At 37.8% G+C, this 72,089-nt stretch overlaps 4 protein-coding genes and 1 pseudogene across 4 annotated transcripts; 4 read left to right on the top strand and 1 right to left on the bottom strand.

The window, feature by feature from the left end:
- The first annotated feature begins 2,511 nt into the window (after positions 1–2,511).
- On the top strand, positions 2,512–5,669 carry LOC149043578 (G protein-coupled receptor 83-like). The gene has a single exon (XM_089210360.1). It carries the CDS (start codon positions 4,233–4,235, stop codon positions 5,328–5,330), a length of 1,098 nt encoding a protein of 365 aa, XP_089066486.1. The 5' UTR covers positions 2,512–4,232; the 3' UTR covers positions 5,331–5,669.
- A 12,146-nt stretch (positions 5,670–17,815) lies between these two features.
- On the top strand, positions 17,816–19,540 carry LOC149043579 (tachykinin-like peptides receptor 86C). The gene has a single exon (XM_089210361.1). It carries the CDS (start codon positions 17,837–17,839, stop codon positions 18,839–18,841), a length of 1,005 nt encoding a protein of 334 aa, XP_089066487.1. The 5' UTR covers positions 17,816–17,836; the 3' UTR covers positions 18,842–19,540.
- Positions 19,541–32,474: 12,934 nt separating this feature from the next.
- Positions 32,475–33,973, bottom strand: LOC149043580 (uncharacterized; annotated as a pseudogene).
- Positions 33,974–47,395: 13,422 nt separating this feature from the next.
- On the top strand, positions 47,396–48,364 carry LOC149043581 (G protein-coupled receptor 83-like). Its single transcript, XM_089210087.1, has one exon. The coding sequence runs from the start codon at positions 47,396–47,398 to the stop codon at positions 48,362–48,364; it is 969 nt and encodes a 322-aa protein (XP_089066213.1).
- Positions 48,365–60,666: 12,302 nt separating this feature from the next.
- LOC149043582 (RYamide receptor-like) lies at positions 60,667–62,445 on the top strand. Its single transcript, XM_089210362.1, has one exon. It carries the CDS (start codon positions 60,767–60,769, stop codon positions 61,856–61,858), a length of 1,092 nt encoding a protein of 363 aa, XP_089066488.1. The 5' UTR covers positions 60,667–60,766; the 3' UTR covers positions 61,859–62,445.
- The last annotated feature ends 9,644 nt before the right edge of the window (positions 62,446–72,089 follow it).

Consider the following 72,089-nt stretch of genomic DNA (forward strand, 5'->3'; position numbering starts at 1 on the left):
AATCTGCGACTCAGAGCAGGCCCTTTGCAACAACTTCCGCTAGCTTGCCAATGAACTAACTATACAGTAATAGGGGTATTCTGCTCGAATCTCCAACTGAACAAGTACACAGATCGCGAAGAGGTGTCTAGGACAGTTTTATTATCATTTACGTAGGCATCGTCGCTTGACGCTTTTCGTCGCACGGTTCAACCGTACCTGTACATGCGTCTTTTTCATTTCTGGTTTGCTTAGCCATCGTGTCATATGAGATAAGCGTCATTTCATTTATCGAGCTCCAGTGACTATCACACAGTACTTTTACAACTTAAACCTCTCCGCTCTGTGCTCATTTTTGCTAGCATTTCAAACTAAACGAACAAGGCAGCCACAGGGCTCTATGCCAAAATACACTGAACCTGATTCAGTTGTGGATGGTAAGTGATGTAAGCCTTATTCGTTTAGTGTAATTTGATCCAAGCAGGAGTCTCATATGCCGTAAGTATGTCTCTTGATGATTTTCATACCATGAGCTTATCTTTTTTGTGGAAATGAAAATGTCGCTGACGATATTTGAAATATGGTTTAGTTTCTTGGCCGGATTTTCTTGCTATGTGGGCTACTTCCTGATACAGCAATGATTCCTCAATCATACAAATGCTACGTTCAAGAAAACGATTCATGTGCCGCTTTAACTATGGAGACTTGAAATATTTCGCCTTGGTTAAGCTGAGCTGGTGCTTATGTTCCAAGTTTATTCCAACACTTACTCAACCATACGAGTATTAGCAAAGGGCTAAACGGGCGCAATATCTTGTTTAAATCTCTTGTAAGATAGATTATTATGCTGAAGATCCTATGTCAATTTGCATCTGAACGAAAGAGTGTTCATGCAGAATTTTTTTTTACTGAATTAGCTTTCGTTCTCGCCAAGTTTTCTCTTTTGCGCCTGAACAAAAAGCAGAGAAACTTTCCGTACGTTTTTGTCTTCCAAAAAGCTGAAGGTAAATAATTGTGTGGTCCTAGCTGTTCAGCGTCAAATTACCTCGCAGAAGCTGGTTTTGAAGATAATTTTTTTACAAAAGCATTTCCTATACTTATTGTATAGCGCCACACAAAAAAATATTTATTCTGGCTGCTTCTTTCGATATGAATGCGACATGATCTTGACAAAAACTGAAAAAAAAGGCTGTATTCCTAAACTTGAATCATTAGGAATTTATTAGTTCAGGAAATGTAAAGCTGCAAAGCGCCGCGTCAAAGCGCTATTCCTATCCCCTGTCAAGGCACCATCCATCAAACATTAATTGAACTATTTTATTAACAGTCAGGCTGATGGAGACTCTTGGGGAAATGTAGAAACTGCACCTTTAAACATAAAGGCCAAAGTTGACTACAGATTCTTGCAGTCAAATTAAAGAAACAACGATTAGAAACTATATCTATTAATTCATGAGAGAGAGCTTTTCGTTTGTGTTATATTAAACAGGTATTTACTCAGGCACAACAAGTACAAGAATTGAGATTTGTTTTGATTTTGTAGTGAACGTTGAAATGTTGGTTTCATTGAGGTAAAATATTGGAAAAGTTGTCGTTTTTAACATTTTAATTTTGACATCAGTAAAGTGATCCGAAATGTGACGTGTGCTTTCCCATGATTATGCAGGCTATGAAAACACAGTGTAAGGAAACAAATTTATAAGGAATTTGTCTCCACTTTTTGTGCATTGTTACGATCAATCACCATACAATTCTAAATAACAAAACCTTGCGTTCCAAGACGCCATTGACTTGAAGCTAAATTATCATTTTTTTTTTAATTAAACTTAATTTCGTGTTATTTGCCCAATGCATTATTTTTTTGTCGAACTAATAGAGCCCACTGAAGGTCTGTCATTGATTCACAGCTTCTCATGATCAAGAACAAACCGACAAATTCGCAAAGAAGTACAATGACATACGTAGAACATAATTTCGCAATTTCCCCAGATTTCCTTCACTTTGCTAGATTACATTGAAATTGTTCATTCCACCGAAGGCAACTTTCTCTTTGGTTTGTCACACTGTTCGTGAGACCACTTGGCTAATTACCCACTAAAATGAATTTTAAAATACGGAGCACCTGCCTTAAGACTAGCGAGAAAGTACAAAATCTTCTTTTTGAGTTGATCTTGAATTTCCGCACGTAAAGAGGGTTTCTTTATTGTTTGTTTGTTTTTTATACTCAAGTTTATGAATTAAAATCAACGGGGAGATCAAAGGCAAAAATGGGATCATTTATAGGAACGGACTGTAAATGACATGTGACATTTGATGGTAAATCAATAATTATCCCTATTCAATAAATTATGCGTAACATCCATAAAAAATACTCTGCCTCTATGTAACTTAACTCAAGTCTATCACATAAGGCTTACTTTGAAGACAAATAGCTTCTAAACGGTGTTCATAAGTTTGACCTCTTGACTGAGCTCTAAGTAGTTTTTCTGTGACTTTCAAAGCGGAAGACAAAGCCCGTGTTGTACGTGTCTTGAAAATTGATATGAGGCATGTTGGATTTGAGATCCATTTGAGGACTCCCACACGCAAACATTTATGTTTGATATTCCTGTCCAGCTGTCAAGAAGAGATGCGACCGAGACCCGCATTAATATTCATAGCAAATCATTTTGAAATGGTTAAAAAAAGAAAGGGATCAGGAATAACCTCTTTAGTTCATCAGGGTTCCTCAGTCTCGGGCCATTGAATTCTCAAACCGTTGGACAGGCGAAGCAACTTTATCGATCTCCAAAGGTTTACCGTGTTTCTTATTTCAGATCAACCTGAAAAAACGCTCGGATCAGTGCGGTTGAAATGTTATTTTTTCCTTTTTTTAATCTTCCTTTAGTAATAAGAGGCTACAAGTCTGTTTGCTGACAGCGGACTTCAGTGCATTCTATCGCAGGTACGTTCAACTGCCATGAGACGTTCAACGCTTCTTAACTCACAACAATTTGGAGGGAAACAAGTTGACTTTGTAAGGCAAATATATAGGCAGATTGATTTCCTGTTTCCAAACTAATTCTAACATCGTTACAGTCCATCAAAAATAATAATATACATGCGCCAACGGTGTCTTCAATAAGATACCATACATTGTTATCGTTTCCTTCTGATAATTTTTCTGGTAATTTTCGTTATTGTTATTATGCGAACAATTGAAGGAACCGTGCAGAAAATTGAAAATAATAAAAAAAAACTGTTGCTGAAAGTTATCTTTATTCATCGGGACGGAAAACGACAAAAAGGAAGATGACAAATTAGAAACGCTTTCGTCATAAAGGCAAACCAACAACGAAGACCAGTATTTATATATTTTAAGGATGAGAATACTTAATACATCTATGCAGAAGTGCTTAACCATGACTTCATTACTAAGATCACACAGATCACGGCGTATGAAAGGAACGGAGTTTTAGACGAGCTCTCAGAGAATTCCAAAAAAGTACGCTATTTTAAGACTTGTGTATGTACGTGGGTTATTGAGCTCTTCCCTTAATGGCTCGTCTTACTGCACGGGCTTTTAGCATATTAGAAACACATTTTTTCATGGTAAACTCAAACGATGGAATTAAAACAGAAGCAAATATTGACTACGATATGGATACTGGAGAACCCTGAATGCCTGCGATCAGTGGCCGATCGATTTAACATTACAAAATCGATTTTATTTCGTGTTTATCGCAGAATTTGTGGAGGATTGCCAACAATCTTTCCGGTCATTAAATGAGGTACCTACTAATTTGAAATTGAGCACCGCTGGGCAAAATGATTAATTTCGGATCCTTCGCCTAAAGGAACGCGTTGGATCAGTGATCCAATGATCCGTCATTAGATCACGCAGATCAGTGAACCGACGAATCCTTGTCCAGAGTGGATTTGATAGATCACTTATCTGAAAATGGATTTGCTCGAAAGGAACGCCACAGATCAGAAATCCTGATCCGGATTCTCCCAAAGGAACGCACCCTAAGATTTTTTCACTGGGGTTATTTATGGGGAAAATCAAAATGTCCTGCTGTATTCGTTTTCCTGTTTCCAGTATTTCCGTTCCTGTTCACAGCTTCAGTGGCGTCCCGAAATATCATCGACTCAACCAAAGTGAACTTTGTTAAAAAAAAAAAAAAATTTTAATGTTTTTGTTTCCTTTGAATTTAGAATCGATTCCTTTCATCACATCCCAGGTTGGTATCGAATAAGATTTTAGGGGGGCCATGAGTGTTCCCTTTACTGATTATTTATTCAGTAATAACAGTCTTATCCTATTAAACTTTAGCAACAGAAAAAAACAGGAACTAAAGATGAAACCAGATACCGAGTGGATTGTTTTGACAGTCCTCTACGCCATCACGATGCTCGTATCGTTTGCAGGGAATGGCTTCCTCATCTACATCGTGTGGAAGAAACCTGAAGTCAGATCACTGACAAGCTTTATGTTCGTCAACATGGCCATCGCTGATTTGCTTGTAACCCTGATTGTGATGCCCTGGTCGATTTCCGCAATATATACAGACGGTTTGTGGATGATCCCGGGAGTATTTGGAAAAGTCATGTGTAAAGGTGTTGTATACACTGCCTATGTCACTATAACAGCATCCGTCCTCTGCCTGACGTTCATGGCGATCGACAGGTACTATGCCATCGTTCATCCCCTCCGCCGCCATCTTTGGTTTCGAAAGCCTAAACTAACCGTTCCATTTATTTGGATCGCGTCACTGGTCTCCATGTCCATTTTCCTTGTTATTCAAACCGTGGAGGACTACAATAATTCTTCCTATTGCATGCTATCTGTTTACATCTTGGGTGATCCAGATAGGGCTCTTCGAGGAATATACCTCCTCCTTTTCGTCGTCAACTATCTCGTCCCCTTGGTCGTTATTTCTTTCCTGTATACCATCACTGCATGGAATTTATGGTTCCATGTTGCACCTGGAGTAAATAATTTGAGAGGAAATCGAGCGCAACTGGAAACCTCCAAGAGGAGAGTGGTTCGGATGCTCATTATTGTTACCTGTGCCTTTGCCCTCTGTTGGCTTCCACCACAAGTGGTCCACATGATGCAAATTATTCACGCATCTAAGGCTTACCTACATATACAGCCGATTGTCAGCTTTGTGTGTTTTTGGTTTGGACACGCTAACAGCGCCGTTAACCCATGGCTGTACATTTTTCTGAGTACCAAGATAAATACAGCATTTACCAGGATCGTCAGTAGAAAAAGCAGCCGGTTGCCTTCAAGTCTCACCATCAAAACATCAGATGCCGTCTTACCACCTGAAGATGAAGCAATCCAGAAAGAATCAAGAATATAATGTCTCTCATAACATGAAAGTTTTATTACTAATTTGGTAACTGTAAGATAAAAACTCGTTTAAAACGGATTTGCGTATTACTAATTATATAATATTATACAAACACCTATGTACGGTTTCATAAAAGCTATTGTAGTAATCCGAGTAATTTCATGAGAAATTGACAATTGCAACTAAATTTCGAGAAGAACCGTTCCGTGTATATACATACCGTTTTCGCGATAATAATTTAATTTTAACCATTTCAGGTTAAAATTGCCTGTTTTGAAAGGAGATTTGTAAAAGCCTTCGGTTATGACATACACAATTAAAGCAGAAGAAATGCTTATGGACCAAGAATCGTCTCATTCCGTTTAGAATGGAGCGCGCCAACCACTTGGCCACCCGATCTCCCTCAAGGTTGTAATATTTGTTCTTTCTTTTTTCTCTGAATTTGTTCTGAAATAATACAATCTTGAACAAAAAAAAACAAACAAACAAACAAACAAAAAAATAACTGAAAAAAACAAAGAGAAAATGAACCTCATATTCAGGGCCTTGGACATTTCAGAAGAGTATAGAGAAATAGAGTTCAATTTTCAGAACTATCCAGCAAATTTTTTTGTTCTTGTCGGTGTCAAACGAGGTATTTCACAGTCATTACCGGCGATCTAGCTAATAAGCGAACTAGCTAATTAACGCGCGCGAAAAGCGCAATTCACCTGTCCGCTATCTACTAATTTGGTTTGTTTATTCATAATTTTCTTATTGATACTAACCAATCGTTCCTCACAGTTTTCTTTAATTCTGTAGCACACGATGATAGTTTCAGCTGAAATCCAAGTGAGAGCTTTATGTAATGGGGCGTTATTTTTTTTTTAGGTTTCAAGTGTCATAGGCATAAAATGGGGACAATAAGAAAAAATGAGATTTTCAAGGGGAACTCGGCAAGACCTCCACAGAGTACCATAAGAAATATGCACTTTATTTTACAACGAGCAAGCAGCTGAGAACCTGAAAAAATAATCTGAGGCCTCGTTAAGAATTTGAACATCAGACCTTCCCATGGTGCCTTAAACTACGGAGCTGCGTTACAAGCCAGTCCAGCATACTGATAAGATCGGAAATCAGTATTTGCTTGAATATTCATCGGAAACTTTCGAAGAGATGGGGGAGACTCTGTGACCCTTAGTAGGTGGAGTGGGAACACTCGCCTTCTCATATGTAGTTGTGGCTTGAGTTCGACTCAGCGATTTTGGCGATACTTGTGGGTTGACTTGGTTACTGTTTTTTTTTCTTCAGTTATCCTAATTTTTCTCCTAATATTGATAACATCTATATCATTTTAGGATTATCAAGAAAAAATAGGAATTCCCGTGAAGAAAATAACCGCAATTTCTCTTGGAGAAGAGGTGGAAAAAAAAAAAAAACAAAGCAAGGAACGTCTCAGTGAACACGACGAAACAACTATCAAATTCCTAGAAGAGGCCATCAATTGCATACCTCTCGCAATTGAGGATGGAGCTGATTTTGAAAATGCCGCTTTCATTTTTAACCTCCAGCCGGGCAGTTTATTGTTATAGTAGGAAAGGGTGATTGGCAATATTAATTTTCTGAGGATGGCAGCAACAATATAACCTGTAAATGTGTCCGCAAACCCTGGTTGATGTACCTCTGGAACAAAGGCACATTTGGTTGTTCTAGTATCACCTTGTTATTGTTTCTTGCTGAAGTAGTCATCAAGGCTTTTAGGTCTAATTAAGTGTAATCTTGAATAGCTAAATGTAGGTTTTATTTCTCATTTAGTTGTGCATTTGAAAGCCTCAAACACTCTAGCCAAAGGTACCGGTTTAGTTAATTTCTTTGCGATACACAGAACGTCATTGCCTTCGTAGTTCCCGATCGCTATGTTCTGAAAGCTGACTTGTAGACTAAATTGTTGAATAGTAATAAGTAAATACAGGGAGATTTTGGATGCCACCTCCCTTTGAAAAGGCCTCTATGGAAAAAGAGAGTGTTGTGAAGTGTTCCTACGATGCAAGGTTTTTTAAGGTTAGCATTCGAAGATTGTGCCACTCCTACCCCCTTACGATGGGTTCCATTTTTGTCTTTCTCCTCTGGTCGTGCAATTACTTGAAATTTTGTCTCTAAACTGGTCGTGTTGAGTACTTTATTTTTAGTTTCCTAAATGCCACTCGTAAAAGTTTAAGCTGATTATTGTATAGTCGTTGTACGAGTCTTATTAGAAAAGTTTAAATATCTCGGGGTTTTTATGGACCCAACACTTTCTTTGAAGTCCCACATTAATTACTTTGGAAAGAAGATCTCGTCTAGATTAGGAATGTTGCGTAGAGCACGAAAGATCTTGCCTCAGTCATCCTTTATCATTTTGTACAACGCAATGATACTTCCCCTTTTTGACTATTGCTCAGTTGTATGGGATAGTTCTGGGGCTATATCTAAAGGGTATCTTGATAAACTTAATGGGCGTGTGGCGAGTATTATCTTAAATAGGGCTGTGAGTGAAACAGATATTATTCGTATTCTTGGTTGGCCTAACCTTCAGTCTCGTAGAGACTATCTTAAATGCATGCTGGTTTTCAAATCTATGAACGGCTTAGCACCTTCCTACCTATTGAGTGATTTTACTCAAGCTAAGAAATATCATACATATAATACCAGGCTCAGGGATTTGATTCGTCTTCCTTTGCCCAAAAGCACTAAATATCAAGGCAGTTTTAGATATAATGGTGGGTGCACTTTTAATAATCTGCCCAAAGCAATAAGATCGCTGGAAAGCCCTAAAACTTTTAAAACTGAGTGAAAGCGGTTTTTTAAACAGATTTAATTAGTTATATAGACTTTGTATGTATTTTCTCCCATGAGTTTTACTTTTGTCTGTCAATTTTGAGTAAGTTTGTATTTTCAAATTTTGTTTTTGCAGGGCTATCTTTAAACTAGCTATGCTAAATGTGATGTCCCTGTTTAAATATTGTTTAAATAAAATAAATAAATAAGTAAAACGCTTTATTATAACATAGCGTGGGTGCTTGCTTGAGGTCAACTCTGTCTTTAAGTAAGTATCCTGAGAAAGATAGTAAGTTTATCATACAAATTTGTCGAAACGTCCACAGATCGAGAGATAAGCGAAGCAACTACGTCTGCATTCACCTTTAATGAAAAAACCCGCAGAAATCAGTCACATTTGAAAACGCTTTATTATAACATAGCATGCGTGCTTGCCCTATATAAGTCCTATTGAGCTGCTATGAACAAAATCTTTATTTACGCATGCCCGTACGTAAATAAGATGACGTGAGCGTTTTTTTTTACTTGGCTTCAGAGTTTCCGTCCTTTAATTGGGAATTTACTAAAACCAAAACAATCACAATTGCACTCTATCACAATAAAAGGCTTCTTCGCGAAGATCCTTGTTGTCGCTCTGTTTTCTATAAAAGAATTTGCTCATGCTTTTAGCTGTGCGTATATCGAGTTATGGATGCACTTGAGATAATAACGTAACGTCAGAAGACTCGTGTTCTTCTTGTTTATTGTTATGTTTAGATCTAGATTTGATGCGCTATAGTGTACTGCACCATTACCTAAAAATAAAAATTTGGTCATCATCAACTATAATTGCCGTCGTCTCCATTTAGGGCAGCAGAGGTTTTCATATGTCAGACACGTTCACCCAAAGTGTAGGCGGTAGATATAATCCAATGATCAACAATCATTGTTAATATGTGTTTTGGCGTTCAACTTTACAAAATATTCATTTAGTTTGGGTTTCCTCATTTCTTGTTTACCAAATGGGTTATCCATCTAAAATGTAAATTTTAAGGAAATTTTTTACTTTAATTTTTTATAAGGAGGAGACTTTTATCATTCTATTTTGTGATCAGCATTTGTCATGTTCTGCTTGCATTTAAATACTACTCTGAATCAGGTGAAGTCTCCAGAATCACGTTTTAATCTAAACTATGATGGAACTTGTAAAATAATCATCGAAGGCCATCTTAGATTAAAAATTTGAAGTACGTCTTCGGGCCAGTGAAAATAACGAAATCTTTACATTTGGGATTTATTTGGCAAGGAAATTGGGGATTTAAGATCCAGGACTGTAAATATTATAAATGAAGGAGGAGACAAGATATGGAAGTTTCTTCAGTTGGATTCGAAAAGACAGATCGAAAAGCTAGAAAAGACACCCACTGTAATCCGCTGTAACAATAAATTAACCATGTAAACATATTTTCCAAAATTCTGATCACAAGAAAGTCTTAACGAAAACCGTGTTCTCACGCAATACATACGAAATAAAAAATGATAACAAATTGAACATTTCTCAGTTATCTTGACAACTGATAAGTCTTTAAAAAATATCCACAGTGATAGCGTAGGCATTCTGCACGCAAAAAAAGTAGCATATAAAAAGTAAACATATTTTCAGTAATTTTTATGAAAAAAAAGAGTACGGTATGTTACCACACAATCAAAACAAAATAGGAAAAAAGATTAAAAATGAAACAATTTGAATTGACGTAATTCGAAATTGAAACTGTAAAAATTTGAAAGAAACATGTCATCAAGGCGTTTGGTTGAATTTTACATAGCGATCACCATGCTTGAATCTTCACGCATCGTGGATTTACTGGACGGCCTCTCTTTTTGAAGTAAGAAACATTTAAAAAGTGCAGGAGAAATTAAAAACAGGTTTGTAAAAACATTATGAGTGGAAGACACATTTGATATTCGTAATTTTCACCTATTTATTTAGGATCGTATGTGTGTGATAATTAGGACTATCCTGTCAATGTTGCCTCATCAGCGCGTCGAAAGTGTCTCGAATCGGGAGATTGTTTAAGGCAGAAGATGTTTTAATTTAGAAATATTTGCTTTTCTTTCTCAAGGTATTACTTTTAGTCATTTTCCATCACTTGCCGTTAGATGACAAACCAGGTTTTAAGAGAAGAGGACATTAGGATTGGTTCCGTACTGCATACAGTCGACTTTTTACTCTTTTGATTACACTGAAAAAAAACAAGCCAAAACAAAACAAAACAGGAAAAAAAACGGAAAAACCTGAAGAACTGAGGTTCGAGTCCTCACCTGGTTATAATATTCTAATATTTCCTTGGCCCCGCCTTCGTGAAAAATGGCTTCAATCTTTTTCCAAAAACGTTTTTGACTGATTTACGCGTCCGATACAGATGTTATCAGACGTTATAATTTGCATATCTTGGGACGAGAGGAAATAAATTTGTAGATGGTCGGTGCCAGCAACAGCAATTCGTAATTTCAAGTTTTCCACATGTTCGTGGATGAGACGAAAGTTGTAAGAACAAAAACGTGCCACACGAAGCACAGCCTAGTTTGACTCTGTGAGTTACTACTGAAGAGACCCACGGCAATATTTATTTGCTTAAATATTGATTATCGGGATGCCAACGAGGAGTCTGTCCTTCAATTGAACATTAGTAAGAACTAATCCAAATGAGTGTGATTTATCTTGTTATACAAAGCTATGGCGGCGTATAGCAAGTGTTTACCAGGTGTATAACTTAACAGAAAAAGCAGTCAGACATAGAGGTTTTTCTTGTATTTTTGCTTTCTTTTGTACCTATGCCCTCTAGGAAAAGATCACCACGGTGGCTTTACGAAACTGCTCGAATTTATTAAAGAAAAGGAGGTAAATGTTTTAGCAAAAAGTTTCAAATTTAAGTTGTTTCTAGTAATTATTACGGAAATGCTAGATGATGGAGGAATTAGGGGAAGTTTCTTTAAATTAAAAAGAGTGTGATAAATGAATGAAATTGAAATATTTCGTTAAAAATTCCGAGTCAGTTGATGATAATGAAAGAAAATATCCCGACTTTTCTGACTTGTCTCGTTATTTTTCTATCTGAAGTTCATAGTTATTACCAATCAAGCTTTCAGAGCAGCGAATAATTTTGTAAGTATCCGAAATCGGTCGGGTGTTCGGTCACACTTTAAGAGGTTGGCTTGCGGAATCTGTAGAGTTGGTTACATCACGTACAACCTTTCCATATAAAATTACAATTTGAAACCTGTTAATTTTGATGGTTTTATTAATTATTATCGGCTTAACGCTTCTGAAAGTCGTGTTAATAAAATTATCTTTTATCTGTTTTTGTTTTTTTAGCATGAAAAGTAAGACACGTGCATTGTGTCTGATCACAGTTTCTCTACTCACCAAGCCTCCATGACCTTCAAAACATAAAATGTAATTTTGTCAATGGGCAGCTAGCTGTGGGTTCGTTTTTTGATCGGAGTCAGTTGAGAAGTGATTTGGCCTCTGAAAAATTCAAGCATTTGCGAGACTTCTTGGAAACTTCAAATTTCTTAATCTACAGATTAACATTAAGTATTGGGAATTTTGGATCAAATGCATCTATTAATGATGCATGACACAAAAAGATGGATAACATGGAGATGTAAAGTGTGAAAAAAGTGGGATGACATCTCTGAATAAATTCCGTCTCTATCCTTTTCTTTTGTTCTGAAAAACCAGAAGAGTCGTCGTTACGGACATAAATGCAATGTTTGTTTTTCCAAACCAATGTATATCAGAGTTGTAATCCTTTTAAGGTCTTTTAGCCCTCCTAATGTAGCTTGGTTAAAAATTGATCACGTAGGCATCGTCGTTTGATACAAGCACTTTGATCGTCGCTTGATAATACGAGCACTTTGATCGTCGCTAGATAGTACAAGCGCTTTTCCTTCGCACCGTTCAACCGTACCTGAAATTTCCAGACATAAATTCGTTACTATAAGTTGTTATATAGACCTAAGACTGCACATTAAATGACTATTCCTCGTTCTTTCATCCAAGCCAACCGAGCCACCACATATTTAGACCTAAGACTTAACATGCACATCCATTAATCCTCGTTCTTAGATAGACACACTCGACTCCCGTTATTGCGGACAACCTCGGGGGAGATTTTGTGTCCGTAATAGCGAGAGTTCGTAATAGCGGGGTACTAGAGAAAATCAGTTATTTGGTCTCTAAACCTATGAAATAATATGTAAGTACGCAAGCATAAAGTTTCTGACGTGGCCTCACGAACCGGATAAAGATTCGGCCGCACACAGGAAATTCTCATGTTCGCAGCCAATTGAAGAATGGTTTCTGTATTTTCTTTTATCGTAATGTCGCTTTGCATTATGTAAGTCAGGATTTTGGACGAAGTACTTAAGTGTCTGCTATAGAGAGAGAAAAGACAAGTGAAATGTTTCGCTGGGTGGCATGAAAGTGTCCGCATTTCAGTAATAGCCTGAGTCCGTTGTACAAACGGGAGTTTAATTCAGTCATTTCTTGATGCGTTTCACCGGGGCCTTTGTCGCCCCGTATTGTGCAGATGCTCCTATTATTTTACTTAAGCGGCGTTGGTAGATGATTTGGTTTGATGATAGTGAAGAGTGACAGCTTTGAATCAGTGTGTTCGTCATCGAAATAAACGTTCTACTTCTCAAACCAGCGAGTGCACCAGTCAAACCAGTTCGATTTGTCAACTGATCGAAGGGAGACTCCACTCCGCTGACTTGCTATTGTCAAAAAATCAAACTTTGCTTATAAACGGAATTTGTTATCGAGTGTAATAACAAATCGAGTCAGAGTGGATGTGATTGTCTGTGTTTGGTCGAGGCTAGTACAAAGTCTAGAGTTCCATTCACTAGGGCCCGTCTCTTTACCAATTACTGTCATCTCGCTAGCGCAGAGAGGCGGACTTTGTACAGTTGTCAATTTCACTTGAGCTTAAAATGTCTTCTCACGCGTTGTCTTGTTTCCTATCAGATCCATCACATATAAATTTCACATGCCCGTGAAGAGTCTGAAATTTAATTAATCATAAAATCAAAATGCTATCGCAGATGAGTTATAAATCGAGACTAAATTACGAATGATCTTTGCTAAGATCGACGGTGGACTGTTGTTGGTTGTCTATAGTCAAGAGAGTTTGCGGGTAAGTCACCATCTATTATTTTCCATGAATTTATTTTTAAGTTTCTTAAAGCAAAATGTCTGTTGTCTCAGCTAACGACCAAACGGCTAGAGATCGCAGCCCTGTGCATGGTTTGCGCGGCTTTGTCTGTTTTCGTGAGAGTCATTTTGTTACCTGTGTTGATAAACCTGTGTCATTTCAACACTGCACGGCCACAACTTTGTGCTTTTTTAAAACTATTTCTTGCGTCTCTACCATGGCTAGAAGCTCCTCCAGTTTCGTTTCCCATAGCACAGTAAGAACAAAATCCGCGACTCAGAGCAGCCCCTATGCAACAACTTCCGCTAGCTTGCCAATGAACTAACTATACAGTAATAGGGGTATCCTGCTCGAATGTCCGACTTAACAAGTACACAGATCGTGAAGGGGTGTCCAGGTCAGTTTTATTATCATCCACGTGGGCATCGTCGCTTTACGCTTTTCATCGCACGGTTCAACTTGTTTGCTCAGGCATAATGTCACATGAGATAAGCGTCATTTGATTTATCGAGCTCCAGTGACTATCACACAGTACTTTTAAAACTCAAACCTCTCCCCTCTGTGCTCATTTTGGCTAGCATTTTAAACTGAATGAACAAGGCAGCCACAGGGCTCTACGCAAAAATACACTGAACCTGATTCAGTTGTGGATGGTAAGTGATGTAAGCCTCATTCGTTTAATGTAATTTGATGCAAGCAGGAGCCTTATATGCCGTAGGTAAGTCTCTTGATGATTTTCATACCATGAGCTTCTCTTATGTGGAAATGAAAATGTCGCTGACGATAGCTGAAATATGGTTTAGTTTCTCAGCCGGATTTTCTTGTTATGAGGTCTACTTCCTGATACTGCAATGATTCCTCAATGATACAAATGCTACATTCAAGAAAACGATTCACATGCCGCTCTAACTACGAAGACTTAAAAGCCGAGCTTGTGCTTATGTTCCAAGTTTATTCCAACACTTACTCAACCATACGAGTATTAGCGGCGAAGGGCCAAACTGGCGCAATATGCTAAAGATCCTATGTCAATTTGCATATGAACGAAAGAGTGTTCATGCAGAATTTTTTTTTACTGAATTAGCTTTTGTTCTCGCCAAGTTTTCTCTCTTGCGTCTGAACGAAAACGAAAGAAACTTTCCGTACGTTTTTGTCAAAAAAGCTGAAGATAAATAATTGGGTGGTCCTAGCTATTCAGCGTCAAATTATTTCGCAGATGCTGGTTTTGAGATAATTTTTCAAAAAGCACTTCCTATACTTATTATATAGCGCCACGCAAAAAAATTTATTCTGGCTGCTTCTTTTGATATCGATGCGAGATGATCTTAACCAAAACTGAAAAAAAAGGCTGTATTCCTAAACTTAAATGTTTAGAAAATGTAAAGCTGCAAAGCGCCGCGTCAAAGCACTATTCCTATACCCTGTCAATCCACCATCCATCAAACATAAATTGAACTGTTTTATTAACAGTTAGGCTGATAGAGACTCGTGAGGAAATGAAGAAACTGCATCTTCAAACATAAAGGCCAAAGTTGACTACAGATTCATGAAGTCAAATTGAAGAAATAACCATAGAAAACTATATCAGCTAATTCATGAAAGAGAGCTTTTCGTTTTTGCTCTATTAAACAAGTATTTTTTCGGGCACTGTCTTGAGGGGCGTTTAACTACCGCGTTTTGTGGAAGGACAAAATCGGCAAGTCGATGTCGGATTTCAATTGATAAAAATAAATATCATGCAAAGAAAATTTTATGTGAATTTAAAGTTTTGGCTCTGGCGCGGACTTTACTCCTGTGGTTGCTTCGCTTCGAGCATATATTCTTCTAAAATTAAAGTTAATTCATCTGTCATTTCAGCATGACAGCGCGCATTGCAGAACCGTCTCATTATTTCATTATCACGGATCTGTCAAAAATACGTGGGATCATTTACATGCAATTTAACTTGATAGCAGGGCTATGAGGTAAAAATAAAATTGACCAGAAGGCCAGGACGGAATTTTGACTTTAAAATGATCCGAAATGTGATCTGTGCTTTCCCATGATTATGCAGGCTATGAAAACACAGTGTAAGAAAACACATTAATAAGGAATTTGTCTCCACTTTCTGTGCATTGTTACGATCAACCATCGTAGAATTCTAAATAACAAGTCTTGCGTTGCGAGACGCCATTGACTTAAAGCTAAATCATCATTTTCTTATGAAACTGAATTGCGTGTTATTTGCACGGTGCATTGTTTTTTGTCGAACTAAGAGAGCCCAATGAAGGTCTGTGATTGATTCACAGCTGTTCATGATCAAAAACAAACTGACAAATTCACAAGGAAGTAAAATGACAAACATAGAACATAATTTCGCAATTTCCCAAGATTTCCTTCACTTTCCTATATTTTCCTAAATTAAAATTGTTTATTCCACCGAAGGCAACTTTCTCTCTGGTTCGTCATCTCGTGAGACCACTCGGCTAATTATTCACTAAAATGAGTTTTAAATACGGAGCACTTGCCTTGAGACTCGCGAGAACGTACAAAATCTCCCTTTTGAGTTAATTTTGAATTTCCGCACGTAAAGAGGGTTTCCATTTTGTGTGTTTGTTTTTTTATACTCAAGTTTATGAATTAAAATCAACGAGTAAATCTAAAGAAAAAGTGGGATTATTTATAGGAACTAACTGTAAATGACATGACTTTCAAAGCGGAAGACTCAAGCCCGCGTTGTACGTGCTTTGACAATTGATATGAGGAATGTTGGATTTGAGATCAATTTGAGGACTCCCACACTCAAACATTTATGTCTGATATTTCTGTCCAGCTGTCAAGAAGATATGCGACCGAGACCGCATTAATATTCATAGCAAATAATTTTGAAATGGTTAAAAAAAGGAAGGGATCAGGAATAAGTCTCGGGCCATTGAATTCTCAAACCGTTGGACAGGAGAAGCAACCTTATCGATCTCCAAAGGTTTACCGTGTTTCTTATTTCAGATCAACCTGAAAAAACGCTTGGATCAGTGCGGTTGAAATGTTTTTTTTTCCTTTCTTTTAATCTTCCTTTAGTACTGAGAGGCTACAAGTCTGTTTGCTGACAGCGGACTTCAGTGCATTCTATCGCAGGTACGTTCAACTGCCATGAGACGTTCAACGCTTCTTAACTCACAACAATTTGGAGGGAAACAAGTTGACTTTGTAAGGCGAATATATAGGCAGATCGGTTTCCTGTTTCCAAACTAATACTAATAACGTGACAGTCCATCAAAAATAGTTATACACAGGCGCCAACGGTGTCTTCAATAAGATATCATACATTGTTATCGCTTCCTTCTAAGAATTTTTCTGATAATTTTCGTTATTGGTATTATGCGAACAAATGAAGGAACCGTGCAGAAAATTGAAATAGTAAAAAAAAACTGTTCCTGAAAGTTATCTTTATTCATCGGGACGGAAAACGACAAATAAGAAGATGAAAAATTAGAAACGCTTTCGTCATAAAGGCAAACCAACAACGAAGACCAGTATTTATATATTTTAAGGATGAGAATACTTAATACATCTATGCAGAAATGCTTAACCATGACTTCATTACTAAGATCACACAGATCACGGCGCTTGAAAGGAACGGAGTTTTAGACGAGCTCTCAGAGAATTCCAAAAAAGTACGCTATTTTAAGACTTGTGTATGTACGTGGGTTATTGAGCTCTTCCCTCAATGGCTCGTCTTACTGCACGGGCTTTTAGCACGCACTATTTATTAGAAGCACATTTTTTTATGGTAAACTCAAACGATGGAATTAAAACAGAAGCAAATATTGACTACGATATGGATACTGGAGAACCCTGAATGCCTGTGATCAGTGGTCGATCGATTTAACATTACAAAATCGATTTTATTTCGTGTTTATCGCAGAATTTGTGGAGGATTGCCAACAATCTTTCCGGTCAATATATGAGGTACCTACTAATTTGAAATTGAGCGCCGCTGGGCAAAATGATTAATTTCGGATCCTTCGCCTAAAGGAACGCGTTGGATCAGTGATCCAATGATCCGTCTTTAGATCACGCAGATCAGTGAACCGACGAATCCTTGTCCAGAGTGGATTTGATAGATCACTGATCTGAAAATGGATTTGCTCGAAAGGAACGCCACAGATCAGAAATCCTGATCCGGATTCTCCCAAAGGAACGCACCCTAAGATTTTTTCACTGGGGTTATTTATGGAGAAAATCAAAATGTCCTGGTGTATTTGTTTTCCTGTTTCCAGTATTTCCATTCCTGTTCACAGCTTCAGTGGCGTCCCGAAATATCATCGACTCAACCAAAGTGAACTTTGTTAAAAAAAAAAGGGAAAAAATTTAAATGTTTTTGTTTCCTTTGAATTTAGAATCGATTCCTTTCACCACATCCCAGGTTGGTATCGAATAAGATTTTAGGGGGGCCATGAATGTTCCCTTTACTAATTATTTATTCAGTAATAACAGTCTTATCCTATCAAACTTTAGCAGCAGAAAAAACAGGAACTAAAGATGAAACCAGATACCGAGTGGATTGTTTTGACAGTCCTCTACCCCATCACGATGCTCGTAGCGTTAGCAGGGAATGGCTTCCTCATCTACATCGTGTGGAAGAAACCTGAAGTCAGATCACTGACAAGCTTTATGTTCGTCAACATGGCCATCGCTGATTTGCTTGTAACCCTGATTGTGATGCCCTGGTCGATTTCCGCAATATATACAGACGGTTTGTGGATGATCCCGGGAGTATTTGGAAAAGTCATGTGTAAAGGTGTTGTATACACTGCCTATGTCACTATAACAGCATCCGTCCTCTGCCTGACGTTCATGGCGATCGACAGGTACTATGCCATCGTTCATCCCCTCCGCCGCCACCTTTGGTTTCGAAAGCCTAAACTAACCGTTCCATTTATTTGGATCGCGTCACTGGTCTCCATGTCCATTTTCCTTTTTATTCAAACCGTGGAGGACTACAATAATTCTTCCTATTGCATGCTATCTGTTTACATCTTGGGTGATCCAGATAGGGCTCTTCGAGGAATATACCTCCTCCTTTTCGTCGTCAACTATTTCATCCCCTTAGCCGTTATTTCTTGCCTGTATACCATAACTGCATGGAATTTATGGTTCCATGTTGCACCTGGAGTAAATACTTTGAGAGGAAATCGAGCGCAACTGGAAACCTCCAAGAGGAGAGTGGTTCGGATGCTCATTATTGTTACCTGTGCCTTTGCTCTTTGTTGGCTCCCACCACAAGTAGTCCACATGATGATGGTCATTCGCGCATCAAAGTTTCAGCTACAGCCGATTGTCAGTTTTGTGTGTTTCTGGTTTGGACACGCCAACAGTGCCGTTAACCCATGGCTGTACATTTTTCTGAGCACCAAGATAAACACAGCATTTACTAGGATCGTCAGTAGAAAAAGCAGCCGGTTGACTTCAAGTCTCACCATCAAAACATCAGATGCCGTCTTACCACCTGAAGATGAAGCAATCCAGAAAGAATCAACGATATAATCCCTCTCATAACATGAAACTTTTATTACCAGTTTGGTAACTGTAAGATAGGAACTCGCTTAAAACGGATTTGCGTATTACTAATTATATAATATAATACAAACACCTGTATACGGTTTCAGAAAAGTTACTCTAGTAATCCGAGTAATTTGATGAGAAATTGATAATTGCAACTAATCTCGACAAGAACCGTTCTATCGGCTGGTAAGAATAAAAAAGGGGATCCGTGGCATAGTGAACTATAGGAAGAAGCATACTGGCATTGCTTCTGCGATGTTCTACGCAGTATGGTGAGGGTGTTGAACTAGTGATCTGGTGGTCACGGGTGCAAGCCCTCTACTCTAATACTTGCTGGATTTGTTCTCGTTTTTCCGTAGGGTCGATTCCTTGACTCGCTTTGTATACAGCCAACTGGTGTGCCCCCTGCTGGTTGGTATTTTTAAAGAATTTGATTATTTACAGCATCTGTTTTCCAATTTGATTAAAATGATCATGAGAGCCCTATGGGGTATTGGTCAAAAAGGAAACACTGACATGTTTATTCAGTGCTCCGGATAGCGTTAATTAAGTGTATTTGCATACCGTTTTCGCGATAATAATTTAATTTTCACTATTTCAGATTATAATTAGCTGTTCTGAAAGGAGATTTGTAAGAGCCTCCGGTTATGACATACACAATTAAAGCAAAAGATATACTTATGGACCAAGAATCGTCTTATTCCGTTTAGAATGGAGCGCGCTAACTACTTGGCCACCCGATCTCCCTTAAGGTTGTAATGTTTGTTCTTTTTTTTGTCTGACTTTGTTCTGAAATAATATAATTTTAAAAAAAAACAACAACAACAACAACTGAAAAGGAAAAGAGAAAATGAAGCTAATATTCAGGGGCTTGGACATCTGAGAATAATATAGAGAAATATAGTTCAATTTTCAGAACTACCCAGCAAATGTTTTAATTTTAATAATAATGAGAAGATAGGCGTTGTGAAACGAGGTATTTCACAGTCATTACCGGCGATCTAGCCAATTAGCGAAGTAGCTAATTAGCGCGCGCGAAAAGCGCAATTCACCTGTCCTCTATATACTAATTTGTTTTGTTTATTCATAATTTTCTCATCGATACCAACCAATCGTTCCTCACAGTTTTCTTTCATTCTGTAGCACACAATGATAGTTTTCTTTAATTCTGAAGCACACAATGATAGTTTCAGCTGACATCCAAGTAAGAGCTCTGTCTAATGGGGCGTTAATTTTGTTTTTTAGGTTTTAAGTGTCATAGGGACAAAATGGGGACAATAAGAAAAAATGAGATTTTCAAGGGGAGCTCGGTAATCCCTCGACAAAATACCATAAGAATCACTGTTCTCGAAATAAATCGTTTTTCGTCGCAGTAAACTCCAGCAAAAAGCAGGTTATGATGTTTGGTATATAAAAAGTTCTTTAGGAAAGAGCCATTTGGTAAATTTATTTCCAAGGCCGTCAAAAATACTGGAATACGTGGCAGAGTCATTAACCACTCTGTACGGATTTCGTCCATCTCACGTCTCCTTTCAATGCCAGATGCGGATACCTCAGAAAATTTTGTTAGTTTATAACATAAGTACTAATTGTAAGTACTAACCTGGTTTTTCTGCTCGATTTATGCGCTTTGCCCTCGGACTCGGTTAGCAAGAGGTATCTCGTGCTCTCCAAACTTCCCGCGAACATCCATTTAACAAATAGGTTCCAAGTTGCCGTGCGTCTGTTCAGTCATAGATCACAGATGACGTCAAAATGTGGTAAGAATAAAAAAGTGGCACTCGAGGCGCAGCCGAGTGTGTCACTGATGTTCTTGCCACATTTTGACGTCCTCTGTGGTCTATTACTGAACAGACGCACGGCAACTTGGAATCTATTTGTTTTATATAATAAAGAATTAAAAAAAAGTTTTAATGATGACGTCATCTATACGTCTGTCCTCCAATAGATCATAAGTGAAAACCAATCAAAACGCGTGCATAACTGAGCTTATTATATAAACCTCGATTTACGCACACTAAGCATGGACCAATTATTTATGAATCTGACAATTTGAAACATCCTGTTTACGAAGGTGATCGATATATTTTTTCGTTGAGGTCAATTCTGTCTTTAAGTAAGTATCCTGAGAAAGATAGTTAAAAAGTTTATCATACAAATTTGTTGAAACGTCTACGGATCGAGAGACAAGCGAAGCAACTGCGTCAGTATTTACCTTTAATGAAAAACCCCGAGAAATCAGTCACATTTTAAAACGCTTTATTATAGCTTAGCGTGCGTGCTTGCCCCATATAAGTCCTATTGAGCCGCTATGAACAATGACGTGAGCATTTTACTCGGCTTCAGAGTTTCCGTCCTGTTAAGCTGCAGTGCAGTTTTCCTTCTCTTTGAAATATGGAAGAAACCAGCGAAGAACTGCCCAATTTTTCTATCGGCATTGACCTTTAGGTCCTCATCCAACAAGCAACAGAAATAAAGCCGAAAAAAAAACTCGCAAGTTGCACGTTTCGCGAATTTGTCGGAAGACCAGCTGCAGCAAATTTTGGCCAAAAGACATTCACTGGGAACCAAAAAAGGTGACCATTAATAACTTTAGAGGTAAAGTTTCCGCTTTTATTGTTGTAACTTTGAGAATTTACCAAACCAAAACAATCACAATTATACTCTATCACAATAAAAGGCTTCTTCGCGCAGATCCTTGTTGTCGCTCTGTTTGTTATAAAAGAATTTGCTCATGCTTTTAGTTGTGCGTATATTGAGTTATGGATGCACTTGAAGTAATAACCTAACGTCAGAAGAGCGGTGTTCTTCTACTATCTAGATTTGATGCGCCATAATGTACTACACCACTACCTAAAAATAACAATTTGTTCATCATCAACTAGAACTGTCTGGTCTCCATTTAGGGCAGCAGAGGTTTTCATATGTCAGACACGTTCACCCAGGCTGTAGGCGGAAGATATAATCCGGTGATAACCAATCATTGTCAATATGTGTTTTGGCGTTCGACTTCACAAAATATTGATTTAGTTTGGGTTTCCTCATTTCTTGTTTACGCCCGGAAAGCGTTATCCGTCTAAAATGGAAATTTTAAGGAAGTCTTTTACTTTACTTTTTTTATAAGGAAGAGACTTTTATTATTCTATTTTGTGATCAGCATTAGTCATGTTCTGCTTGCATTTAAATACTACCCTAAATCAGGTGTAGTCTCCAGAATCACGTTTGAATCTAAACTGGGATGTCTTCCTAAATGGAACTTGTAAAATAACCATCGAAGGCCATCTTAGATTAAAAATTTGAAATACGTTTTGGGTTAGTGAAAATAACGAAATGTTTACATTCGGGATTCATTTGGCGAGGGAATTGGAGATTTAAGATCCAGGACTGTAAATATTATAAATGAATGAGAAGACAAGATGTGGGAGTTTCACCAGTTGGATTCGAAAAGACAGATCGGAAAAGCTACATAAGACACCCACTGTAACCCGCTGTAACTATAAATTAACCATGCAAACATATTTTCCAAAATTCTGATCACACGAAAGTCTTAACGAAAACCGTGTTAGCACGCAATACATACGAAATAAAAAATAATAATAAATTGAACATTTTTCAGTTATTTTGAAAACTGATAAGTCTTTTAAAAATATCCACAGTGATGGCGCAGGTATTCTGAGCGCAAAAATTGTAGCATGTGAAAAAGTAAACATATTTTCAGTAATTTGTATAAAAAAAAAAGGTACGGTATGCTACCACGCAATCAAAACAAAATAGGAAAAAAGATTAAAAATGAAACAATTTGAATTGACGTAATTCGAAATTAAAACTGTAAAAATTTGAAAGAAAGATGTCATCAAGGTGTTTTATAACATGGCTAGTAAATTTGTCTAATCAAATTCAATTGTGCGAGCGTACTTCATATCCCTATTGTACACGCTCATGACGTCAGCAAACACATCCCCTGAGAAAAAATTTTTCTTTCGGGTTGAAAATGTTGTAAAAGAATTGGTTCTCGGCTATGCCTCGAGCAACTCTTATGCATCTTTCGTGCTCTCCAAACTTCCCGCATGCTTCATATCTCGATGAACGCACGCTGACATATGAACCAATTGTGAATTGGTTGAATTTTACGCAGCAAGCTCCATGCTTGAATCTTCACGCATCGTGGATTCACTGGACGGCCTCTCTCCTTGAAGCAAGAAACATTTAAAAAGTGCAAGAGAAATTAAATACAGGTTTGCGACAACATTATGAGTGGAAGACACATTTGATATTGGTAATTTTCACCTATTTATTTAGGATCGTATGTGTGTGATAATTAGAACTATCCTGTCAATGTTGCCTCATCAGCGCGTCGAAAGTGTCTCGAATCGGAAGATTGTTTAAGGCAGAAGATGTTTTTATTTGGAAATATTTATTTTTCTTTCTCATGGTATTAATTTTCGTCATTTGCCATCACTGCCGTTAGATGACAAACCAGGTTTCAAGAGAAGAGGACAGTAGGATTGGTTCCGTACTGCATACAGTCGACTTTTCGCTCTTTTGATTGCACTGAAAAAAAAAAAAAAAAAAGGAAAAACTTGAAGAACTAAGATTCGAATCCTCACCTGGGTATAATATTATAATATTTCTTTGGCCCCGCCTTTGTGAAAAATAGCTTAAATCTTTTTCCAGAAACGTTTTTGACTGATTTATGCGTCCGAAGCAGATGTTATTAGACGTTATAATTTGATAGTCAGTGCCAACAACAGCAATTCGTAATTTCAAGTTCCACATCTTCGTGGAGGAGACGAAAGTTGTAAGAACAAAAACGTGCCATACGAAGCACAGCCTAGTGTAACACTGATGTGAGTTATTACTGAAGAGACCCACGGCAACATTCATTTGCTTAAATATTGATAATCTGGACGCCAACGAGGAGTCTCTCCTAAAATTGAATATTAGTAAATACTAATCAAAATAAGTGTGATTCATCTTGTTATACAAAGTTATGGCGGAGTCAGTATAGCGAGTGTTTATCAGGTGTATAACTTAACAGAAAAAGCAGTCAGACATAGAAGTCTTTCTCGCATTTATGTTTTCTTTTGTACCCATGCCCTCTAGGAAAAGATCGCCACGCTGGCTTTACGAAACTGGTCGAAAAGGAGGTAAATGTTTTAGCAAAAAATTTCAAATTTCAGGTGTTTCTAGTAATTATTACGGAAATGCTAGATGATGGATAAGTTAAGTGAATTTTCTCTAAATCAAAAAGAGTACGATAAATGAATGATTTTGAAAGATTTTGATAAAAATCCCGAGTCAGTTGATGATAATGCAGGAAAATACCCCGACTTGTCTGACTTGTTTCGTTATTTCTCTATCTGAAGTTGAGAAGCGTGAGGAAGTTCATAGGTATTACCAATCAAGCTTTCAGAGCAGGGAATAATTTTGTAAGTATCCGAAATCGGTCGGGTGTTCGGTCACACTTTAAGAGGTTGGCTTGCGGAATCTCTAGAGTTAGTTACATCACGTACAACCTCTCCATATAAAAATTACCATTTGAAACCTGTTAATTTTGATGGTTTTATTAATTATTATCAGCTTGAAGCGTCTGAAAGTCGTGATAATAAAATGAATTAATCTGTTTTAATCTTTTTTTTAGCATGAAAAGTAAGAAACATGCATTGTGTCTGATCACAGTTTCTCTACTCACCAAACCTCTATGACCTTCGAACTATGAAATGTTATTTTCTCTATGGGTAACTAACTTTGGGTTTTTTTTTGTTCGGAGAGAAGTGATTTGGCCTCTGAAGAATTCAAGCACTTGAAAGCGAGACTTCGTGGACACTTGCAATTTATTAATCTACAGATAAACTTTAAATATAGGGGAATTTTGGATCAAATGCATTTATTAATGATGCATGACGCGAAAAGGTTAATAACATGGGGATGTAAAGTGTGAAAAAAGTGGGATGACCTCTCTGAATAAATTCCGACTCTATGCTTTTCCTTTGTTCGGAAAAACCAGAAGAGTCGTCATTACGGACATAAATACAATTTTTGTTTTTCCAAACTGATGCACATCAGAGTTGTAATCCTTTTAAGGACTTTTAACCCTCCTAATATAGCTGAGTTAAAAATTGATCACGTAAGCCTCGTCGTTTGATACAAGCACTTTGATCGTCGCTTGATGCGAGCGCTTTTCCTTCGGACGGTTCAACCGTACCGGCAATTTCTAGACATAAATTCGTTGCTATATAGACCTAAGATTGCACGTGAATTGACTATTCCTCGTTCTTTCATCCACTGCTATGCCAACCCAGCCACCACATATATAGACCTAAGACTAAACACGCACATCCATTATTCCTCGTTCTTTCATCCTCTGCCGAGTCAAACGCGCCACTATTAAAACCACCAAAGAATTGACGCGTATGTTCATTATTCCTCGTTCTTTTACCCACTGCCGAGCCAAACAAGCTAGATACACTCGACTCCCGTTATTGCGGACAACCTCAGGGGCAGATTTTGTGTCCGTGATAGCGAGAATTGGTAACTGAGCGGGGCACGAGAGATAATAAGTTATTTGGTATATAAACATATGAAATAATATATAACTACGCAAACATGAAGTTTCTAACGTGGCCTCACAAACCGGATAAAGATTCGGCCGCAAGCAGGAAATTCTCATGTTCCCAACCAATGGAAGAATGGTTTCTGTATTTTCATTTATCGTAATGTCGCATTGTATGATATGAGTCAGGATTTTGGACGAAATACTTAGGTATCCGCTATGGCGAGAGAAAAGACAAGTGCCAACATGTTTCGCTGGGTGGCATGAAAGTGTCCGCATTTCAGTAATAGCCTGAGCCCGTAGTAAAAACGGGAGTTTAATTCAGTCATTTCTTGATGCGTTTCACGGGGACTCTCGCCGCAATGGTGAGGTGTCCGTAGGGCGAGGTCGACTTTAAATTTACCATCAAGATTGGCCCTGTATTGTGTAGATGCTCCCATTATTTTATTTAAGCGGCGCTGGTAGATGATTTGGTTTGATGATAGTGTAGAGTGACAGCTTTGAACCAGTGTGTTCGTCATCGAACGATACGTTTTACTTCTCAAACCGACGAGCACATCAGTAAAACCAATTCGTTTTGTCAAGTGATCGAAGGAAGACTTCACTCTGCTAACTTGCTTACAAACGAAATTTATTATCGAGTGTAATAACAATAAATGAGATTTAATTTAAAAATGCTATCCCGGATGAGTTATAAGTCGCGACTAAATTACGAATGATCTTTGCTACGATCGACGGTGGACTGTTGTTGGTTGTCTATTGTCAAGAGAGTCTGCGGGTAAGTCACCGTCCATTATTTTCAAGAAATTTCTTTTTAAGTCTTTTAAAGCAAATGTCTGTCGTCTCAGCTAAAGACCAAAAGGCTAGAGATCACAGCCCTGTGCATGGTTTGCGCGGTTTTGTCTGTTTTGGTGAGAGTCGTTTTGTTACCTGTGTTGATAAACCTGTGTCATTTCAACACTGCACGGCCACAATTTTATGCTATTTTAAACCTATTTCTGGTGTCTCTACCATGGCCAGAAGCTACTCGAGTTTCGTTTCCAATAGCACAGTAAGAACAAAATCCGCGACTCAGAGCAGCCCCTTTGCAACAACTTCCGCTAGCTTGCCAATGAACTAACTATACAGTAATAGGGGTATTCTGCTCGAATAAGTACACAGATCGCGGAGAGGTGTCTAGGTCAGTTTTATTATCATCTACGTGGGCATCGTCGCTTGACGCTTTTCGTCGCACGGTTCAACCATACCTGTACATGTGTCTTTTTCATTTCTGGTTTGCTCAGCCATCGTGTCACATGAGATAAGCGACATTTCATTTATCGAGCTCCAGTGACTATCACACAGTACTTTTACAACTTAAACCTCTCCCCTCTGTGCTCATTTTTGCTAGCATTTTAAACTGAAAGAACAAGGCAGCCACAGGGCTCTATGCCAAAATACACTGAACCTGATTCAGTTGTGGATGGTAAGTGATATAAGCCTCATTCGTTTAATGTAATTTGAACCAAGCAGGAGCCTCATATGCCGTAGGTAAGTCTTTTTATGATTTTCATACCATGAGCTTATTTTTTTTTTGTGGAAATGAAAATGTCGCTGACGATAGTTGAAATATGGTTTAGTTTTACAGCTGGATTTTCTTGTTATGAGGTCTACTTCCTGATACCGCAATGGTTTCTCAATCATACAAATGCTACGTTCAAGAAAACGATTCACCTGTCGCTCTAACTACAGAGACTTGCAATATTTCGCCTTGGTTAAGCTGAGCTGGTGCTTATGTTCCAAGTTTATTCCAACACTTACTAAACCATACAAGTATTAGCGGCGAAGGCCCAAACTGGCGCAATATGTTGTTTAAATTTAACGTCTCTTGTAAGATAGATTATAATGCTAAAGATCCTATGTCAATTTGCATTTGAACGAAAGAGTGTTCATACAGAATTTTTTGTTTTTTTACTAAATTAGCTTTCGTTTTCGCCAAGTTTCCTCTTTTGCGCCTGAACTAAAAACAAAAAACTTTCCCTACGTTTTTGTATTCCAAAAAACTGAAGATGAATAATTGGGTGATCCTAGCTGTTCAGCGTCAAATTATCTCGCAGAAGCTGGTTTTGAAGATAATTTTTAAAAAAAAGCATTTTCCTATATTTATTGTATAGCGCCACGCAGAAAAATTTTATTCTGGCTTCTTCTTTTGATATGAATTTGACATGATCTTAACTTGAATCAATAGGAATTGAATTAGTTCAGGAAATGTAAAGCTGCAAAGCGCCGCGTCAAAGCGCTATTCCTATCCCCTTCAATGCACCATCCATCAAACATTAGTTGAACTATTTCATTAACAGTCAGGCTGATAGAGACTCTTGGGGAAATGTAGAAACTGCACCTTTAAACATAAAGGCCAAAGTTGACTACAGATTCTTGAAGTCAAATTAAGGAAACAACGATTGGAAACTATATCAATTAATTCATGAGAGAGAGCTTTTCGTTTGTGCACTATTAAACAAGTATTTACTCAGGCACTATCTTGAGGGGCGTTCAAATACCGCGTTAAATCGAAAGACAAACTCGGCAAATCAATGTCGGATTGCCATTAATAAAACTAAATATGGCGCAAATAAAACTCTGTATGAATTTACAGTTTTGGTTCTGGCGTGGACTTTATTCCTGTGGTTCCTTCGCTTCAAGAATACATTCTTCTGAAAATAAAGTTAATTCATCGTCCGCTAGTATGACAGCGCGCATTCCAGAATCGTCTCATTATTTCATTGTCATGGATCTGTCAAAAATATGTGGGATCATTTGCATGCAACTAAACTTCAATAGGAGGGCTATGAGGTAAAAATAAAATTAACCAGAAGGCGACAATTCCATAAAGGAATTTTGACATTAAAGTGATCCGAAATGTGACGTGTGCTTTCCCATGATTCAGGCTATGAAAACACATTGTAAGGAAACAATTTTATAAGGAATTTGTCTCCACTTTCTGTGCATTGTTAGGTCAACCATCGTAGAATTCTAAATAGCAAAGCCTTGCGTTCCAAGACGCCATTGACTTAAAGTTAAATTATAATTTTTTTTATTAAACTTAATTGCGTGTTATTTGCCCAGTGCATTATTTTTGTCGAACTAATAGAGCCCACTGAAGGTCTGTCATTGATTCACAGCTGTTCATGATCAAGAACAAACCGACATAGAACATAATTTCGCAATTTCTCCAGATTTCCTTCACTTTCCTGGATTACATTAGAATTGTTCATTCCACCGAAGGTAACTTTCTCTTTGGTTCGTCACACTGTTCGTGAGACCACTTGGCTAATTACTCACTAAAATGAATTTTAAAATACGGAGCACCTGCCTTAAGACTCGCGAGAAAGTACAAAATCTTCTTTTTGAGTTAATCTTGAATTTCCGCACGTAAAGAGGGTTTCCTTCTTGTTTGTTTGTTTTTTTTTAAACTCAAGTTTATGAATTAAAATCGACGAGGAGATCTAAAGCAAAAATGGGATTATTTATAGGAACAGACTGTGAATGACATATGACATGTCCTAATTTGATGGTAAACGAATAATTATCCCTATATTCAATAAATTATGGGTAACATTCATAAAAAAAAAACCAAGCCTCTATATAACCAAACACACATCGATCATATACGGCTTGCTTCGAAGAAAAATAGCTTCTAGACGGTGTTTAAAAGTTTGACCTCTTGATTGAGCTCTGAGTAGTTTTTTTTTTTGCTCTTTAAAGAGGAAGACGTAAGCCCGTGTTGTACGTGTCTTGGAAATTAATATGAGGCATGCTGGATTTGAGATCCATTTGAGAACTCCCACATGCAAACATTTATGTCTGATATTCCTGTCCGGCTGTCAAGAAGAGATGCGACCGAGACCCGCATTAATATTTATAGCAAATCACTTTGATATGGTTAAAAACAGAAGTGATCAGGAATAGCCCCTTTAGTTCATCAGGGTTCATCAGTCTCGGGCCACTGAATTCTAAAACCGTTGGACTGGGGAAGCAACCTTATCGATCTCCAAAGGTACACCGTGTTTCTTATTTTAGATCAACCTGAAAAAACGCTTGGATCAGTGCGGTTGAAATGCAAATTTTTCCCTTTTTTTAATCTTTCTTTAGTACTAAGAGGCTACAAGTCTATTTGCTGAAAACGGACTTCAGTGCATTCTATCACAGGTACGTTGAGTTGCCATGAGACGTTCAAAGCTTCTTAACTCACAATAATTTGGAAGGAAACAAGTTGACTTTGTAAGGCGAATATATAGGCATATTGATTTCCTGTTTCCAAACTAATTCTTATAACATTACAGTCCATCAAAAATGGTTATATACATACGCCAATGGTGTCTTCAATAGGACATCATACATTATCTTTGGTGTTATTTTTTATTCTACCGGATATTAAACTGAGAAAAAAAGATTACTTAAAACGAATATTATGTTATTGTTATCATTTCTTGCTGATAATTTTCGTTATTAGTATTATGCGAACAAATGAAGGAAACGTGCAGAAAATTTGAAAATAATAATAATAAAAAATTATTTCTGAAAATTATCTTTATTCATCGGGACGGAAAACGACAAATGAGAAGATGACAAATTAGAAACGCTTTCGTCATAAAGGCAAACCAACAACGAAGACCAGTATTTATATATTTTAAGGATGGGAATACTTAATACTTCTGTGCAGAAATACGTAACCATCACTTCAATACTTAGATTTTTTCACTGAGGTAATTTACGGAGAAAATTAAAATGTCCTGCTGCATTCCTTTTCCTGTTTCCAGAATTTCTATTCCTGTTTACAGCTTCAGTGACGTCCAGAAATATCATCGACTCAACCAAAGTGTACTTAATTTAAAATAAAAAATAAAAAAATTGTTTTTTTCCTTTGAATTCACAATCGATTCCTCTCACCACACCCCAGGTTGGTATCGAATAAGATTTTAGGGGGCCATGGGTGTTCCATTTACTGATTATTCATTCATTACTAACAGTTTTATCCTCTCAACATTAGCAACATAAAAAACAGGAACTGAAGATGAAACCAGAAACCGAGTGGATTGTTATCATAGTCCTCTACGCCATCACGATGCTCGTTGCGTTTGCAGGGAATGGTTTCCTCATCTACATCGTGTGGAAGAAACCTGAAGTCAGATCACTGACAAGCTTCATATTCGTCAACATGGCCATCGCTGATTTGCTTGTAACCTTGGTAGTGATGCCATGGTCGATTTCCTTTATATGTACAGACGGTGTGTGGATGATCCCGTGAGTATTTGGAAAAATCACGTGCAAAGGTGTTATATACACTATCTATGTAAATTTTTCAGCATCCATCCTCTGCCTGACGTTCATGGCGATCGACAGGTACTATGCCATCGTTCATCCCCTCCGCCGCCATCTTTGGTTTCGAAAGCCTAAACTAACCGTTCCATTTATTTGGATTTGGTCACTGGTCTCCATGTCCATTTTCCTTGTTATTCAAACTGTGGAGGACTACAATAATTCTTCCTATTGCATGTTATCTGTTTACATCTTGGGTGATCCAGATAGGGCTCTTCGAGGAATATACCTCCTCCTTTTCGTCGTCAACTATCTCATCCCCTTGGCCATTATTTCTTGCCTGTATACCATCACTGCACGGAATTTATGGTTCCATGTTGCACCTGGAGTGAATATTTTGAGAGGAAATCGAGCGCAACTCGAAACCTCCAAGAGAAGAGTGATTTGGATGCTCATTATTGTTACCTGTGCCTTTTCCCTTTGTTGGCTTCCACCACAAGTGGTTCACATGATGCAAATCATTTACGCATCTAAGGCTTACCTATATATACAGCCGATTGTCAGCTTTGTGTGTTTTTGGCTTGGACACGCTAACAGTGCCGTTAACCCATGGCTGTACATTTTTCTGAGTACCAAGATAAATACGGCATTTACTAGGATCGTCAGTAGAAAAAGCAGCCGGTTGCCTTCAAGTCTCACCGTCAAAAGATCAGATGCCGTCTTACCTCCTGAAGATGAAGCCATCCAGAAAGAATCAAGAGTATAATCTCTCTCACAACATGAAACTTTTATTACCAATTTGGTAACTGTAAGATCGAAACTTGCTTCAGTAGGATTTGCGTATCACTAATTAGATAATATGATAGAAACTCCTCTATACGGTTTCATAAAAGTTACTGTAGTAATCCGAGTAATTTCATGAAAAATTGATAGTTGCAACTAAATTTCGACAAGAACCGTTCCGTGTATATGCATACTGTTTTCGCGATAATAATTTAATTTTAACTATTTCAGATTATAATTAGTTGTTTTGAAAGGAGATTTGTAACAGCTTTCGGTTATGACACACAATTAAAGCAAAAGTTATTTCTTTCCTATATACCATCACTGCATGGAACTTATGGTTCCATGTTACACCTGGAGTGCATACTTTGAGAGGAAATCGAGCGCAACTAGAAACCTCTAAAAGAAGAGTGGTTCAGATGCTCATTATTGTGACCTATGACATACACAATTAAAGCAAAAGAAATGCTTATGGACCAAGAATCGTCTCATTCCGTTTAGAGTGGAGCGCGCTAACCACTTGGCCACACGATCTCCCTCAAGGTTGTAATATTTGTTCTTTCTTTTTCGTCTGAATTTGTTCTGAAATAATACAATCTTGAACAAAAAAAACCAAAAACAACTGAAAAGGAAAAGAGAAAATGAACCTAATATTCAGGGGCTTAAACATCTCAGAAGAGTATTGAGAAAGAGTTCAATTTTCAGAACTATCCAGAAAATGTTTTGTTGTTGTCGTTGTCAAACGAGGTATTCCACAGTCATTACCGGCGATCTAGCTAATAAGCGATCTGGCTAATTAGCGAAGCTAGTTATCCTTGTCATTGCATCTTTACAGAAAGTTATACAATGGACAACTAAAGAAGTTACTCAGACATTCAACTACGAGACCGTTGCCAAAGTCGAAGGAAAAATGAAGAAAGTTTTGAAGCAAAAAGAAGAGATGTAAACATATTTTTACATTGTTTACGCTACTTTATTTGATTATTCATTACAAGAAATGTATAGAAATCCCTGTATGCAATGATGCATGGCGCTAATATTCCCTCCATGTTGGCGAGCTTTGGCCTCAGTGTTTCAGTAGGATTCAATGGCTATTGCATGTGCTAATGCTGACAAACGCTCATAGCAAGTGAATACTAAGGGACCATCCCCCTCAAGATAATAAGTTGCTTGAACAAAGGGCTTGCCCGCATCAATCATAGCAGCAAGCTCAATGTCTAAGTCTCTAGCAGTAGCTGGATCATCAAAAATCTCCAACAGGCTTGCACGGAAAATTGGAGACAGGTTATCATTTTCTCTTAGGAAGGGCTCAACATCCCCAAAAAACTCCATGACCTGATTGAGGACTTCCCATTTGCTCCACCATCTGGTTTTGGAATGAAGTTGCATTGCTGTGCCAGTTCTTGTCCTCCACAACAGCCGAGAAGCTGGACTGAGAGAAAACAAGGTGTTCCAACACCTAGAAAATGGGTACAGGACACTAAATTCAAAGTGTTTCCCAACAATATTGATTGTGTGTGAGTAACAGATGACACTAAGAATATTGGGGAAGAAAAACGTGACTTGATGCAATCCAGCTTCATTTATTGATGCATCATCTCTCATTGCTGCTAGAAGATGGTTTGGTTGCATTCCATACTCCACAGCCAGGCACTGAATCAGCCTTTGAGCAAGCTCATCCGCATTCATGCTCTTGGCTAGAATTTCTAATTTGAGAAGCCTCTGCTGTATATTCCAATCAGTTTGTGAATGAAGCGAACGATAATTGCCAACGCTTCTTCAAGTCCGTTGTTCCCATCAAAGATCACAGAACAAGCACTGTTGGCAGCTATTTCGGATTTCACAAAGTCTATCTCTTTCTGACGAATCATGGGAATGAATTCTGCTAGATGGTTCCGAGATGTCAAGCGATGACAATATTTTTCAAGAAATGGTCGCAAACTGTCGACTTTTAAAAGGGGAAAACCTGCCTTCAGTAGAGTTTCCACAAGCTCATATCGATAAAGCCTAATGTCTTCAAGTAATGTGGATCCTTTTGTTCCTTTTTTGCAAGAAGATCCTTGATATTTGGATCTTTCTTCTTGCTTTTCTCAATATTCTCCAGCGCTTTGATGTGCTTTATGGATGATACGTGTTTCTTTTTTTTTTTTTTGGAAAAATTTTCTCTGCAAGTTTCACATCTTAGATTTCCCGACACTGTGGTTAGGCACTGGTCTTTAAACTCGTTCACTCTATTCCACGCGGACACATTTGGATCGATTGATCCACGCACATTTCTCTTCTTTTCGGCTGGATTAGTCCGCACTTTTCTTTTCCGAGAGATACTGGCTTTTTCTGGAGTACTTAATCTAGCTCCAGCACTAGCTGCTACTTCTAAAGGATCTGTATATTCATCATCTTCACTCGAGCTCGAGCATGGATAATCACTCGGCTCCGCCATTTTGAATTTTACAGCACATCCGCTGACCACCTTCGGCTGCTACCACGAGCAGAACACTAGTGTTTTTTGTTTACAAAATGTATTTTACGCAAAATCATGCATACAAGCAACTGATGCTTTAAATCAGAACTTGAATGGGCGGATTTTAGTCACAAATTGCCTTAAAAAAGCAAGAAAGTTATTCAAAAAAGAAAAAAAGTTGCACGAAATCTGAAAAGTTGCTCGAAGGACTAAAAGTTGCTCGAAGGACTAAAAGTTGCTCGAAGGACTAAAAGTTGCTCCAAATCTGAAAAGTTACTCAAAAGTTGCCAAGCAACTTATGGACAGCCTTAACCCCCCAGGCTAGAAACTGCTTTATAGAAACTGATAGAGGGCCCATTGTCTTTGGCTGGGAATCGTCTGTGGAATTTGTGTGAGTTGATTAGCAAGAGAGTGTTATTTTTTCTTGTAATAGTAATGAGGGGAAACCCCTTTCACGAAATCAGTTCATCAGGAATCAATGTAAATTAGTTGAATTTATATTTCACAGATGATCAAGAAAATCAAGAACAGGATCCTTACAAAGTGAGAGAGCTAGTGGGGTATTTAGGGAACAAACTAAGCCTGTCTATGAACCTGTATCAATCGGCACCGTATTACGCGTTAATTGTCCAAGACAATCGAGGTCCAGTTATCTTTGGTTGGGAATCGTCTGTGGAATTTGTGTTATTTGATTAGCAAGCGAATGCTACAGTTCCTTTCAGTGGTAATGAAGGAGAAACCCCTTCCACGAAATCAGTTCGAGACAATCATGTTTACCTTCTACAAATAGTTCCTCTTGAATTGCTCTCAGTAGGTGTGCAGACAATTTAGCAATTAAACGCTCTTTGCCTTTGTTCGAGTATAATTTGAGAGTATCATAAGTCTTTTATTTTTATTCTTAGCCCCTGCAATCCAATTTATCAGGAAGCAGCCCAGCTTGGGAATAGATATATTTGTGTCAACATTTCATTCAAGGTGCAGTTACATTCCACAAAAGAGTACAAATTATCTTGTATTTGAACAATGCTATCCACTCGAATAAAAAAAGAATCTTCTAATACTCTTTGTGCCAGATGAAATATGTTGATTTCGAAATAAAAGGCTTTAAAGCATTTCTGGAGTGAAATGCCAAAATGATGGGAGATGAAAATAGCTGGTTGGCGTGAAGAAATACGAAGGATACAAAATGCAGATCTTAGTATTACTGAGGGCCATTTCAGTGATTTACAAAGTATATTAATAAACGTAGTTATTCAGAAATTGATTCTCTTTAGTCCATACAGAACTTTAGCTCTCTGAAATGTATCGGTTCTTCTGAAACAATTTCGAGAAATCTCGTTGTTAATTTAGTTTACTTCGGGCACGACATGATTGTTTGATCGCAAGGTTTGTTTGACTTGAAAATATACTCTGACATATATTTTTTTAACAAACGGTTACACCTACTTAGTTGCACCCTCTTCATCCGACGTCAACCGCACACTTACGAACTATTTCAAAGAGTACAAAGGTGTAACTTCTAGCAATCTGCCTTACAGACCTTCAGAGCCGTAAGTTTCTTCTAGATAAGCGACAAACAATAGGATGTACAGCTAAAACCTCTGGATATCCATGTTTACGCTCAAATTAAGTTACTGTCGGTTGAGGTTTGTGAGATATCTTATCAAACGTGTTAAGAGTTATCAGTTCCCAGTTCCTTCTTAAGAGGCTGTCTCTTTTATTTCCACCCGGTCAATTTTGCGTCAAAAATAATTTTTCCTGAAACTCTTTCAACAGAAAGACTTTACCTAGGAAAGAACTAAATTAGATTTGGTTTGATTCGAAATAATTTTCTGACTGCATTAGGGGCCATAATTATTTTCCAGTCCGTAGGGACCGTCGCAACGTCTCGAAAATTGAAAATTAGGCATATTTTGTAGCATTGTAAAATATTTGATTCGCATAGTTAAGCCACAGAATTTATATCAGATTGCTGAAAAACCTTTCTAGTTTGCCAAGAAAGTTAGAATTTGCCTTCTCAATATATTTGAAAAGGCGAATTTTAGCATATTCTGACCACTAGAAATCGCCATCGGCCGATGGCCGTAAATAACCTTGATTTAGACGTTAAGTTTTGGGATTTGGGACCTGGTTGACAATTCTATCCTACACAGCCATTAAGTTTAGACCTTTATAGGTAAAAATATGCAAAAACCCCTGTACATTTTCGATTTTTCAAAAGTTATGACCGTTTGAATCAGCACATGTACGAGCATTCGCGATTTTTCCGCCTACACCAAAATCGAACCACTGGAGCAGATTTCGTCATAAATACAGCTTACCCGCTTTGCAGCCCGGCTTCATGGCTCACTTCAAAATTTTTCTAATAACCAAATTAGTGAAATCCATGATAACTTCAACAAATAGCTAGGTATTGCCTTCGAAAAGTAGGCGGCATCCATCGTAATTCGTGGTATCAAAACAAATGTCGGAATTGGCCACATTTCGCGGTGAATCACTCATTTAACATCGCTGCAGAGCTGAATTTTTTCCTAAATCAGAATATAAACTCTCCATGTCTGGAAGCTGAGGGAGAAATGAAGGTTTTAGGCTTCTGAAGTGAAGAAATAATCGCTTAAATTTATATCGTAGCAGATTGGATGTGAGACTTTGATCTCTTTGTTAACTTTGTCTACCAGATCTTGTCTCTCGGAATTTTCCTGGACGCATTGGATATCTTCCTCCTCATCCAGCGATATCCCGATCACACCCTGATCTTTTCGCCGCATTACTGCTAGCCGGGAGAAAAAGCTCTGAACTTGGCGCTCTGTCAGCCATTGTTCTCCAGTGAACAAACGTTCATTTGATTCATTTTTCGCATTTCGCATGTCCACTGCAACTTGTAAACAGTGCCGTTAGGTATTCTTTTACCTTCTATGAAAATCTAACGCTGCCCCTTGGTTTGCTTACGGCCCATCCTGTTCGTAGAGACGAGTGGGGCGAAGTATCCACGGGAGAAGTGAGTGGTGTACTGGAATCTAACGAACAGATCGAACACTCGATACCAGCAGTGGTTTTGTTGAGAGCCATCTGTAGTCATTTTGAGATCCCTGTAAAATTGAGAGACAAACTGTCGGACGTGATTAGTGATTAGACAAACTGTCGGACGTGATTAGTGATTTTCAATATGTTTCTCAGTAGACTTATGTAAACAATGTCTTATACGGTGGCTGAAAGTGTAGAATATGCTCTACAGATACAAACTACCTTTACTTCCGATATCAAGTTCTGACGGCGTTGTTATAGTGTATTATATTATAATATCTAGTAGTCAGTGAAATGTTTTGATGAAATTGATTGAAAATTTACCAAAAGCAACACTTATAACATCTGTTCATACGAAGCATGTGTCAAGTTTTTGACACGTTGGTGGCCGATTTCTCTGGCTATTGACAGGTTGCTGTTCTGTGGACACAATCGACGCGGAACCGAGAGAAGCAAGCTCAGGATATTTGAAATTGATTTATTAATTATATGACATCAAACTCCAGGTAAAAGCATTTATTCTTTTCGTCAAAAAATTTTCTCCCCAAATATTACATTGGGATACAAAACAAAACCATGCGGCACAACGTACGGCACAAGCTATCAGCGGTCTTCTCTTTTGTGCGGACCTTTGTGAGAGCAGTATAACATCGAACTGAACCTAAATTTAAGCGATTATTTCTTCACTTCAGAAGCCTAAAACCTTCATTTCTCCCTCAGCTTCCAGACATGGAGAGGTTATATTCTGATTTTGGAAAATATTCAGCTCTGCAGCGATGTTAAATGAGTGATTCACCGCGAAATGTGGCCAATTCCGACATTTGTTTTGATACCACGAATCACGATGGATGCCGCCTACTTTTCGAAGGCAATACCTAGCTATTTGTTGAAGTTATCATGGATTTCACTAATTTGGTTATTAGAAAAATTTTGAAGTGAGCCATGAAGCCGGGCTGCAAAGCGGGTAAGCTGTATTTATGACGAAATCTGCTCCAGTGGTTCGATTTTGGTGTAGGCGGAAAAATCGCGAATGCTCGTACATGTGCTGATTCAAACGGTCATAACTTTTGAAAAATCGAAAACGTACAGGGGTTTTTGCATATTTTTACCTATAAAGGTCTAAACTTAACGGCTGTGTAGGATAGAATCGTCAACCAGGTCCCAAATCCCAAAACTTAACGTCTAAATCAAGGTTATTTACGGCCATCGGCCGATGGCGATTTCTAGTGGTCAGAATATGCTAAAATTCGCCTTTTCAAATATATTGAGAAGGCAAATTCTAACTTTCTTGGCAAACTAGAAAGGTTTTTCAGCAATCTGATATAAATTCTGTGGCTTAACTATGCGAATCAAATATTTTACAATGCTACAAAATATGCCTAATTTTCAATTTTCGAGACGTTGCGACGGTCCCTACGGACTGGAAAATAATTATGGCCCCTAATGCAGTCAGAAAATTATTTCGAATCAAACCAAATCTAATTTAGTTCTTTCCTAGGTAAAGTCTTTCTGTTGAAAGAGTTTCAGGAAAAATTATTTTTGACGCAAAATTGACCGGGTGAAAATAAGAGAGACAGCCTCTTAATGCAGGATATTTGCGTGCTAGAACAAGAATACGGGTTCAATTGTCCATTTTGAACAGGAGTGAGGCTAAGGTTGACCTTGTTATGATACACCCCTTGCCCCTTTTCAAATGCAAATTACTTTGTTATCATGCTAACTAGATACTGATCTCTATCACAACGTTAACAAGGTCACCTTCAGCCTCACTCCAAATCAAAGGCTTGGTAACCAAGTACACAACTGTAAAATTGCCTATTCAAAGGGAAGTAGATTGCCCTGAAATCATGAGTGACTGCGAATTTTGTGGAAATGCATAATAAAGTACCGTATTAATAAAGTAAATAACACAATTATTAGATCGTTCAAGTCAGCATCCCGCTGCATTATCCATCATGATAACGTTTTATGGCGAGAAGTGAGTCATTTCACTCTGATGGCGGATCATCTCCAATAAGTAATTTGCGTAGTAATAGCAGAGCTCGCAGAGCTATGGATGTACGATCGTACGACCGTACAAGGTGCTACTTTTAACATGCGTGGTCAACTGTACCACGGGCACGCCAACGCCACGGCTTTGTTCAGTAGTCCAGTGGTCAATGCACTGGGCTCCGAGTCGGACCACCCGGGTTCTAGTCACGGCTGGGGCAAGGCGTTGTGCCCTTGAGACGTGCGGGAAAAAAAATTTGAGCTCCACTTTTAGGCTTGGCTAAATCTATATATTATTTATGCTATACAGATACGGCACGTCTCGGTGAATCAGTTTCTCCCTTTAGTAATGTTTGGTTGAGTGGCGTGAAATACACGTTTTAGCATACATTTTTTTGGTTTATCAGTAACATAAACCGCCCAAACTGAGTTAGAGTATTGTCACTGTTCTCGAAATAAACCGTTTTTCGCTGCAGTAAACACCAGCAAAAACCAGGTGATGATGTTTGGCCCCTGCGCGCTTTGTGCTGGGGCCATAAATCTGAGCGAAAAAAACTCGGTCCGTAAAATGCAGAGCGGTCCTCGAACTCGGTTACCAAGAGGTATCTCGTGCTCTTCAAACTTCCCGGGTACATCCATACCTCGATTTTCGCACGCTAAGCATGGACCAATTCTTTATTTAACAAATAGAGAAGCCTTGACTGTGCTCTGTTCTGTTATAAAGCACGCAGGAAGCGGCTAGAGCACGAGAGAAGTGTAGGGAGAAACACGAAACGTAGTCGCGTGTTTTTTCCCACTTCTTGAGTGCTCTATCCGCTTCCTAAGTTTGTTGATTCTTCTGTTGCTACTTGCCGGCTCGCTTCAGTTCCGAAATTTCACTTTCAACTATCGGAAAAAGCTAAAGAGAAGTCCCGGAAAAGGTCGAACATAGTACAATTGGCAGATGGCGTGACAGCTTTAGCCCAGCTCTATGCTCTATACTCTCGTAGAGCACGCTCTTTCAACCAATAACAGCGCGCGTTATATCCGAACTTTATTATAGCGCGCGTGCTTGCCCTATATAAGTCATATTGAGCTGCAATATCAACAAAATCTTTATTTACGCACGCCCGTGTGTAAATAAGATGACGTGAGCATTTTTTTTCACCTGGCTTCAGAGTTTCCGTCCTGTTAAGCTGTAGACATAACATGCACTGCGGCCCTCGAACTCGGTTACTTAGAGGTATCTCGTGCTCTCCAAACTTCCCGCGTACATCCGCACCTCTATTTACGCATAGACAGAGTATGGCTAAGCTAAGTATGGCTTGCTCTATAAGTCCTATTGAGCTGCTGTGAACAAAATCTTTATTTACGCACGCCCGTGCGCAAATAAGATGACGTGAGCATTTTTTTTCGCCTGGCTTCAGAGTTTCCGTCCTGTTAAGCTGCAGTGCAGTTTTCCTTCTCTTTGAAATATGGAAGAAACCAGCGAAGAACTGCCCAATTTTTCTATCGGCATCGACCTTTTAGGTCCTTATCCAACAAGCAACAAAAATAAAGCCGAAAAAAACTCGCAAGTTGCGCGTTTCGCAAATTTGTCGGAGGACGAGCTGCAGCAAATTTTGGCGGAAAGACATTCTCCGGGAACAAAAAAGGTGACCAATTGGTCATTAACAACATTTAAAGGTAAAATTTCCGCTTTTATTGTTGTTTTTAAATTTGTTCAACCTGGAGAATAAAGTACACAGTTGTTAATTGGCAATTTGCTAAAACCAAAACAATCACAATTGTAGTCTTTCACAATAAAAGGCTTCTTCGCGCAGATCCTTGTTGTCGCTCAGTTTGTTATAAAAAGATTTGCTCATTCTTTTAGCTGTGCCTATATCGAGTTATGGATGCACTTGAGATAATAACGTAACGTCAGAAGAGCGGTATTCTTCTAGTCTACTGTCATGTTTTGATCTAGATTAGATGCACCATAGTATACTGCACCATTACCTAAAAATAACAATTTGGTCATCATCAACAAGAACTGTCATGGTCTCCATTTAAGGCAGCAGAGGTTTCCATATGTCAGACACCTTCACCCGGACTGTAAGTGGAAGTTATAATCCTCTAATCAGCAATCATTGTCAATATGTGTTTGGCGTTCCTCTTCGCAAATATTCCTTTAGTCTGGGTTTCCTCATTTCTTGTTTACACCAGGAAAGCGTTATCCATCTAAAATGGAAAATTTTCAGGAAATGTTTTACTTTAATTTTTTATGAGGAAGAGACTTTTATTATTCTTTTCTGTGATCAGCATTTGTCATGTTCTGCTTGCATTTAAGTACTACCCTGAATCAGGTGTAGTCTCGAAAATCACGTTTGAATCTAAACTGGGATGTCTTCCTTAAATGGAACTTGTAAAATAACCATCGAAGGCTATCTTAGATTAAAAATTTGAAATACGTCTTCGGGTCAGTGAAAATAACGAAATTTTCGAAAAATGGCTTTCTGCAGTTGGGATTTATTTGGCAAGGAATTGGGGATTTAAGATATGAATGAGGAGACAAGATATGGGAGTTTCGTCAGTTGGATTCGAAAAGACACATCGGAATAGCTACATAAGACACCCACTGTAATCCGCTGTAACAATAAGTTAACCATGTAAACATATTTTCCAAAATTCTGATCACTAAAAAGTCTAAGCGAAGACCGTGTTACCACACAATACATACGAAATAAAAAAAAGATAAGAAATTGAATGTTTTTCAGTCATTTTGAGAACTGACAAGTCTTTTAAAAATATCGATGGCGACGGCGTAGGCACTCTGCCCCCAAAAATAGCTGCATAGAAAAAAAGTAAACATATTTTAAATAATTTGTATAACAGAACGAGGGTATTCGGAAAGCTACAACGCAATCTTAATTAAATAGGAAAAAAGATTAAAAATAAAACAATTTGGATTGACGTAATTCGAAATTGAAAATGTAAATATTTGACAGAAAGATATCATCAAGGTGTTTTGGTCGAATTTTACACAGCGATCACCATACTTCAATCTTCACGCATCATGGATTCACTGGACGGCCTCTCTTTTTGAAGTAAGAAACATTTAAGAAGTGCAAGCGAAATTAAATACAGGTTTGTGAAAACATTATTAGTGGAAGACACATTTGATATTGGTAATTTTCACCTATTTATTTAGGATTGTAAATGTGTGATAATTACAACCATCCTAGCAATGCTGCCTCATCACCGCGTTGAAGGTGTCTTGAATCGGGAGATTGTTTATGGCAGAAGATGTTTTCATCTGGAAATATTTCTTTCTCAAGATATTACTTTTTGTCATTTTCCATTACTTGCCGTTTGATAACAAAAATGACTTTTCAGAGACTTTTTTGACTGATTTATGCATCCAATGCAGATGTTATCAAACATTATAATTTGTATATCTTGGGAAAAGAGAAAATAAATTTGTTGATGGTCAATGCCAACAACAAAGTTATGGCAGACTATAGCGAGTGTTTATCAGGTGTATAACATAACAGAAGCAGTCAGACATGGAAGTCTTTCTCGTATTTTTGCTTCCCTTTGTACCTATGCCCTCTAGGAAAAGATCGCCTCGTTGGCTTTACGAAACTGGTCGAATTTATGAAAGAAAAGGAGGCAAATGTTTTAGCATAAAATTTCAAATTTCAGTTGTTTCTAGTAATAATGTTCGATCCAAATAAACCTTCCAAGGGGTGGAGCATGACTAGAAATATATGAAAAACCTTATATGTGCACTGCGGTGAAGAAATGACCAGCTCCCAGTTGGCTTGTTAGCTCAATTAGTAGAGCGCTGCACCTGTATCGCAGGGGTCAGGGGTTGAAATCCCCTTCGGGCCTTAATTTTTTTCAGGTCTCATTTCTCAACTACTGGTTCAGTTGCGTTCATAGCTGCGAGGATCGCTTATATCTCTTTTCTTCACAACAGACTCCACTCAGCTAACTTGCTATTGTCAAAAATTCAAGCTTTGCTTACAAACGAAATTTATTATCGAGTGTAATAACAAATCGAGTCAGAGTGGACGTGATTGTTTGTGTTTGGTCAAAGCTAGTACAAAGTCTGGAGTTCAATTCACTAGGAACCGTCTTTTTTACCTATTACTATCTAGCCCTAGCGCAGAGAGGCGGACTTTTTACAGTTGTCATTCCACTTGAGATTAAAATGTCTTCTCACGCGTTGTCTTGTGTCCTTGATGCCCGTGAAGAGTCTGAGATCTAATCATAAAATCAAAATTATTTCTCGGAGGAGTCATAAGTCGCGACTGAATTACGAATGATCTTTGCCACACCATCGACGGTGGACTGTTGTTGGTTGTCTATTGTCAAGAGACTCTGGGTAGGTCACAATCTATTATTTTCAATGAATTTCTTTTTAAGTATCTCAAAGCAAAATGTCTGTCGTCTCAGCTAACGACCAAACGGCTAGAGATCGCAGCCCTCTGCATGGTTTGCGCGGTTTTATCTGTTTTCGTGAGAGTTGTTTTGTTACATGTGTTGACAAATCGGTGTCATTTGAACACTGCACGGCCACACTTTATTCTATTTTAAACCCATTTCTTGTGTCTCTACCATGGCCAGAAGCTTCTCCAGTTTCGCTTCCCATAGCACAATAAGATCAAAATCATCGATTCATAGCAGCCCCTCCGCAACAACTTCCGCTAGCTTGCCAATAAACTAACCGTACAGTAGTAGGGGTATCCTGCTCGAATCTCCAACTTAACAAGTACACAGCTCGCGAGGGGGCTTCTAGGTCAGTTTTATTATCATCTACGTGGGCATCGTCGCTTGACGCTTTTCGTCGCACGGTTCAACCGTACTTGTACATGCGTCTTTTTCATTTCTGGTTTGCTCAGCCGTCATGTCACATGAGATAAGCGTCATTTCATTTATCGAGCTCCAGTGACTATCACAGTATTTTTACAACTTAAACCTTTCCCCTCTGTGCTCATTGTTGCTAGCATTTTAAACTGAGCAAACAAGGCAGCCACAGGGCTCTATGCCAAAATACACTGAACCTGATTCAGTTGGGGATGGTAAGTGATGTAAGCTTTATTCGTCTGATGTAATTTAATCATACCAGGAGCTTATCTTTTTTGTGCAAATGAAAATGTCGTTGACAATAGTTGAAATATGGTTTAGTTTCTCGGCCGGATTTTCTTGTGATGAGGTCTTCTTCCTGATACCGCAATGATTCCTCAATCACACAATACCTACATTCAATAATACGATTCACGTGCCGCACGTAAATAATTGGGTGGTCAGCGTCAAATTATTTCGCAGATGCTGGATTTGAAGATGATTTTTTAAAAAAGCATTTCTTATACTTATTGTATAGCGCCACGCAAAAAAACTTTTATTCTGACTGCTTCTTTTGATATCAATGCGACATGATCTTAACAAAAACTTAAAAAAAGAGCCTGTATTCCAAAACTGAAATGTTTAGAAAATATAAAGCTGCAAAGCGCCGCGTCAAAGCGCTATTTATATCCCCGGTCAATCCACAAATCGATGTCGGATTTCCATTAATAAAAATAAATATGATGCAAAGAAAATTTTTTAAAAATTTATAGTTTTGGTTCTGGCACGGACTTTACTCCTGTGGTTGCTTCCCTTCAAGCATATATTCTTCTAAAATTAAAGTTAATTCATTGTCCGCTATTTCAGCATGACATCGCGCATTGCAGAACCGTCTCATTATTTCATCGTCATGGACCTGTCAAAAATACGTGGGATCATTTGCATGCAATAAAATTTCGATAGGAGGGCTATGAGGCAAAATAAAATTGACGTGAAGGCGACGGTTCCATATGGGAATTTTGACATTTAAGTGATCCGAAATGTTACGTGTGCTTTCCCATAGTTATGCAGGCTATGAAAACACAGATTTATGTGGAATTTGTCTCCGCTTTCTGTGCATTGTTACGATCAACCATCATCGAAGTTAAAATAACAAGCCTTGCGTTGCAAGACGCAATTGACTCAAAGTTAAACTATCTAAACTTAATTGCGTGTTATTTGCACAGCGCATTATTTTTTGTCGAACTAATAGAGCCCACGGAAGGTCTGTCCTTGATTCACAGCTGCTCATGATCAAGAACAAACCGACAAATTCACAAAGAAGTAAAATGACATACGTAGAACATAATTTCGCAATTTCCCCGGATTTCCTTCACTATCCAACATTTTCCTACATTAAAATTGTTCATTCTACCGAAGGTCACTTTCTCTTTGGCTCGTCACACTGTTCGTGAGACCACGTGGCTAATTACGCACTAAAATGAGTTCTAAAATACGGAGCACCTACCTTAAGACTCGGGAGAAAGTAAAAAATCTTCTTTTTGAGTTAATCTTGAATTTCCGTACGTAAAGAGAGTTTCCTTCTTGTTTGTTAGTTTTTTTTTAAACTAAAGTTTATGAATTTAAATCACCGTGAAGATCTAAAGAAAAAATGGGATTATTAAAAGGTAAGGACTGTAAATGACATGTGATATGTCCTAATTCGATGGGTAATGAATAATTGTCCCTATTCAATAAATTATGGGTAACATCCATAGAAAATACTCTGCCTTTATGTAATCCAACACACATCTATCATATAAGGCTTGCATTGAAGACAAATAGCTTCTAAATGGTGTTCATCAGTTTGACATCTTGACTGAGCTCTAAGTGGTTTTCTTTTTTGTTCTTTAAAGAGGAAGACTTAAGCCCGTGTTTACGTGCCTTGGAAATTAACATGAGGCATGTTGGATGTGAGATCCATTTGAGAACTCCCACACGCAATCATTTATGTCTAATATTCCTGTCTTGTTGTCAAGAAGAGATGCGACCGAGACCCGCATTAATATTCATAGCAAATAATTTTGAAATGGTTAAAAACAAAAGTGATCAGGAATATGCTCTTTAGTTCATCAGGATTCATCAGTCTCAGGCCACTGAATTCTAAAACTGTCGGACTAGGGAAGCAACCTTATCGATCTCCAAAGGTATACCGTATTTCTCATCTTAGATCAACCTGAAAAAACGCTTGGATCAGTGCGGTTGAAATGTAAATTTTTCCCTTTTTCTAATCTTCCTTTAGTACTAAGAGGCTACAAGTCTATTGCTGACAGCGGACTTCAGTGCATTCTATCACAGGTACGTTGTGTTGCAATGAGACATTCAACGCTTCTTAACTGACAATAATTTGGATGGAAACAAATTGACTTTGAAAGGCGAATATATAGGCAGATTGATTTCCTGTTTCCAAACTAATACTAATAACGTTACAGTCCATCAAAAATAGTTATATGCATGCGCCAAAGGTGACTTCAATAAGATATCATACATTGTTATCGTTTCTTTCTGATCCTTTTTCTGATAATTTCCGTTATTGGTATTATGCGAACAAATGAAGGAACCGTGCAGAAAATTCAAAATAATAATTAAAAAAAATGTTTCTGAAAGTTATCTTTATTCATCGGGACGGAAAACGACAAATGAGAAGATGAAAAATTTGAAACGTTTTCGTCCTAAAGGCAAACCAACAACAAAGACCAGTATTGATATAATTTAAGGATGGGAATACTCAATACTTCTATGCAGAAATGCTTAACCATGACTTCATCACTAAGGGTGCGTTCCTTTGGGAGGATCAGGATTTGGATTTGTGTTACAAGATCATACAGATTACGGTGCATGAAAAGAACGACGTTTCAGACGAGCTCTCAGAGAATTCCAAAAGGTACGCTATTTTAAGACTATGCACGTGGGTTAGTAAGCTCTTCCCTGAATGGTTCGTCTTATTTCATTATTATTTCTTGTTTATCGCAGAATTTGTGGAGCGATTGGCAACAGACTTTCCGGTCGATATATAAAATACCGACTTGTTTAAAATTGAGCACCGCTGGGCAAAATGATTAATGTCGGATCCTTCGTCCAAAGGAACGCGTTGGATCAGTGATTTAATGATCCGTCTTTAGATCACGCAGATCAGTGATCCAATGAATCCTTGTACAGAGTGGATTTGATAGATCACAGATCTGAAAATGGATTTGCTCGAAAGGAGCGCCACAGATCAGAAATCCTGATTCGGATTCTCCCAAAGGAACGCACCCTAAGATTTTTTCACTAGGGTTATTTATGGAGAAAATCAAAATGTCCTGCTGCATTCCTTTTCCTGTTTCCAGTATTTCTGTTCCTGTTCACAGCTTTAGTGACCTCCTGAAGTATCATCGACACAACCAATGTGAACTTTGTCAAAAAAAACATTTAAATGTTTTGTTTCCTTTGAATTCACAATAGATTCCTCTCACCACACCTTAGGTTGGTATCGAATAAGATTTTAGGGGGCCATGGGTGTTCCCTTTACTGATTATTTATTCAGTAATAATAGTTTTGTCCTATTAAACTTAAGCAACAGAAAAAACAGGAACTAAAGATGAAACCAGATACCGAGTGGATTGTTATGACAGTCATCTACGCCATCACGATGCTCGTAGCGTTTGCAGGGAATAGTTTCCTCATCTACATCGTGTGGAAGAAACCTGAAGTCAGATCACTGACAAGCTTCATATTTGTTAACATGGCCATCGCTGATTTGCTGGTAACCCTGGTTGTGATGCCTTGGTCGATTTCCGCAATATATACAGACGGTTTGTGGATGATCCCGGGAGTATTTGGAAAAGTCATGTGCAAAGGTGCTGTATACACTGCCTACGTCACAATAACAGCATCCGTCCTCTGCCTGATGTTCATGGCGATCGACAGGTACTATGCCATCGTTCATCCCCTCCAACGCCATCTTTGGTTTCGAAAGCCTAAACTAACTGTTCCATTTATTTGGATCGGGTCACTGGTCTCCATGTCCATTTTCCTTGTTATTCAAACTGTGGAGGACTACAATAATTCTTCCTATTGCATGCTATCTGTTTATATCTTGGGTGATCCAGATATGGCTCTTCGAGGAATATACCTGCTCCTTTTCGTCGTCAACTATCTCATCCCCTTGATCGTTATTTCTTTCCTGTATACCATTACTGCATGGAATTTATGGTTCCATGTTGCACCTGGAGTGAATACTTTGAGAGGAAATCGAGCGCAACTCGAAACCTTCAAGAGAAGAGTGGTTCGGATGCTCATTATTGTTACCTGTGCCTTTGCCTTTTGTTGGCTCCCACCACAAGTGGTCCACATCATGTACGTCATTCACGCATCTAAGGTTTACCTACATATAGAGCCGATTGTCAGCTTTGTGTGTTTTTGGTTTGGACACGCTAACAGTGCCGTTAACCCATGGCTATACATTTTTCTGAGCACCAAGATAAATACGGCATTTACTAGGATCGTCAGTAGAAAAAGCAGCCGGTTGCCTTCCGATGAAGCAATCCAGAAAGAATCAAGAATATAATCTCTCTCATAACATGAAACTTTTATTACCAATTTGGTAACTGTAAAATAGAAACTCGCTTAAAAAACGGATTTGCGTATTACTAATTATAGAATATAATACAAACACTTATAGAAGGTTTCATAAAAGTTACTGTGGTAATCCGAGTAATTTCATGAGAAATTGATAATTGCAGCTTATTTCGACAAAAACTGTTCTATCGGCTGGTAAGAATAAAAAGGGAGATCCGTTGCAGAGTAAACTATAGGAAGAAGCATACTGGCATTGCTTCTTCGATGTTCGAGGCAGTGTGGTGAGGGTGCTGAACTAGTGATCTGGTGGTCACGGATGAAAGCCCTCTACCTTATTACTCGCTAGATCTGTTTCGTTTTTCCCTCGGGTCGATTCTTTGACTCGCTTTGTATACAGCCAACTGGTGTGCTCCCTACTGGTTGGGATTTTTAAACACTACATGACTGTTTACAACGTCTGTTTTCCAATTTGATTTAAATGGTCAATGGAACGTTTTTCCCTAAGGTCGATTCCTTGACTCGGTTTGTATACAGCTGGTTGGGATTTTCAAAACACTATGATTATTTACAACGGCTGTATTCCAATTTGATTGAAATGGCCGTGAGAGCCCTATGGGTTATTGATGAAAAAGGAAACGCTGACATGTTTCTTCAGTGCTCCAGGTAGCGTTAATTAAGTGTATTTGCATACTGTTTTCGCGATAATAATTTAACTAAGTATTTCAGTTTATAATTAGCTGTTTTGAAAGGAGATCTGTAACAGCCGGTATGACATACACAATTAAAGCAAAAGAAATGCTTATGGACGTAGAATCATCTCATTCCGTTTAGAATGGAGCGCGCTAACCACTTGGCCATCTGATCTCCCTCAAGGTTGCAATATTTGTTCTTTCTTTTTGTCTGAGATTTTCAAGGGGAGCTCAGCAATCCCTTGACAGAATGCCATAAGAAAATATGCACTGTTTTTTTTTTCGCCATCCTAATTTTTCTCCCAACATTGATAGCATCTATATCGTTTTCGGATTATGCAGAAAAAATAAGAATTCACGTGAAGAAAATAACCGCGATTGCTCTTGGAGAAGAGGTAAAAGGTAAGCCGGACAGTTTATTGTTATAGCAGGAAAGGGTGATTGGGAATATTACTTTTCCGAGGGTGATAGCAACAATATAACCTGTAAGTGTGTCTGCAAACCCTGGTTGATATATCTCTGGAACAAAGGCACATTTGGTTTTTCTAGTATCACCTTGTTATTGTTCCTTGCTGAAGTAGTCATCAAGGCTTTTAGGCTAATTAAGTGTAATCTTGGAGAGCTAAATATAGGTTTTATGTCTCATTTAGTTGTGCATTCTAGAGCCCCAAACACTCTAGCCAAAGGTACTGGTTTAGTTAATTTCTTTGCGATACACAGAACGTCATTGCATTCTTAGTTCCCGCCGGATTGCTATGTTCTGAAAGCCGCTCTTAGAGATTAAATTGTTGAGTACTGATAAGTAAATGCAAGGAGATTTTGGATGCGACCTCCCTTTGAAAAGGCCTCTATGGAAAAAGAGAGTGTTGTGAAGTGCTATTACGATGCAAGGTTTCTTAAGGCTAGCATTCAAAGATGCCAGTCCTACCCCCTTACGTTAGGTTCCATTGATGTCTTTCTCCTCTGGTTGTGCGATTACTCGAACTTGAAATTTTGTCTCTAAACTGGTCGTGTTGAGTACTTTATTTTGAGTTTTCTAAATTTCACTCGTAAAAGTTTTAGCTGATTATTTTATAGTCGTTGTGCGAGTCTTATCAAGTTCAGAAGCCCGCAAGGTCGAACTAGTAATTTTAATGTTAACAATAGTTTTTGCTGACTCTATTTTTGAGACTTGTTTCTCGAACAATGGCTTTCGTCGGTGGTCGTGTTTGGATGTGCTTAGTGGAATTGTATAAAAAATGCACTTGACCGGGTCAAAATTTTGAACTTTTTTGGGTTAAACTCTGCAAAGATAGTTAGCGCATTACCCACATGTTCACTAATAAGGTACTTTAGAGCGTGCACTACAGTGAGCAAAAGAGAGAGATAATTTGGTTAGCTATAAAAAATGTAATAAAGAAGAAGAGAAGTAGGAGTCTTGGTGTCTTATGATTGTGTGGGTCTTCTCAAAAGCTAGTTTTCCCTGTCATTGCATCTTTACAGAAGATTATAAAATGGACAACTAACGAAGTTACTCAGACACCGAACTACGAGACTGTTGCCAAGTCGAAGTAAAAATGAAGAAGTAAAAATGAAGAAAGTTTTGAAACAAAAAGAAGAAATATAAACATATTTTTACATTGTTGACGCTACTTTATTTTATTATTCATTGCTAGAAATGTATAGAAAATCCTTGTATGCGATGATGCATGTCTCTAACATTTCCTCCTTCCCCCCCCAGGCGAGAAAAAATGGCTGGCTTATAGAAACTGATAGAGGGCCAATTGTCTTTGTGTGGGAGTCGTCCGTGGAATGTGTGTGATTTGATTAGCAAGCGATGGTTATATTTTCTTGTAATGGTAATGAGGGGAAACCCCTTTCACGAAATCAGTTCATCAGGAATCAATGTAAATTAGTTGAATTTGTATTTCACAGATGATCAAGAAAATCAAGAACAGGATGCTTACAAAGTGAGAGAGCTAGCGGGGTATTGAGGCAACAAATTAAGACTGTCTATAAACCTGTATTAATCGGCACCGTATTAAGCGCCAATTGTCAAAGACAATCGAGGGCCAGTTGTCTTTAGTTGGGAATCGTCTGTGGAATTTGTGTTATTTGACTAGCAAGCGAATGTTACAGTTGCTTTCAGTAGTAATGGAGGGGAAACCCCTTTCACGAGATCAGTTCGTCACAATCATGTTTACCTTCTACAAATAGGTCCTCTTCAATTACTCTCAGTAGGTTTGCAGGCAATTTAATAATTTAATTAAAAACACTCTTTGCCTTTGTTCGAGTATAATTTGAGAGTACCATAAGTCTATTATTTTGATTCTTAGCCCCTGGAACCCATTTTATCAGGACAAAGCCCAGCTTGGGAATAGACATATTTTTGTCAACATTTCATCAATGTCAAAATCAGACAGCAGAGCCAAGTTGACAAGGTGCAGTTATATTCCACAAGAGAGTACAAATTGTCTTGTATTTGAACAGTGCCATCCACTCGAGTAAAGAAAGAATCTTTTAATAAAAAGGCCACAAAGCATTTCTATAGTGAAAAGCCAAAATGATGGGAGATGGCTGTAGCTGGTTGGCGTGAAGAAATACGAAGGATACAAATTGGAGATCTCAGTATTACGGTGGGCCATTTTAGTGATTTCCAGAGTATATCAATGAACGTAGTTAGTCAGAAATTGGTTCCCTTGAGTCCATGCAGAACTTTACCTCTCTGAAATGTATCGGTTCTTCTGAAACAATTTCGAGGAATGCAAATCCCCTTGTTTATTTAGTTAACTTCCGGCACGACAAGATTGCTTGATCACAAGGTTTGTTTGACTTTAAAATACACCCTGAGATATCTTTTTTTACAAACGGTTACACCTGTTAAGTTTCACCCACTTCATCCAACGTCAACCGCACACTTATGAATTACTTCAAAGAGTACAAAGGTGTAATTTATAGCAATCTGCCTAACAGACCTTCAGCGCCGTAAGTTTCTTCTAGATAAGCGACAAACAAAAGGATATCCAACGAAAACTTCTGGATATCCGTATCTACGTCTCAAAATTAGTTACTGTCGAATGAAGATTTTGCTTTGCTGCTTAGTAAGAGGTATCTCGTCATCTCCAAACTTCTCGCGTACATCCATACCTCGATTTACACACGCTGAGCATGGACCAATTCTTCTATTATAACATAGCGCGCGTGCTTGCCCTATATAAGTCATATTGAGCTGCATGAACAAAATCACGCCCGTGCGTAAATAAATTGACGTGAGCATTTTTTTTTACCTGGCTTCAGAGTTTCTGTCCTGTTAAGCTGCAGTGCAGTTTTCCTTCTCCTTGAAATATGGAAGAAACCAGCGAAGAACTGCCAAATTTTTCTATCGGCACTGACCTTTTAGGTCCTTACCCAACAAGCAAGAAAAATAAAGCCGAGAAAAACTCGCAAGTTGCACGTTTCTCAAATTTGTCGGAAGACCAGCTGCAGCAGATTTTGGTCGAAAGACATTCACTGGGAACAAAAAAGTAACCGATTGGTCATTAATAACTTTAAAGGTAAAATTTCCGCTTTTATTGTTGTTTTTAAATTTGTTCAACTTGGGGAATATGAAATATTGGGAATTTACCAAAACCAAAACAATCATAATTTCACTCTATCACAATAAAAGGCTTCATCGTGCAGATCCTTGTTGTCGCCCTGTTTGCTATAAAAGAATTTGCTCATGCTTTTAGTTGTGCTTATATCGAGTTATGGATGCACTTGAGATAATAACGTAACGTCAGAAGAGCGGTGCTCTTCTAGTTTACTGTTATGTTCCGATCTAGATTTGGTGCGCCATAATGTACTGCACCATTACCTAAACATAACAATTTGGTCATCATCAACTAAAACTGTCATGGTCTCCATTTAGGGCAACAGAGGTTTCCATACGTCAGACACATTCACTCAGACGGAAGTTATAATCCAATGACCAACAATCATTGTCAATATGTGTTTTGTTGTTCGACTTATATTATATTGATTTTGTTTGGGTTTCCTCATTTCTTGTTTACACCAGGAAAGCGTTATCCATCTAAAATCGAAATTTTAAGGAAGCGTTTTACTTTAATTTTCTATAAGGAAGAGACTTTTACTATTCTATTTTGTGATCAGCACTTGTCATGTTCTGCTTGCACTTAAATACTACCCTGAGTCAGGTGTAGTCTCCAGAATCACGTTTGAACCTAAACTGGGAATGTCTTCCTTAATGGAATTTGTAAAATAACCATCGAAGGCTATCTTAGATTAAAAATTTGAAATACGTCTTCGGGTCAGTAAAAAAACAAATTTTCGAAAAATGCCTTTCTGCATTTGGCAAGGAATTGGGGATTTAAGATCCAGGACTCTAAATATTATATATGAATGAGGATACAAGATATGGGAGTCTCGTCAGTTGGATTCGAAAAGAGAGATCGGAAAAGCTACGTAAAACACCCACTGTAATGCGCTGTAACAATAAATTAACCATGTAAACATATTTTCCAAAATTCTGATCACTAAAAAGTCTTAGCAGAGACCGTGTTACCACACAATACATAAGGATAAAAAAATGATAATAAATTGAACATTTTCCAGTCATTTTAAAAAACTGATTAGTCTTTAAATATATCCATAGTGATGGCGTAGGCATTCTGCTCGCAATAATAGTAGCATAGAAAAAGTGAACATATTTTCAGTAATTTGTATAAAAATAAGGGTACGGTATGCTACCACGCAATCACAACAAAATAGGAAAAAAATATTAAAAATGACAAAACAATTTGGATAGACGTAATTCGAAGTTAGAACTGTAAAAATTTGAAAGAAAGATGTCATCAAGGTGTTCTGCTTGAATTTTACGCAGCGATCACCGCGCTTGAATCTTCAAGCATCGTGGCTTCACTGGGTGGCCTCCCTCCTTGAAATAAAAAACATTTAAAAAGTGCAAGCGAAATTAAATACAGGTTTGTGAAAACATTATGAGTGTAACACACATTCGATATTGGTAATTTTCACCTATTTATTTAAGATCGTATGTGTGTGATAATTATAACTATCCTGTCAATGTTGCCTCATCAGCGCGTCGAAAGTGTCTCGAATCGTGAGATTGTTTAAGGCAGAAGATGAGTCAGAGTCCTTATAACCTGGTTAAAAACCTACCTTCTCATGAATTTGAATATACTTCACAAGAGTTCAAGACCTAAAATTAGATCTTATGAAGCATAAAGGTGTATATCCATACGATTACTGGGATAATTTCGATAAGTTCATCGAAACTCAGTTGCCAAACAAAAAGATTTTTATTTAAAATTATACAATGAAAATATAACTGATGAGCAATATAGACATGCTCAAAATGTTTGGACAACTTTTTTTATTAAAAATGTGGGTCAATATCATGACCTTTATTTAAGTCAGACGTGCTTCTTTTAGCTGACGTATTTGAAAACTTTAGAAAGACATGTCTGTAATATTACAAATAAGATCCATGTAACTACTTTACATCACCAGGATTATCTTGAGACGAGATGTTTAAAATGACAGAAATCGAACTAGAACTTATGTATGATGTTGATATGTTCCATTTTATTGAAAAAGGGATGCGTGGAGGCATCTCATTTATTGCTCACCGTCACGGTCAAGCAAACAATAAATATATGCAAAATTATAATCCAAATGAAGCGTCAAAATATTTGATGTATTTAGATGCTAATATTGTAATGTGTCAACCGCTTCCAACAGGTGGTTTTAAGTGGACTGATGGGGAATCACGGGAGCTATTAGACCAAAATAGTGAAAGAGGATTAATCCTTGAGGTTGAACTTGAATATCCAAAAGAGTTGCACCATTTACACAATGGTTATTCTTGTGCGGCAGAAAAAAATAAAGATTAAAAGTGATATGCTGTCACCCTATTGTCTTGATCAGAAAGAAAAGTTCAAATTAAACATTGGGTAGGTCTAAAAGCTTATTCCAACATTAAGCGACAAACAGAATTACGTGCTGCATTACAGGAAACTTCAGTTGTATACATCATTAGGCTTAAAGATGATAAAAATTCCTCGAGCTTTAGAATTTAATCTGTCTCCATGGTTAAAATCGTATATTGATCTTAATACCCAAAAGAGAACTGATGCTAAAAACAGTTTTAAAAAAGATTTTTTTAAACTGATGAATGATAGTGTATTTGGAAAGACAATGGAAAACATCAGAAAACGTTCTAATGTAAAGCTGGATACTGACTCAGAAAAGTTGGTGAAAATAGCATCAAAACCGACTTATATGGGTAGCAAGATATTTAATGAAGACTTGGTTGGTGTAAATGTAAAAAGACCAACAATTAAATTAAATAGACCATCATATGTTGGTATGTGTATTCTTGATCTTTCTAAGACACTTATGTATGATTTTCATTATAATTATATCAAAAAGAAATACAATAACAAAGCTAAACTGCTTTTTACTGACACCGATTCACTGACTTATGAAATACAGACTGAAGATGTATACGCTGATTTTTATCAAGACAAACATCTATTTGATAGCAGCAATTATTCATCTGAAAGTCAATTTTATAAAAAAGCTAATAAGAACGTTACGGTAAATTCAAATACGAAGCAGGTGGTAAAGTCATAACTGAATTTATTGGCTTAAAAAGCAAAATGTATTCATACATGAGGGATGATGGATGCAATAGTAAAACCACCAAAGGCGTGAAAAAGAATATTATTCAACAAAATATTAAACATCAAGATTACAAAGACACATTGTTTAAAAGCTTACAAATACATAGTAAGATGAAAAGTATTCGAAGGGACCACCATCAACTCGCTAGTTATGAACTAAACAAAGTGTTATTGTCCTGCTTCGACGATAAAAGATATATAAAGTCAGACCGCATCAGCAGTTATGCGTATGGTCATTACCAAAGTCAGTACGAAAATTTCACAATTTGAATCTTTTCTTTTCCTTCATCTGATGTGCTTGTATTGCTTCTATGGCTTTCCGTGAAGTATTTTCATACTTGATTGCTTTTCGGTAACAACGTACCGCTCCTTCGACTTTTTCAAGGGTATCATCCCACTCTTTCAAGTTGCAGTTTGGTAAGTCTCCATAAAAGTTTTCTTCTTTTAAGATAATTTCATGATAAGAATGGTTAACAATATAATATCGAGTCTTGAATAAGTTTTGATTTGCGTTGTCGAGACGATGATTTAATTGTTTGAGGGTAATTGGCATATTATGAATTTTAAAACGAAGTGCATCATCTTATAATACTTTCACCATTGACATAAACGGAAATGCCGCAAGGCATAATAAAATATTATTTTGTAATAGATAATGAACAAAAAAATCATTTTTAATTGGAACTATATTTCAAAAGATTTATCTTTAGATGGGATCAGAGAACTAAAAGCATATTATTATGCTAACCAATGAAAATATTAAGCATAAAAAAAGCTTTTAAGCACTATAGAAATTGTAAGTTAATGGGTAACTCATTGTCTGTGGTATTTGCAGGGGTACTGCGTTGGTAGCAATTAGAACAGCAGCTGTATTGATATAAGTGGTGATGAAACATAAGAATCTAAATTTAAAAATCCAAAATTGTCTGTATGCATATCAAAGTTATCAGCATTTGCTTAATACCATTAAAATGCAATGAGATCTGGCAGCTTTGACAGAACCCATTTATTAAATAACATGAATAGTTTAGATAACTACGTGTGTGATAATAGTCCTGTGGTTGTCAAATATTTAGAAATGCACAGTAAATATTTTTATGTTAGTTAAATTAACAAATGGAGCCCAACTGTTGAAGTCATCACTATATCCTTTCCACTTGACTGATGCTCTTTTCTTTTTATTGTTTCTCCTTATTATTCGAGTGTAATAACAAATGGAGTCAGAGTGGACGTGACTGTTTGTGTTTGTCAAAGCTAATGCAAATTCTTGAGTTCAGTTCACTAGGACCCGTCTCTTTTACTAATTACTATCATCTCGCCAGCGCAGAGAGGCGGACTGTTTACAGTTGTCAAATGTCTTCTCACGTGTTGTCCTGTTTCCTATCTGATCTATCACATATAAATTACACATGCCCGTGAAGAGTCTGAGATTTAGTTAATCATAAAATCAAAATGCTCTCCCGGATGAGTTATAAGTCGGGACTAAACTACGAATGATCTTTACTACGATCAACGGTAGACTGTTGTTGGTTGTCTATGTCAAGAGAGTCTGCGAGTAAGTCACCATCTATTATTTTCAACGAATTTGTTTTTAAGTCTCTTAAAGCAAAATGTCTGTCGTCTCAGCTAACGACCAAACGGCTAGAGATCGCAGCCCTGTGCAGGTTTGACTGTTTTCGTGAGAATCGTTTTGTTACCTGAGTTCATAAATCTGTGTCATTTCAACACAGCACGGCCACATCTCATGCTATTTTAAACCAATTTCTTGTGTCTCTACCGTGGCTAGAAGCTCCTCCAGTTTCGTTTCCCATAGCACAGTAAGAACAAATTCCGCGACTCAGAGTAGCCCCTCTGCAACAACTTCCGCTAGCTTGTCAATGTACTAACTATACAGTAATAGGGGTATCCTGCTCGAATCTCCAACTTAACAAGTACACAGATCGTGAAGGGGTGTCTAGGTCAGTTTTATTATCATTTGGGCATCGTCGCTTGACGCTTTTCATCGCACGGTTCAACTGGTTTGCTCAGCCATAATGTCACATGAGATAAGCGTCATTTCATTTATCGAGCTCCAGTGACTATCACACAGTACTTTTAAAACTCAAACCTCTGCCCTCTGTGCTCATTTTGGCTAGCATGTTAAACTGAACGAACAAGGCAGCCACAGGGCTCTACGCAAAAATACACTTAATGTGATTCAGTTGTGGATGGTAAGTGATGTAAGCCTCATTTGTTTAATGTAATTTGATACAAGCAGGAGCCTTATATGCCGTAGGTAGGTCTCTTGATGATTTTCATACCATGAGCTTCTCTTATGTGGAAATGAAAATGTCGCTGACGATAGTTGAAATATGGTTTAGTTTCTCAGCCGGATTTTCTTGTTATGAGGTCTACTTCCTGATACTGCAATGATTCCTCAATGATACAAATGCTACATTCAAGAAAACGATTCACATGCCGCTCTAACTACGAAGACTTAAAAGCCGAGCTTGTGCTTATGTTCCAAGTTTATTCCAACACTTACTCAACCATACGAGTATTAGCGGCGAAGGGCCAAACTGGCGCAATATGCTAAAGATCCTATGTTAATTTGCATATGAACGAAAGAGTGTTCATGCATAATTTATTTTTTACTGAATTAGGTTTTGTTCTCGCCAAGTTTTCTCTCTTGCGCCTGAACGAAATGCATGCATTTGCATGCAATTTAACTTCGATAGGAGGGCTATGAGGTAAAAATAAAATTGACCAGCGTTTGCGTGTTTTTTGCACGGTGCATTGTTTTTTGTCGAACTAAGAGAGCCCAATGAAGGTCTGTGATTGATTCACAGCTGTTCATGATCAAGAACAAACTGACAAATTCACAAGGAAGTAAAATGACATACATAGAACATAATTTCGCAATATCCCCAGATTTCCTTCACTTTCCTACATTTTGCTAAATTAAAATTGTTTATTCCACCGAAGGCAACTTTCTCTCTGCTTCGTCATCTTGTTGGTGAGACCACTTCGCTAATTATTCACTAAAATGAGTTTTAAAATACGGAGCACCTGCCTTAAGACTCGCGAGAAAGTACAAAATCTCCCTTTTGAGTTAATTTTGAATTTCCGCACGTAAAAAGGGTTTCCTTTTTGTTTGTTTGTTTTTTTATACTCAAGTTTATGAATTAAAATCAACGAGGAGATCTAAAGAAAAAGTGGGATTATTTATAGGAACTAACTGTAAATGACATGACTTTCAAAGCGGAAGACTTAAGCCCGCGTTGTAGGTGCTTTGACAATTGATATGAGGAATGTTGGATTTGAGAACAATTTGAGGACTCCCACACTCAAACATTTATGTCTGATATTTCTGTCCAGCTTTCAAGAAGTGATGCGACCGAGAACCGCATTAATATTCGTAGCAAATCATTTTGAAATGGTTAAGAAAAGGAAGGGATCAGTAATAAGCTCTTTAGTAAAGCAGGGTTCATCAGTCTCGGGCCATTGAATTCTCAAAACGTTGGACAGGAGAAGCAACCTTATCGATCTCCAAAGGTTTACAGTGTTTCTTATTTCAGATCAACCTGAAAAAACGCTTGGATCAGTGCGGTTGAAATGTTATTTTTCCCTTTTTTTCAATCTTCGTTTAGTAATAAGAGGCTACAAGTCTGTTTGCTGACAGCGGACTTCAGTGCATTCTATCGCAGGTACGTTCAACTGCCATGAGACGTTCAACGCTTCTTAACTCACAACAATTTGGAGGGAAACAAGTTGACTTTGTAAGGCGAATATATAGGCAGATTGATTTCCTGTTTCCAAACTAATTCTAACAACGTTACAGTCCATCAAAAATAATTATATACATGCGCCAACGGTGTCTTCAATAAGATATCATACATTGTTATCGTTTCCTTCTGATAATTTTTCTGATAATTTTCGTTATTGTTATTATGCGAACAAATGAAGGAACCGTGCAGAAAATTGAATAGTTAAATAGTAAAATAAAAAAAAACTGTTTCTGAAAGTTATCTTTATTCATCGGGACGGAAAACGACAAATAAGAAGATGACAAATTAGAAACGCTTTCGTCATAAAGGCAAACCAACAACGAAGACCAGTATTTATATATTTTAAGGATGAGAATACTTAATACATCTATGCAGAAATGCTTACCCATGACTTCATTACTAAGATCACGCAGATCACGGCGCATGAAAGGAACGGAGTTTTAGACGAGCTCTCAGAGAATTCCAAAAAAGTACGCTATTTTAAGACTTGTGTATGTACGTGGGTTATTGAGCTCTTCCGTTAATGGCTCGTCTTACTGCACGGGCTTTTAGCACGCACTATTTATCAGAAGCACATTTTTTCATGGTAAACTCAAACGATGGAATTAAAATAGAAGCAAATATTGACTACGATATGGATACTGGAGAACCCTGAATGCCTGCGATCAGTGGCCGATCGATTTAACATTACAAAATCGATTTTATTTCGTGTTTATCGCAGAATTTGTGGAGGATTGCCAACAATCTTTCCGGTCAATATATGAGGTACCTACTAATTTGAAATTGAGCACCGCTGGGCAAAATGATTAATTTCGGATCCTTCGCCTAAAGGAACGCGTTGGATCAGTGATCCAATTATCCGTCTTTAGATCACGCAGATCAGTGAACCGACGAATCCTTGTCCAGAGTGGATTTGATAGATCACTGATCTGAAAATGGATTTGCTCGAAAGGAACGCCACAGATCAGAAATCCTGATCCAGATTCTCCCAAAGGAACGCACCCTAAGATTTTTTCACTAGGGTTATTTATGGAGAAAATCAAAATGTCCTGCTGTATTCCTTTTCCTGTTTCCAGTATTTCCGTTCCTGTTCACAGCTTCAGTGGCGTCCCGAAATATCATCGACTCAACCAAAGTGAACTTAGTTTAAAATAAAATAGAAATTAAAAAAAAAATATTGTTTCCACTGAATTCACAATCGATTCCTCACACCACATCCCAGGTTGGTATCGAATAAGATTTCAGGGGGGCCATGACTGTTCCCTTTACTGATTATTTATTCAGTAATAACACTCTTATCCTCTTAAACTTTAGCAACAGAAAAAAACAGGAACTAAAGATGAAACCAGATACCGAGTGGATTATTTTGACAGTCCTCTACGCCATCACGATGCTCGTAGCGTTTGCAGGGAGTGGCTTCCTCATCTACATCGTGTGGAAGAAACCTGAAGTCAGATCACTGACAAGCTTTATGTTCGTCAACATGGCCATCGCTGATTTGCTTGTAACCCTGATTGTGATGCCCTGGTCGATTTCCACAATATATACAGACGGTTTGTGGATGATCCCGGGAGTATTTGGAAAAGTTATGTGTAAAGGTGTTGTATACACTGCCTATGTCACTATAACAGCATCCGTCCTCTGCCTGACGTTCATGGCGATCGATAGGTACTATGCGATCGTTCAACCCCTCCACCGCCATCTTTGGTTTCGAAAGCCTAAACTAACCGTTCCATTTATTTGGATCAGCTCACTGGTCTCCATGTCCATTTTCCTTGTTATTCAAACCGTGGAGGACTACAATAATTCTTCCTATTGCATGCTATCTGTTTACATCTTGGGTGATCCAGATAGGACTCTTCAAGGAATATACCTCCTCCTTTTCGTCGTCAACTATTTCATCCCCTTAGCCGTTATTTCCTGCCTGTATACCATCACTGCATGGAATTTATGGTTCCATGTTGCACCTGGAGTAAATAATTTGAGAGGAAATCGAGCGCAACTGGAAACTTCCAAGAGGAGAGTGGTTCGGATGCTCATTATTGTTACCTGTGCCTTTGCCCTTTGTTGGCTTCCACCACAAGTGGTCCACATGATGCAAATCATTCACGCATCTCAGGCTTACCTACATATACAGCCGATTGTCAGCTTTGCGTGTTTCTGGTTTGGACACGCCAACAGTGCCGTTAACCCATGGCTGTACATTTTTCTGAGCACCAAGATAAACACAGCATTTACTCTGATCGTCAGTAGAAAAAGCAGCCGGTTGCCTTCAAGTCTCACCATCAAAACATCAGATGCCGTCTTACCACCTGAAGCAATCCAGAAAGAATCAACGATATAATCCCAGAAAAGTTACTGTAGTAATCCGAGTAATTTGATGAGAAATTGATAATTGCAACTAATTTCGACAAGAACCGTTCTATCGGCTGGTAAGAATAAAAAAGGGGATCCGTGGCATAGTGAACTATAGGAAGAAGCATACTGGCATTGCTTCTGCGATGTTTTAGGCAGTGTGGTGAGGGTGCTGAACTAGTGATCTGGTGGTCACGGGTGGAAGCCCTCTACTATAATACTTGCTGGATTTGTTCTCGTTTTTCCGTAGGGTCGATTCCTTGACTCGCTTTGTATACAGCCAACTGGTGTGCCCCCTGCTGGTTGGTGTTTTTAAAGAATTTGATTATTTACAACATCTGTTTTCCAATTTGATTGAAATGAGCATGAGAGCCCTATGGGGTATTGGTCAAAAAGGAAACACTGACATGTTTATTCAGTGCTCCGGATAGCGTTAATTAAGTGTATTTGCTTACCGTTTTCGCGATAATAATTTAATTTTCACTATTTCAGATTATAATTAGCTGTTCTGAAAGGAGATTTGTAATAGCCTCCGGTTATGACACACACAATTAAAGCAAAAGATATACTTATGGACCAAGAATCGTCTTATTCCGTTTAGAATGGAGCGCGCTAACCGCTTAGCCACCCGATCTCCCTTAAGGTTGTAATGTTTGTTCTTTTTTTTGTCTGAATTTGTTCTGAAATAATATAATTAAAAAAAAAAAAAAACAACAACAACAACAACTGGAAAGAAAAAGAGAAAATGAAGCTAATATTCAGGGGCTTGGACATCTGAGAAGATTATAGAGAAATAGAGTTCAATTTTCAGAACTAACCAGCAAATGTTTTAATTTTTAATAATAATGAGAAGATAGGCGTTGTGAAACGAGGTATTTCACAGTCATTACCGGCGATCTAACTAATTAGCGAAGTAGCTAATTAGCGTGCGCGAAAAGCGCAATTTACCTGTCCGCTATATACTAATTTGTTTTATTTATTCATAATTTTCTTATCGATACTAACCAATCGTTCCTCACAGTTTTCTTTAATTCTGTAGCACACAATGATAGTTTTCTTTAATTCTGAAGCACACAATGATAGTTTCAGCTGACATCCAAGTAAGAGCTCTGTCTAATGGGGCGTTAATTTTGTTTTTTAGGTTTCAAGTGTCATAGGGACAAAATGGGGACAATAAGAAAAAATGAAATTTTGAAGGGGAGCTCGGTAATCCCTCGACAAAATAAGAAAATACCATAAGAAAATATGCACTTTATTTAAAAACGAACATGCAGCTGGGAAACTGTGCATTTTAGAGCACCAAACACTCTACCCAAAGGTTAATTTCTTTGTGATACACAGAACGTCACTGCCTTCGTAGTTCCCGATCGCTATGTACTGAAAGCCGCTCTTGCAGATTAAATTGTTGAGTACTGATAAGTAAATGCAAAGATATCTTAGATGTGACCTCCCTTTGAAAAGGCCTCTATGGAAAAAGAGAGTGTTGTGAAGTGCTATTACGATGCAAGGTTTTTTAATTCATGTATCAGTCTCACCCCCTTACGATACGTTTCATTGTTGTCTTTCTCCTCTGGTTGTGCAATTACTCGAACTTGAAATTTTGTTTCTAAACTGGTCGTGTTGAGAACTTTAATTTCAGTTTTTTAAATTTCACACGTAAAAGTTTTAGCTGATTATTGTATAGTAGTTGTGCGAGTCTTATCAAGCTCAGAAGCCCGCTAGGAAGGTTATACAATGGACAACTAACGAAGTTACTCGGACTACCATTTTATTATTCATCGCGAGAAATGTATAGAAAATCCTTGTATGCAATGATGCATGGTTATAAAACTTTTCTTACGTAACCCTTTTACTCCCATGAGTGACCAAGACAGAATTTCTCCTTACCAAATCAATACAATATCAAACAGGCAAGTGATGAGAAAAAATGTTTTCAGCTAGGGGACTATTAGTTGATCCAATACCAAATTCTCAGAGCTAACATCATAGGAGTTGCAGGGCAAACAGAAAAGAGAATAACTAATGAGATCTTGGATGTGAAAGGGTTAAGGGAAACACTGAAGTACCGAGGAATCCCAAACAGAAATTTTTTTCAGTTGATTTCCTGGCCTTTGTTACTTATTCTGTTCTTTTGACTTTGTGTTTTTGATTTTATTTTTGGCATAACAGGAAACGCAAAGTTACTGTGAAAGTGATTCAGCTTAAAAAAAAAGCGTGCACATATTAATCAAACGATGGCGAAGTGTTAACAAGGTCACCTTCAGCCTCACTTCAAATCAAAGGCTTTGCAATTAAGTACACAACTGTAAAATGGCCTATTTAAAGGGAAATAGATTGTCCAGAAATCCTGAAAGACTGCGAAAGTTGTGGAGATGCATATTAAAGTACCCCAATGATAAAGTAAATAACACCATTATTAGGTCATTCAATTCAGAATCCCGCTGCATGATCCTTCACGGTAAAGTTTTATGGCAAAAAGTGGGTCATTTCGCTCTGATGCCGGATCATCTCCGATACATAATTTGCGTAGTTATATTTATGCTATACAGATACGGCACGTCTCGATGAATCAATTTCTCCCTTTAGTGATGTTTGGTTGAGTGTCGTAAAATACACGTTTTTGCATACATTTTAGTAGTTTATCAGTAACGTAAATCGCCCAAACTAAGTCAGAGTATTGTCACTGTTCTCGAAATAAATCGTTTTTCGTCGCAGTAAACTCCAGCAAAAAGCAAGTTATGGTGTTTGGTATATAAAAAGTTCTTTAGGAAAGAGCCATTTGGCAAATTTATTTCCAAGGCCGTCAAAAATACTGGAATACGTGGCAGAGTCATTAACCACTCTGTATGGATTTCGCTCATCTCACGTCTCCTTTCAATGCCAGATGCGGATACCTCAGAAAATTTTGTTGGTTTATAACATAAGTACTAACTGTAAGTACTAACCTGGTTTTTTCTGCTCGATTTATGCGCTTTGCCCTCGAACTCGGTTAGCAAGAGGTATCTCGTGCTCTCCAAACTTCCCGCGCCTCGTGTGCCACTTTTTTGTTCTTACCACATTTTGACGTCCTCTGTGATCTATTACTGAACAGACGCACGGTAACTTGGAATCTATTTGTTTTATATAATAAAGAATTAAAAAAAGTTTTAATGATGACGTCATCTATACGTCTGTCCTCCAGTAGATCATAAGTGAGAACCAATCAAAACGCGTGCATAACTGAGCTTATTATATAAACCTTGATTTACGCACGCTAAGCGTGGACCAATTTTTTACGAAGCTGACAATTTGAAACATCCTGTTTACGAAGGTGATCGATATATTTTTTTCGTTGAGGTCAATTCTGTCTTTAATTAAGTATCCTGAGAAAGATAGTTAAAAAGTTTATCATACAAATTTGTTGAAACGTCTACGGATCGAGAGACAAGCGAAGCAACTGCGTCAGTATTTACCTTTAATGAAAAACCCCGAGAAATCAGTCACATTTTAAAACGCTTTATTATAGCTTAGCCGCTATGAACAATGACGTGAGCATTTTACTTGGCTTCAGAGTTTCCGTCCTGTTTAGCTGCAGTGCAGTTTTCCTTCTCTTTGAAATATGGAAGAAACCAGCGAAGAACTGCCCAATTTTTCTATCGGCATTGACCTTTTAGGTCCTCATCCAACAAGCAACAGAAATAAAGCCGAAAAAAACCCGCAAGTTGCACCGTTTCGCGAATTTGTCGGAAGACCAGCTGCAGCAAATTTTGGCCAAAAGACATTCACTGGGAACCAAAAAAGGTGACCAATTGGTCATTAATAACTTTAGAGGTAAAATTTCCGCTTTTATTGTTGTAACTTTGGGAATTTACCAAAACCAAAAAAATCACAATTATACTCTATCACAATAAAAGGCTTCTTCGCGCAGATCCTTGTTGTCGCTCTGTTTGTTATAAAAGAATATACTTATGCTTTTAGCTGTGCGTATATCGAGTTATGGATGCACTTGAGGTAATAACGTAACGTCAGAAGGGCGGCGTTCTTCTACTTTACAGCTATGTTTTGATCTAGATTTGATGCGCCATAATGTACTACACCATTACCTAAAAATAACAATTTGTTCATCATCAACTAGAACTGTCTGGTCTCCATTTAGGGCAGCAGAGGTTTTCATATGTCAGACACGTTCACCCAGATTGTAGGCGGAAGATATAATCCGGTGATAACCAATCCTTGTCAATATGTGTTTTGGCGTTCGATTTCACAAAATATTGATTTAGTTTGGGTTTCCTCATTTCTTGTTTACACTCGGAAAGCCTTATCCGTCTAAAATGGAAATTTTAAGGAAGCTTTTACTTTATTTTTTTTATAAGGAAGAGGCTTTTATTATTCTATTTTGTGATCAGCATTTGTTATGTTCTGCTTGCATTTAAATAGTACCCTGAATCAGGTGCAGTCTCCATAATAACGTTTGAATCTAAACTGGGATGTCTTCCTCAATGGAACTTGTAAAATAACCATCGAAGGCCATCTTAGATTAAAAATTTGAAATACGTTTTCGGGTTAGTGAAAATAACGAAATGTTTACATTCGGGATTTATTTGGCGAGGGAATTGAAGATTTAAGATCCAGGACTGTAAATATTATAAATGAACAAGCAGACAAGATTGAATAGTTTCACCAGTTGGATTCGAAAAGACAGATCGGAAAAGCTACATAAGACACCCACTGTAACCCGCTGTAACTATAACTTAACCATGCAAACATATTTTCCAAAATTCTGATCACATGAAAGTCTTAACGAAAACCGTGTTACCACGCAATACATACGAAATAAAAAATGAAAATAAATTGAACATTTTTCAGTTATTTTGAAAACTGATAAGTCTTTTAAAAATATCCACAGTGATGGCGCAGGTATTCTGCACGCAAAAATTGTAGCATGTAAAAAAGTAAACATATTTTCAGTAATTTGTATAAAAAAAAGGGTACGGTATGCTACCACGCAATCAAAACATAATAGGCCAAATTTAAAAATGAAACAATTTGAGTTGACGTAATTCGAAATTAAAACTGTAAAAATTTGAAAGAAAGATGTCATCAAGGTGTTTTATAACATGGCTAGTAAATTTGTCTAATCAAATTCAATTGTGCGAGCGTGCTTCCTATCCCTATTGTACACGCTCATGACGTCAGCAAACACATCCCTCGAGAAAAAAATTTTGCTTCGGGTTGAAAATGTTATAAAAGAATTGGTTCTCGGCTACGCCTCGAGCAACTCTTATGCATCTTTCGTGCTCTCCAAACTTCCCGCATGCTTCATATCTCGATGAACGCACGCTGACATATGAACCAATTGTGATTGGTTGAATTTTACGCAGCAAGCTCCATGCTTGAATCTTCACGCATCGTGGATTCACTGGACGGCCTCTCTCCTTGAAGTAAGAAACATTTAAAAAGTGCAAGAGAAATTAAATACAGGTTTGTGAAAACATTATGAGTGGAAGACACATTTGATATTGGTAATTTTCACCTATTTATTTAGGATCGTATGTGTGTGATAATTAGAACTATCCTGTCAATGTTGCCTCATCAGCGCGTCGAAAGTGTTTTGAATCGGAAGATTGTTTAAGGCAGAAGATGTTTTAATTTGGAAATATTTATTTTTCTTTCTCATGGTATTAATTTTCGTCATTTGCCATCACTGCCGTTAGATGACAAACCAGGTTTCAAGAGAGGAGGACAGTAGGATTGGTTCCGTACTGCATACAGTCGACTTTTCGCTCTTTTGATTACACTGAAAAAAAAAGGAAAAACCTGAAGAACTAAGACTCGAATCCTCACCTGGTTATAATATTATAATATTTCCTTGGCCCCGCCTTTGTGAAAAATAGCTTAAATCTTTTTCCAGAAACGTTTTTGACTGATTTATGCGTCCGATGCAGATGTTATCAGACGTTATAATTTGATAGTCAGTGCCAACAACAGCAATTCGTAATTTCAAGTTCCACATCTTCGTGGAGGAGACGAAAGTTGTAAGAACAAAAACGTGCCACACGAAGCACAGCCTAGTGTAACACTGATGTGAGCTATTACTGAAGAGACCCACGGCAACATTTATTTGCTTAAATATTGATAATCTGGACGCCAACGAGAGTCTCTCCTCAAATTGAACATTAGTAAAAACTAATCAAAATGAGTGTGATTCATCTTGTTATACAAAGTTATGGCGGAGTCAGTATAGCGAGTGTTTATCAGGTGTATAACTTAACAGAAAAAGCAGTCAGACATAGAAGTCTTTCTCGCGTGACTTCAAATTTATTAATCTACAGATAAACATTAAATATTGGGAATTTTGGATCGTGACACGTAAAGGTTAATAACATGGGGATGTAAAGTGTGAAAAAAGTGGGATGACCTCTCTGAATAAATTCCGACTCTATGCTTTTCCTTTGTTCTAAAAAACCAGAAGAGTCGTCATTACGGACATAAATACAATGTTTGTTTTTCCAAACCGATGTACATCAGAGTTGTAATCCTTTTAAGGACTTTTAACCCTCCTAATGTAGCAGAGTTAAAAATTGATCACGTAAGCCTCGTCTTTTGATACAAGCACTTTGATCGTCGCTTGATGCGAGTGCTTTTCCTTCGCACGGTTCAACCGTAGCAGCAATTTCCAGGCATAAATTCGTTGCTATGTAGACCTAAGTTTGCACATGATGTGACTATTTCTCGTTCTTTCATCCACTGCTATGCCAACCGAGCCACCACATATATAGACCTAAGACTAAACACGCACATCCATTATTCCTCGTTCTTTCATCCTCTGCCGAGTCAAACACGCCACTAGCTGTGTAGATGCTCCCATTACTTTATTTAAGCGGCGCTGGTAGATGATTTGGTTTGATGATACCCTAGAGTGACAGCTTTGAACCAGTGTAAACGTTCTACTTCTCAAACCAACGAGCACACCAGTCAAACCAGTTCGTTTTGTCAACTGATCGAAGGAAGACTTCACTCAGCTAACTTGCTTATAAACGAAATTTATTATCGAGTGTAATAAAAATAACTGAGATTTAATTAATCATAAAATCAAAATGCTATCCCGGATGAGTTAGAAGTCGCGACTAAATTACGAATGATCTTCGCTACGATTGACGGCAGACTGTTGTTGGTTGTCTGTTGTCAAGAGAGTCTGCGGGTAAGTCACCGTCTATTATTTTCTCTTAAAGAAAATGTCTGTCGTCTCAGCTAACGACCCAACGGCTAGAGATCGCAGCCCTGTACATGGTTTGCGCGGTATTGTCTGTTTTCGTTAGAGTTGTTTTGTTACCTGTGTTGATAAACCTGTGTCATTTCAACACTGCACGGCCACAATTTTATGCTATTTTAAACCTATTTCTGGTGTCTCTACCATGGCTAGAAGCTCCTCCACTTTCGTTTCCAAAAGCACAGTAAGAACAAAATCTGCGACTCAGAGCAGGCCCTTTGCAACAACTTCCGCTAGCTTGCCATTGAACTAACTATACAGTAATAGGGGTATTCTGCTCGAATCTCCAACTGAACAAGTACACAGATCGCGAAGAGGTGTCTAGGTCAGTTTTATTATCATTTACGTAGGCATCGTCGCTTGACGCTTTTCGTCGCACGGTTCAACCGTACCTGTACATGCGTCTTTTTCATTTCTGGTTTGCTTAGCCATCGTGTCACGTGAGATAAGCGTCATTTCATTTATCAAGCTCCAGTGACTATCACACAGTACTTTTACAACTTAAACCTCTCCGCTCTGTGCTCATTTTTGCTAGCATTTCAAACTGAACGAACAAGGCAGCCACAGGGCTCTATGCCAAAATACACTGAACCTGATTCAGTTGTGGATAGTAATTGATGTAAGCCTTATTCGTTTAATGTAATTTGATCCAAGCAGGAGTCTCATATGCCGTAAGTATGTCTCTTGATGATTTTCATACCATGAGCTTATCTTTTTTGTGGAAATGAAAATGTCGCTGACGATATTTGAAATATGGTTTAGTTTCTCGGCCGGATTTTCTTGTTATGTGGGCTACTTCCTGATACAGCAATGATTCCTCAATCATACAAATGCTACGTTCAAGAAAACGATTCATGTGCCGCTTTAACTATGGAGACTTGAAATATTTCGCCTTGGTTAAGCTGAGCTGGTGCTTATGTTCCAAGTTTATTCCAACGCTTACTCAACCATACGAGTATTAGCGGCGAAGGGCCAAACGGGCGCAATATCTTGTTTAAATTTAATGTTTCTTGTAAGATAGATTATTATGCTAAAGATCCTATGTCAATTTGCATCTGAACGAAAGAGTGTTCATGCAGAATTTTTTTTTACTGAATTAGCTTTCGTTCTCGCCAAGTTTTCTCTTTTGCGCCTGAACAAAAAGCAAAGAAACTTTCCGTACGTTTTTGTCTTCCAAATAGCTGAAGGTAAATAATTGTGTGGTCCTAGCTGTTCAGCGTCAAATTACCTCGCAGAAGCTGGTTTTGAAGACAATTTTTCACAAAAGCATTTCCTATACTTATTGTATAGCGCCACGCAAAAAATATTTATTCTGGCTGCTTATTTCGATATGAATGCGACATGATCTTGATAAAAACTGAAAAAAAAGGCTGTATTCCTAAACTTGAATCATTAGGAATTGATTAGTTCAGGAAATGTAAAGCTGCAAAGCGCCGTGTCAAAGCGCTATTCCTATCCCCTGTCAATGCACCATCCATCAAACATTAATTGAAATATTTTATTAACAGTCAGGCTGATGGAGACTCTTGGGGAAATGTAGAAACTGCACCTTTAAACATAAAGGCCAAAGTTGACTACAGATTCTTGCAGTCAAATTAAAGAAACAACGATTAGAAACTATATCAATTAATTCATGAGAGAGAGCTTTTCGTTTGTGTTATATTAAACAAGTATTTACTCAGGCACAACAAGTACAAGAATTGAGAATTGTTTTGATTTTGTAGTGAACGTTGAAATGTTGGTTTCATTGAGGTAAAATATTGGAAAAGTTCTCGTTTTTAACATTTTAATTTTGACATCAGTAAAGTGATCCGAAATGTGACGTGTGCTTTCCCATGATTATGCAGGCTATGAAAACACAGTGTAAGGAAACAAATTTATAAGGAATTTGTCTCCACTTTTTGTGCATTGTTACGATCAATCACCATAGAATTCTAAATAACAAAACCTTGCGTTCCAAGACGCCATTGACTTAAAGCTAAATTATTTATTTTTTTAATTAAACTTAATTGCGTGTTATTTGCCCAGTGCATTATTTTTTTGTCGAACTAATAGAGCCCACTGAAGGTCTGTCATTGATTCACAGCTGCTCATGATCAAGAACAAACCGACAAATTCACAAAGAAGTACAATGAGATACGTTGAACATAATTTCGCAATTTCCCAGATTTCCTTCACTTTCCTAGATTACATTGAAATTGTTCATTCCACCGAAGGCAACTTTCTCTTTGGTTTGTCACACTGTTCGTGAGACCACTTGGCTAATTACCCACTAAAATGAATTTTAAAATACGGAGCACCTGCCTAAAGACTGGCGAGAAAGTACAAAATCTTCTTTTTGAGTTAATCTTGAATTTCCGCACGTAAAGAGGGTTTCTTTCTTGTTTGTTTGTTTTTTATACTCAAGTTTATGAATTAAAATCAACGGGGAGATCAAAGGCAAAAATGGGATTATTTATAGGAACGGACTGTAAATGACATGTGACATGTCCTAATTTGATGGTAAATCGATAATTATCCCTATTCAATAAATTATGGGTAACATCCATAAACAATACTCTGCCTCTATGTAACTTAACTCAAATCTATCACATAAGGCTTGCTTTGAAGACAAATAGCTTCTAAATGGTGTTCATGTTCTTGACTGAGCTCTAAGTAGTTTTTCTGTGACTTTCAAAGCGGAAGACAAAGCCCGTGTTGTACGTGTCTTGAAAATTGATATGAGGCATGTTGGATTTGAGATCCATTTGAGGACTCCCACACGCAAACATTTATGTTTGATATTCCTGTCCAGCTGTCTGCCAGAAGACATGCGACCGAGACCCGCATTAATATTCATAGCAAATCATTTTGAAATGGTTAAAAAAGGGAAGGGATCAGGAATAACCTCTTTAGTTCATCAGGGTTCCTCAGTCTCGGGCCATTGAATTCTCAAACCGTTGGACAGGCGAAGCAACTTTATCGATCTCCA

This window comes from Pocillopora damicornis, chromosome 6, assembly GCF_964200805.1.
Source record: "Pocillopora damicornis chromosome 6, jaPocDami1.2, whole genome shotgun sequence".
NCBI classification, from domain to species: domain Eukaryota; kingdom Metazoa; phylum Cnidaria; class Anthozoa; order Scleractinia; family Pocilloporidae; genus Pocillopora; species Pocillopora damicornis.

Bases quoted from the DNA above. Each gene is read 5' to 3' on its own strand.
- LOC149043582 (XM_089210362.1), top strand. From the start codon at position 60,767: ATGACTGTTCCCTTTACTGATTATTTATTCAGTAATAACACTCTTATC.
- LOC149043578 (XM_089210360.1), top strand. From the start codon at position 4,233: ATGAGTGTTCCCTTTACTGATTATTTATTCAGTAATAACAGTCTTATC.
- LOC149043581 (XM_089210087.1), top strand. From the start codon at position 47,396: ATGAAACCAGATACCGAGTGGATTGTTATGACAGTCATCTACGCCATC.
- LOC149043579 (XM_089210361.1), top strand. From the start codon at position 17,837: ATGAAACCAGATACCGAGTGGATTGTTTTGACAGTCCTCTACCCCATC.